Consider the following 72,089-nt stretch of genomic DNA (forward strand, 5'->3'; position numbering starts at 1 on the left):
GTTTAATTAGATAAGAATTTTGAACATAATTAACAAACAATGGTAGATTTGGTAGATAAGATAAGGTAATTGAAGTAATTTTATTGATTCTTATCAGAATTAAACATTCAGTTATGATTCTTGTGCTGAAAAAAATACACACAGGTTCAGCACTGCTTAACAAGTTCAGCAAATAGATTTTCATTTATCAAACACTCAAAACATCTGAATATCTGAAAAAATTCAGATTTAGCACTATTTTATGTTATCAAACAGAGCCTAAATAGGATTGATATTCTGATTGATTAGTTGATATTCTATTGCTTATTTAATTTGGCAGAGGTTTATTAATGGCAAATACTTGGCCATAATTTGTGAAGAAGGGGCATAATATTAGAGCATAACCAAGTATTTGCCTTATTAATTCGTGAAGAAGGGCATTAATTTATAGCCAAGTGTAGAGCTCAATTACCGTTTCAGTTACTTTGACCACCGAGTTTCCCGGGCATAACGTTTCAAAGGCCATTCCCAAAGTGCTCTCTCATTCGTTGGATGAAACAAAAGAGAAACCTCAGTGGTCTCCGTAGGATAACTGGACTGATTCCAACGACCGATTCATAACTCCCACCGAAATGCCTAAAACAACTTTCTTGAACCCCAATAAACTTGTCAAACAATAATTTGTGACAGAACTCTACACTGTCCAAAACTAGACAAGACAATTCTCCAAAATTCTCCAAAACCTCATTGAATTGGTGAGCTTCACTATTTCCTTTTCTTTTCCTACTATTTGTCCGTGCTCATTTTCTTTATGGCAAACTTGAATTGTGACTCTGATTTTGTAAGTTATACTTTGTTTTCATCTCGAATTAAGAGAAAGTATAAAACACATATGTTTTTGGTGGATCCCAGATAGTATTTTCTTGAAATTTTTTGTGCACCATTTCCTTTCTGAGAAGTTTGATGCATTATTCGTTACAGCATAATTTCTTCTAAAAAAACAGTGAAAGAAAGATTCTTTTGGTAGGAAGTAAAAAGGTTCAAATGAGACTGCTGTTGAGAAGGAACAGAAAAGGATGAAATCTAATTTCATCCATTTCTATGAAACAGTATTCAGGGGAAAGGCTGCGCTGTTTTATGTGTATGCAATACTGTGTGATTGGACTGGAGATAAAGCAGTGCCTCGACGAAAACATTAGTACTGCTATTCTGAATTCTGGAACATGATTATGCTTTAAAATTTAAACAGTTGATGCACTCGATATACATCCTTTTTATTTTATTTTTTTGTCTCCTTTTCTTTTCTTAATCTAAGGATACAAATTACAGATATGTAGGAGGGAAGAGTGGTGAAATTTTAGTAATGTAGTACAGGAGAAGCAGGGGAGGTTGAGAAAACAAGAGAAGAGGAAATGAAGAAGAAGTGGATGTGCAAGAAATCGACTTCCCAATATTTTTCTCCTCATTTTTTTGCCCTGAAGTCATTAGGTGTTCGATTTCATTGATCATTTAAAGGTGGATCTGAATATGAGAACTCATAGATGACGTGATAGTAAACAATATGTAGCATACAAATGCTTAATTTAGCATCAGTTTTTCTTGCCATTTATCAGCTAGAAACTGCACGAGTCTAGTAAGTGCTTCTGATGTTGATAATGCCTGTTAATTTCAGGATTCCAGGGAGCCCGGCTTTCACGCCATTCCGGCAGTGGAATACGCCTGTCACTGGTGCTATATCAATTTTCTCAACTACTTCCTGTAATTATTGTAATCTTCACCTTAATCACAGCCTAAGTGAAGTCAGACATTCCAAAGAAGTGAAGTCAGACATTCCAAAGACTCAGCTTCCTATTTTCTCAGGAGATACTTAAACTACCTCTGATTTCAAGATTCTGAAATCAAGTTGAACGTTTGCTAGCTTTATATACGCTGCAAGTCGACTTGGTTCTCTCAAGTTGTTAGTGCAATCAGAACTCACCCTGATGGACTTCAGTGATGGGAATATGTCAAAGAAGCACCGGGAACAACACCAATCAGCTTCGGAGAGTGTAGATCTTTTATCTCTTTCCACTTTGCAGATATCCACATCTCGAAGGTCACCACGATCTCCAAGGTCTCCAAAATCTCCAAGTTCACCACGATCACCTAATTCTCCTAGATCTCCTCATGGTAAGCATGGGACAAGCAAGAAAAGTCCACTCAAAAATCTGAGACAGTCACATTCTAAAGGAGATGGCCGTCCAAAAAAAGGTTGGAACATAATTTTTTCTGGCGTTCTAAGTTGAATCATGAGTTCATAACTTGAGGACAATCGTTTTTAATTTTTACAGTATAATTTGAATGAAAACCTGCTGAAAACCTTTTTTTTTTTTTTTTGCATGGGGCAAATCACTTGGGTGATTTTAGTAGTGCATTAGACATTTACAATAGCATTTGTTATTTCTCTCTTGCTTGGTTCTAGATTATTTGTTTTGTGATCAATTAATATATGCGGCTTCTATTGGTTAGACACTTGTTAAAGAAATTAGGCTTTAAAGCATGCTTAAAGTTATTCCCTTCATACTTCGGATCACGCAGGTGGTTGTGGAGGAAAAGGAACATGGGGGGGACTACTTGATACGGATGATGGCCATGTCCTTGACCCAAATGATCCAAATTACAGTAGCACTGAGGTAACTGCCTTTATAATGCTGCATATTGTATTGTAGATCAAATTCTGTTCTCTGTCTCCACTCTTCAGTCCACTAGTAGTGTTTTGCCAGTAATCGTTAAATTCTTGATGCCAATCATGAAATGAAATTCTTGGTTTCAGGAAAATGAGCAGTCATTTGCTACAAAAGTAAATACATCATTTGAGGAGTACAAAAAGAAGGCTACCATAATAATCGAGGAATATTTTGCCACTGATGATATCACCTCAACAGCCAATGAATTAAGAGAACTTGGAATGCCAAACTATGATTTTTATTTTGTCAAAAAGCTCATCTCTATTGCAATGGATAGGCGTGATAAAGAGAAAGAAATGGCTGCTGTTCTCTTATCCTCACTTTATGCTGACATTATTGATCCTCAACAGATGTACAAAGGTTTCATTAGGCTATTGATGGCTGCTGATGACTTGATTGTAGATATACCAGATACAATTGATGTTCTTGCATTGTTTCTAGCTCGTGCAGTAGTTGATGAGATACTTCCTCCTGCATTCTTGACAAAGGCATTTGCGTCCTTGCCTAATGACTCAAAGGGATGTCTTGTCATCAAACGAGCTCAGAAGAGTTACTTGTCAGCCCCTCTGCATACAGATAGCATAGGTCGGCGTTGGGCAGGAAACAAGAATAATACGGCTGAAGATTTCAAAAGCAGAATTAACAATCTATTGACTGAATACGTATCAAGTGGTGACAAGAAAGAGGCTTACAGATGCATCAAGGATTTGAATGTGCCTTTTTTTCACCATGAGATAGTCAAACGAGCTATTATAATGGCAATGGAAAAGCAGCATGCTGAAAGCTACCTTCTGGACTTGCTGAAGACAGCTGCTGAAGAAGGTCTTATTAATTCAAGCCAAATTTCAAAGGGATTTGGTAGAATCATAGACAATGTAGATGACTTGTCACTCGACATTCCGAATGCTAAAAGGATATTGCAGTCATTGATTTCCAAGGCAGCATCAGAAGGTTGGTTGTGTGCCTCTTCTCTGTCAGCCCTGTCGCTGCAGCCTGGAAGGCAAACAATAGGAGATGGTGTTGTAAAAGCTTTCAAGGTGAAGGCCCAGTCAATAATTCAAGAGTATTTTCTCTCTGGTGATATTTCAGAAGTAATTCACTGTCTGGAATCAGCAAACAGCTCCTCTTCAGGAGAACTGAATGCGATATTTGTCAAGAAGCTAATTACTCTAGCCATGGATCGGAAAAATAGAGAGAAAGAAATGGCTTCTGTTTTGTTATCGTCCTTGTGCTTTCCAGCTGATGACATTGTGACTGGATTTGTGATGTTGATAGAATCTGCAGATGACACAGCCCTAGACAATCCTGTTGTCGTTGAGGATCTAGCACTGTTCTTGGCCCGAGCAGAGGTAGATGAAGTCTTAGCACCACAAAACTTGGAGGAGATTGAAAATCAATTTTTGGGGTCAGGCTCAATCTGCAATAAAGTTACTCAAATGGCAAAGTCCTTGCTGAAGGCTCGACTTTCTGGGGAGCGGATTTTAAGGTGCTGGGGTGGTGGAGGAAGCTGCAGAAATGGGTGGGCAGTTGAAGATGTCAAGGACAAAATAGGAAAGTTGCTTGAAGAATACGAGTCTGGAGGGGACACAAGGGAAGCTTGCAGGTGCATTAAGGAGTTAGGGATGCCATTTTTTCACCACGAGGTTGTTAAGAAATCACTGGTGATTATTATGGAGAAGAAGAATGATAGGTTGTGGGGTCTGCTTAAAGAATGTTTTAGCATGGGACTAATAACCATGAACCAGATGACGAAGGGGTTCATGAGAGTGGCTGAATCTCTTGATGACTTAGCTTTGGATGTACCGGATGCTAAGAAACAGTTCAAACATTATTTTGATCAGGCAATGGTTGAAGGATGGCTTGATTCATCATTTGGTTTATATCGATCAGAACAATCTTTGGAGAATGGATTTTGTTAGTGCTATGAACTTATCTTTGATCTTAGTTAATTAAAGGAATTCATATGTGTAAGAGACTGCCCCACTCTCACTGATTCTCAGCTAAGAATCACAGGACAAGATCTAGAACAATACTGGATTTATGTTTTTTCTCCTTATAGTTTCTGTTTTATGCTTGGATACTTCTTCTTCATTCTTGTTTCATGGTTTAATTGCGAGGATTTGCGGAGTTACCTCTACAACTAGACTGGAACATAGGATTTTCACTTTCTTTTCTTGTGTTAAATTAGGGATGGAGATTTAGACGCTGGATTGTTGAATTTTCTTCCCAGGTGGTATGCTAATCAGATATCTTGAACCTTTAGCATAAAAGTTGGCACTGTTGCTGTTTAAAGTTCAATATGCATCAATGAAAAAAAATTAAATTTACATTTGCATTTCTGGCAACTAAGGATTGATTATCTACTTGATCATTATGTCACTAATAATAGAAAACTAGCAAAATGAGGAAACACCATATTCTTTCCTGGTAATTGATCTCCAGAAGTATAACCGTAGAGCCTAATGCATGGTTGATTTCCTCCAATTGTTTGTCAAAGCAGGCGTCAGCGTCAAAGCAAACTTGACACCTTTGCTCCCTAGAAAAGATGAGGAGAACTTAAATTAAAGTTTTGTAACCTTAAACACTATGATGGAACCTTTTTTCTTAGAAAAAGTGTAGTTGCATCTTTTGAAAAAGATGATGCATCGAAATCAAGTCTTAACATTTTCAGCAGGTAGGAGATTTCTTTCTTTCTTTCTTTTTTTCCTTTTTTTTGGGGGGTGGTGTTGCAGTTAGAACGGTTTATTGGCAACATTAGTCATAGTAGAATAATTATGAACAATACTTTGTCCTTGGAGGCACCCTGCGTTTTTCTTTCCAAGAGATTATTAAATTCATTGGAAATTAAACAGGTACAAAGTACTTTAATTGGATGGATTTTTATAATAAAAAACTTTAGTCCTGCCTTAATACAAGGCAGGCGGTTTATAATTCTTTTTGGAATACTTGTTAACTATTTTGACATGTGGATGAAAGTTATAGATCCTTCATAAAAATTTGCAGAAGCTAATTGCAAGGTCCTAATCTTCCCGTATAGTAGATTCACTGTTGACAAACGAAGCAGTTATACAATTCAAAGCCTAATGCATCTCCTTAAAACAATTGTTGAATCATGTTATATATCTAATTCACCCTCTTCCTATCTATAATCCTGGAGGGGATTGCTCAAAACTGTTAGATTGAGAAAAAACAAAAGCTTCGGGTTTTGGCGGAGCATCAGGTGATTCTTGAGCACTTGGCCCTGAAGGAACAAGCCTCTTAACCTTAAATGCAGGAGGAGAATCCGGTCATTCTTTTGGATTTGGTCCCGAAGGAACAAGTCTCTTAACCTTAAATGCAGGAGGAGAATCTGGTGTTTCTTGCACATTTGGCCCTGAAGGTACTAGTCTCTTGACCTCGAATCGACTGGGAGGTTCAGGTGATTCTTGGCCCTGAAGGAACAAGCCTCTTAACATCATAAGTAGAGCTGTTAAGTCAATCGAGTAGCTCGAAAGCTCGTTAGAGCTCGACTCGTTAAGGCTCGAGCTCGGCTCGTTAATTTTGGTTAACGAGTCGAGCTCGAGCTCGAAACATGCTCGTTTAGTTAACGAGCCGAGCTTACTCGGCTCGTTTGATACTCGAGTAGCTCGTTAGAGCTCGTTAATGAAGGGCATATTTGTCATTTTAGAAATCAAAATTATAAAAATTAAAAATTATAGGTTTTTATTAAGATTAATTTGCACGAGCTCGAGCTCGAGCTCGTGAAGCTCGACTCGTTTGTGATAAACGAGTCAAGCTCGAGCTCGAGCTCGAGCCACATGTACATTTAACGAGCCGAGTTCGAACACATTTTAAAGCTCGTTTTCCTAACGAGCTCGAGTAGAGCTCGGCTCGAATTAAACTCGAGTCGAGCTCGGCAGCCAAGTACTCGGCTCGACTCGGCTCGATTAACAGCTCTAATCATAAGGCGGGGGAGAATCTGGTGATTCTTGCGCGCTCGGCCCTGAGGGAACAAGCCTCTTAACATCAAAGCTAGGGGGAGAATCTGGTGGCTCCTGGGGATTTGGCCCCGAAGGAACAAGTCTCTTGACCTTGAAAACATTTGCTTTTGGGAGGGAGTTGATTGCAGGGGTACCTGGTGAAGTTTCTGGATTCGGTCCCAAAACAATGCCATTATGAACATAGAACTTTTTTATCCCCCAAGAAACTAAAAAATGTGAAGGAAAAATATAAAATTTTTTTTTTACAGAAGAACACATGCATTAATAAAGTTTTAAGACTTGTAAGATAAAAGAAAATGCAAAAAGAGAAACGATAAATTAAAGCAATGGAGTATACAAGTGAATCATATAGCATATTTTAAGTTCTCTTAATTAAACAAATTGTATGTGTGTGATTTACTAGGTTCTCCTTTTCTTTTATTTGATGAATAAATTTAACACACTTTTTGTGACTTTTGGCACGATGGTGATTGGTGAATTACATTATTTTGGCGACAGAAGAATAAATGTCATTGGAAGATTTGTAATATTTACTTTTAATTAGGAAAAATGTTAGGTATGTCATTGAGGTCCCTTTAAAATAGTTGCGAAATATCAAAAAAATTAATGCATTTATTAAGAAAATTCTTTCTTATTCATAATAACGTGAACAGCCCATAGAAATTTCCTTATAAAAAAAACTAACACATGAGGCCTTTCTTAACCCCTTGGCCAAACCAATAAATGCTCTATAAAAGATATGCATAGTAGATTAAGAATCAATGATGATCGAGAAATTTTAGCAAATTAGTTAAAAGAATTATTATTGCAAATTTATTAAAAAGGAAGGTAATAAAATAAAAGTTATCCACGTTACTCTCCAAGAACTAATACTGCACAATCTAACATTCTCGGCTGAAATTGCCATTAATTATTTCTGATTTGCTAATGTAATGTAGTATAAGTTGGATTTTTTATATGTTTTCCTTAGTTAATTTTATATTTCAAAAAATCTAACACATGAAATACATGAGTATCCGTTAGATAGGCCGATTTTCTTTATTTGGATTGTGCAAAATTAACAAGTTGATATATAATACAACTTTTGAACAGAATTTATACGAGGGAAGTACAAAGTGATGACCTTGGAGGTTAAAAAAAATTGAAGTAGTTAATCCAAAGGACAATAGATATTCAGATATTAAACTTCCTTGGCAGACCAGGTACCCGTCCCTCAGAGGCCAGGGCTTATAATCCACAGAGGCAGCCGGCAACGACTAACACATCAATCGGCTAGCCGGCAGACAAGAACATACGGTCATTAGATAAATTGTTATGCTCCAGTGCACTAATCATGTAATGCTATTAGGTATCAATACTAATTTGTTTGCTTGGTACGTATGATGCTATTAATTTAACAGAGTTAATTACCTTGAAATTAACTGGTGACTAATGAGATAATTTGATACCATCTATTTGTTACATGGATAGTCATGAGCAGAAGATTTGAAAATAATACCAGAAAATGCTCAAAAATTTTGGGACAATCAAGGTGATTTTTGAGGGGAACACTTCGACACCCCCCCCCTTTTTTTTGGGGTTAATATACTTTGTGGTATGCAGCAATACTCTGAAATGGTTTAAAGACATGGAGGGATTAAAAGGAAGAACAAGAGTCCATATTCTCTGAATCTCTGCTGCATTCTCTGGTGCATGTCTTCTGCATAATCAATAATGTTGCAGAAGAATAATGTAATTGCAGAAGTCATAGGTTCTTGATACAGATTATACAACGTACATGTATAGAAACTCCATATAGCTGATTCATTAAGTACCATTGCTATCGTTCGTTGTTGAAAGAAATGGTATGGTAAATATTTAATCGATTTCCATGATAAATGAGTAATTAACATGTTTACGTTGCCTACGTATATCTCATAATCCTGGCGGGGGCACAAGTCTTCAAAAAGGCTTTTAACATTTCCACCTGCATTATCTCCGGAACTAGGCACAAGTCTCTTTAACATCAAGATTAAGAGTATCTGTTGACTCTCGAGGATTTGAATCCCTGAGGAGCAGCCGCTTTCAACAGTTGTTTCTTAGAGTTACTGGCGACTGTTCTCGCAGAAGGAACTTCATGATCAACCTTTGACTTATCCGACAGAGACGTGCCTCTAGGAGGAGTACCTGGCGATTCTTCAGGATTTAGGCCTGAAAGCATGCGATTTCAACAGCGACCTGATCCGACGACGACCGCCAGGTGACTTCTCTGGATTTGGCCCTCCAGGAACAAGTCCTCCAACCTCACAGGCATTGGATTTTGTTAGGGAACCATGTGTAGGTTCTGGCTGCTCAACACTATCCAGCTCTATTCGAGATGGCCATTGCACCATAATGGGGTGGAACCAAACATATCAGCAGAAGAATCATTGCTGTAAACATATGGGATTTGACTTCGACAAGATCCATTGATTTACACGGAGCTCTTGCCTCTTTCTTACCTTGTCAGATTTTTGTAGCTGTTCTTGCCAAGTTCACCGTCTGATGGTAAAAGTTTCTAAGCCAAAATGGGAAGATCTGCTTAGGGAAATGCTTTCAAGTTATATATCTCTTCACTTACCATACAGTAATTGGAAAATAGAATTGATTTTATGGTTTTAATCACTACTATCACCGTACAAAAACGTACGTATCTACCGTTTATGCAAACTCACCTTACTACTATTATCACAATCATTTCCCAAAATGTGCCATTAATTATTCCTCTGTCATTTGTTCACCATAAAACCAGTTCCACCCTTTTTAGCCAATCTAGTTTAAATTTTTTTTAAGATCTTTTTTTTTTTCCATAACTGCAAACTGTGTCAATCTTGATTTTGGAGTTTTAAGTATTGAATCCTAATTAATTGCTTCCATTTACTATTGATTTGATTTATGCTATAAATTGCTTTATGTTCCACTTTACAAATACTAATTGAAACTTGTTCCACGTCTGCTTAGTTTCAAATAATTTATACTTAACCCACGAACAACCACTACTACCGTCTATCAATTTCTTTGCTAAATATACATTTTGAGTCAAGTCAAATTCCCCCAAGAATGAAATAGAGATGGGAAAATGCCAGTTTTTACTCTTAAAACTTTGGGTCACGAACAAATTTTATCATTGCACTTTTTAGCATAACATTTTTAGTATTTGAACTATCAAATTTTGATCAATTTTATCCTCAAATGGGAAATTAATCAATTTAAAGAAAATTTGGAGTTGCGAATAAAGGTATTTGAGTTGGAAAAGTGAACATATCCATTCAATTTTACTGATTTTAAGTTGTGTAAACCTTTTTAATTAATGGGCAAATTTTCATTCAAATTGATTAATTATCCGTTTAAGAATGAAATTGATCAAAAATTGATAATTCAAATACTAAATGTGTTGCTCCAGAAATTTCAAGGATGAAATGTATCCGTGGTCCAAAATTTAGGGACCAAAATTTGCATTTTCCCAAATAGAGACGTAAAATACGAGTAATTGTTCACCCAAAAAAAATGAAAAAGAAAAAATAGTAGCAATGTTAGTTTTACGGTTTTTACCACCTCTCAGCTTAAGTGGCCCCCCGCACGAACCAATTCGAAAGGCTTTATAAAGTAGCGACAAACAGAAAACTCCTCTCTGACATCGGCTTGCCGGCAGAAAAATAATTTCGGATGGGAGAAATCGAAGAGGAAGCCGCACCAGCAAACGCCGACGAGTCATCACCGTTATTATCGGACCCGAATTCTCCCCATAGGATCCGGTCGGTTAGAACGACGGTGCCCGAGGTCGAGGTCCACCTCTATAAGCTTGGGAAAGGCCCCATCGACGTCTTCAAGTCCAGCCTCAGTGGGTGGGACCAAGACCAGTTGGAGGTCCGCGATATTCTGGACAAATATGGGTTCAAATCCGTCTATGCTTTCACTCCTGGGTCAGGTCGCGGAGCCCCGATCCGATTTAATCCCAGAAATGGCAGATCTTTGCTTTCTTACAAAGATGGCTCCGTTGTTTACCTCGATGGACAACCCAAGGTAATTTAAACTACAATTCCAGTATTACTCTAAATTCTCGTGCATTGCTTTTTGGGATTTTTAAAATTTTTGTTGTTATTAGTATTATTACTATTTTCATTTTGTGATTGATGCCTTGATGGGCAGTAAAATTTCGTATAGGCATGAATTGGGATTTGAAATTAAACTGAATTTGTTACTGTTCTGGATGTGGTGTCTATCTTATCAAGCATCAAATTCGAAATTTTAGTGTTAAAAAAACCATGCTAGAATAGATAGTGTTTAGCTCCTTAATATGTGTTGACAGGTTGCAGTGGAGTATAGCGAATGTAATTTGGGGAAGGTTGGCAGATAATTATGCAATTGCTATCTTAATGAATAATTTGATTGATGATTCTTTAGAAACAAAATTTCAAATAGTCTAAATAGCTCAATGGGTTAGAGCTTGGTCCTACAATGAAACCTGTTTTTTGGGTTCTAAAGGGCAAAAAAAAAAGAGAAGAATTTTTGGAAGGGGAAGCATAAACTTGGGAGGGAGAATGGGGAACAATGAGGAAGAAAGGCCCTTTAGCTACTGGGTAATACTTGACTCTCCACTAAGAAGCCTCTGTTTTGCAGCTATGCCACATTTACTGAAGGTTAATTGGAGAATTGTTGGCTTCCTAAAGATTATTTTGACCTTCCTTCTATTAACATGTAGATACATGAACATTTCAAAATCTTGGATCGATATGTTTGGTTAGTATCCTCAGAATTGCATAATACAATTTTTATTTATTCTAATTTCATATTGTTTCACAGAATATTAAAATTAATTTTTTTAATGAAAATCAGTGGATCAAGAGACTGGAAAATAAAAAAAATAAAGAGAGAACAGGGGTGCGGTTCCCCTTCAAAGAGCAGAAATCAAGTAGAAGATTCAACACCCCTGCCCTTTTTTTTGGGGGGGGGGGGTGCATAATTGTAGTCCTTTTTAACCTTATGGTCTTACCTCATCTATTCAAGCCTAAAAAGTTGATATAGCTTTGAAAATCATTATTCATGTGTGCTCTTTTATGAGACTCTTATGGATAGGTCACTCGTGAACAAAAAATTTCTGCAACTTAAGTTTCTGGTTTATGCGTATCATCTGGTTTCTTAAATTTAAATTTTCTTTCAAATGGTTTGGGAACTTCTCAAATGCAGAATTGACATGTTACGTGGCCAGGGAGTTGAAATGATGTAAAAAAGTTTCACTTATATAGGACTACTTTGAAGATGGTGGCGTGTGTCTATGGCTAAGTTGGAAAAATGGTTCTACATCAACTTGTTTCATTCTAAATGGAGCTAGGGGTGGTCATACAAGCCTCCTTTGTGCTAGGACAAGGAGTAAAATGAAACATTACTCGAAATATAGCAACAAATGAAGAGAAGTAAAAATAAAAAAGATGCCTAGAGTAGTGCTAAATATCGTTTAGTCTTGTTCAACTTGGAGTTAAATTTTCATGTTCAGCTTTTGAACTTCCGGTTGTTCAAATTTTGATTGTTATTTATTCTAACCATGAAAGACAAATCCACATTAGATTGGAGATAGGGGCATGATTGAGGGGAGTGGGCAACAACCTCTTTCTCTGTGGAAGAGGAGGAGGGGGGGGGGGGGGGGGGTTGGTCCTGTGGTGAATTGAGATGGTAAGTGGACAAGCACCTCTTTTCTGGTGGGAGAGAAGCAGGAAAATACGAGGAGGACACAATAGGACCGACTTGCAATTTCTTGATCCTTAGACATTTTGGGAAGGACATAAGTTGTAGCAATGGTATCTCGTAATAAAGCTCTTAGTTTGATGTGCGGTTGGATAATCATACAGCCTTTAAGATATAATCTCGTGATTTCTTTTCTCTTGCAGGATACATTTCTTGTCATACCAAAATGTGGTATCTGCTAAAATAGCATTAATAGCATATGTAGCTAACGTTTTCATTTTGGCCATATAATCACCAAGGAGCAAAGCTTTTCTTAACTTAAGAAGAGAGCTTTGCTCTGTTTCTACCTTTCCCCCCAAATCATACTGAATATTAATATTTGGTGCTTTGCTTTTTGAAAAACTTCCCATATGAATTTTGTGTTTTTGGTTGGAATCCATGCGTTTGCAATTGTTTTTTGAGTGCTATTCATCTTGAACATCTGATAAGATGCTGCAAGCATCTGGCATGAAACAGATGTAATAATTAAGGATTAATCTTTCATATACTAACGATGTATACACTTTCACCATTGGATGCATGACACATAATCCGAATTTGAATTTAAAACCTAAATTTTGCATGTGTGTTGTGCATCTAACTGTAATAGTATATACACTGTCAGTGTGTATAAAATTTACTCAATAATTAATTGACATGATGCTTTTATAACATCTTATTTCAGGACTCTTTGGTCAAACCAGTTACGAAAATAGTGTCCGGGGTTGCATTTATAACCGCTTTGATAGTATTTGCTATCAAGGAGGCCCCGCCAGATTGGGCAAGTAAGTTGAACCTTTCAGGTGGTCGTATTCCCCCATGGATCCTTGCTTGCGTGGTTATTGTGTTCACCCGCATGAGGAAGAGAACTAGGGATTTTCTGGAAAAGCGTGGCAGATGAATTGAAGCTTTCATGAGCTTAGGCAAATTTTATTGGCGTGAAAATTTTCAGTTCTTAAACATTTCCATGTTCCAGCTAGTACTAACCATCACATGGTGCTGTTGCTTAGATTTCCTCAGAAAATACAGAGAACCTTCCCCTGTTGCACTCATTTACGTATAAATAACTAGTTTGGGTACTTGCAGAATGATAATTTATTTTTTTTCCCGAGATTAATAAGCAGAAGAAAAGTTTAACTACTTGTGCTATTTTAAAGGTATTAAGTTGATCGATAATTCTTTTATGCCACACTTAACCGGTACATAAGCATGGCAAAGGCAATCAATCATGCGTTAATAATGGCAAGAAAATCGCGAAGCCACCGGAATCTTGGGTTCGAAACCTCTCACTTGGAAAAAAAAAAAAAAAGGGTTGATGATAAATTGATATTCTCATGATTGAAACATAATAATCACTTTCAAAAGGATCTTAAACCTGAACAATCTCGTTGGTATTGTATTTGCCCTTTTTAATACACAGGATGACACAAGTGAGGGTGGGTTCCTTTGAAGTATAACTTACACTAAGGAATAAAGTACTTACTTGCCTTCCACATTTGGTATAAAAAGAATGGAAGTTAAAGCATAATGATAATGCATTCATCCAAATCAAGTGCCTCTTTTATCAATTATTTCTAAAGATCTCAACAAATGTTTAAGTATTTCCTTCTACGAGTTTAGGAGCAATATTAATCGGTTAATTGTTTATTTACATGCCTTGTAAATTTTATTTTTCCGCTTAGTATGGATCATAATGAAATTGCTTCCTACAAGTTCCCTACGGGCTTTGTTCTTGATTGATCACTTTAACTAATTATAGATTCTGACGGTGGATAATTAGTTTTTGTGATGTTCTTAATTAATTATATATATTAATTATAGAATTTTTAATGATAAAAAAGTTAAATTTATAATCACCTAAAGATTAGTTTTTTGTTGATTCTAAATTTTTACGCAATCAATTTCTATAATCAGATTTTGTAACAATCGAGAACAGGGCCTACACATAGAGCTTTCCTCTGAGAGTCCTGAACCGTAGCTAATAAGGCCCTGAAAACGTCATTTTCACCTATCGTTCTTAACTTTAACAATAATGGTCCCCAATATTGCTCACGAAACTGGGTCTTGGGAATACATTCTTTGGACCTACTGGGAATGATACTGATTTGATCCAATCAGATAACTCATCAATTCTGTATAAATCATTGGATTACATGTCTCAGAATGTTAAACAATTGTATTTGAAGTGTTGGGCTATACGCACCATTATCTGAAAAGTAAGTTCGGCCCAAATAGCTAATTTACTCTTAAGTTGGGCGAGGTCTTTGTCCTTTGTTTCTCCGTTTGATGAATTGCAAATAACTCCCCCTCACAAAAAATATTCCTAAAATGATTCCTTCATACTTTATTAATTATTTCCATAATAGCCTTTTCTGCTATCCATCCGGTCAGACTCAAACGAAAATGAGAAAAAGGGTAAACCCCTTTATTAGCCATTAATACAGTGCAAAAGAATCCATCTTCCCTTTTTCGGACTATAAGACTCTATTTTGTTTCTATTTATCACTCTTCTGTAACTCTCCTCACCAAAAAAGTCTTGGATACTTAACATAAAACTGATGATACAAAATCTAAAATTTGATTATTCATTTCCATACCAGTTGCAATAATTTTCTCTTTGTGACGCTCTCCTTCTCACTAAAAAAAAAAAAGAAAAATTCATTCAGGGAAATTGGAATTATCACCAAACATGAGGGAAAAATCTAAAATTTTGATTATTCATCTCCGCTCCAATTATGGTGATTTTCTCTTTCTGATGCCTTCATTCCTATAGGAACTATTAGTATATTTACATAGAACTCTCCTTCACTTATTCATTCTATTAACTCTTTTTGGAGTTTTAGTTTTGATTTTGTTGTACTGCATTGGACGGAAGTTCGTTGTGCATGTGGTTATGTGGGGCGAATAGCAAGTAAGGTTGAGGAAAGGAGCTTATGCATTTATTTTGGATGAACACTCTGTGAGTCTGGAATCTCATGTATTGCCAATGGTGGTGACAAGAATCTGATTGAGTTTGTAGAATTTGATTGAAAAAACATGGAGGAGGTTTCTACTTGTTAGAGATAAGATCAGAAGATTAGATTAGTAATAAAATTTGGAGTTGAATCATTGTAGGAATATTTTCTAGGAAAACAAAGGTTATTTTGGCAAAGGACTGCTGAATTGAGTAGGAGCAGGAAAAGTCTCAAAAGCAATTCGAATTGGTAAAACTAGCAACCTAACTAGAAGTATCAGATAAAAAAATTCTTGATGTGGACGATACGAATAGAAATTAGATGAAGCAAACAAAACGACATCCAGTTTCGGTGCATGTCACTATTAGTTTGGCATGCATAATTATCCACTGTAAATAATGAGTCTCTAGAAAACCTGGAATTGACTAATTTTGAAACTAACAAACAATTGGCAATTGATCATCACGAGCCTATAAGCGGGGATGTGGACCTCAGGCTCGCATAGTTGGGTTTATTCAATTCCTTGAGATTGTTTTTTTTTTTTTTTTTTATATAATGATTCCTTGTGATTGTTATATTTGCCCTCATATTTAATCTAATGTACAATCACATTATCTTATAATACTGAACATGATATGAAATATTTTATTCAAGTATATTAAAATTTTCACGAATAGAATAATATCATGTGCTTGTATAACAAAAATGCAAGCGCAACTGTACCTGTCCAAATTGAGTCAACTCATGCTGTATACATGAACGTTAAGAACCAAACCTGATTTTATTATACTATATTTATTTTTATACAAGTTTTTTTATGCAAATTAAAATACCCATACTGGCTCGAGTCGCTCATTTTCCATCTCAACTTTTTCTCAAGTATCTGGAACACAATTCTTAATCTGAACATTCTTTCTCATTACAGATAGGAAGGAGAATGCGTAGGTGGAAAGAAGCATTGGACAGAGTCCGATTTATTCAATTAATGTGTCTCATCATTGTTCCCAAATGATGGCTAAGTGGCTGCGCATAGGTTTATTAACTTGAAAAAATTGTATGCAATTCATGCTCCAACTGCTAATATTATATTAACCAAGAAATGGTTCTTCTTGGCAGAATGATTAAATATTTAAACCACTCATATGAGGGTTGCTGGTTTTCTATGCAAATACTTTACATATAGCAGTAGCAGAAGATTGTGATGTTTACCATTCCATCCATCTTAAAGGACGAAAAGGCAACTGATCAGAATGAAACAACAAAGGGCCTTTGCTCAAAAGGTGTATGATTTTACAACCCTTTTTGAAGTGTAAACACTCATGGTGGTTGATGGTCCAAGTGATGAATCATGAGGACCCTAAAATCTTCTTCGTCCAGGTTTGATCCTTTCACATTGAAGTTATGATTGTAGCCATTGGAAGAGGAAAACTATATCTATTTTGTGTTTTCCTTTTTGCCCAGATGCTCTTTTTTTTTTTTTTTTTGGGGTTACTAGACTTGTTTGTTCATATGCAGGGAGAAATTTGAGGAGCTTCACAATTCAGTAACTGTATATACATAGATTTGAGGCTGAGTCTCGTTTTCGTAATCGGTGGAATCAGTATTTGAGCCGCCCATAACCAGTAGAGTTTTATGCAAGTAATTTTGTCGTCCTTGGAAGGGAAGGGGCAGGAATAGCAAGAGTTGATCATGTATCTAATTACCGAGCTTGTAGGCCTATTATGGCACCAAATCATGATATAGTTTTATGGTTTATTGGTATTGTGATTATTTGTTATAGTAATATGAGTCTTGACAGGTATCCAGTATGTGTAATTATAATAAATATCTACTCAAATAAAATACAAATTTTATATATAGCAGTAAGTAAGGTCGAATCCACAAGGATAGGGGAAAATTCGTTTCTTCTAGAGCACAGAGTAAGGGAAATTTTTATAAAGATGAGAATAAATAAATAACTCAAATAGAAAAGACTAAGTGACAATTATTAAAATTGAAGTAATAATAGATAAACTCTAGCCAAGAAATAACTTTGGAGATGATTCACTTAATTGATCATCGATGCAATGATAATTTCATTTACTCATTGATAAATAAGTTATAATTATCAAACAAGCGATGATAGTCAATTTCTCTTTATTGTATTAGTGATTAAGGTACGACCGTTAACCACAACCTTAATTAAGAAATAACCCTAGATACGACATTAAAGTTCAATTTTTTAATTGCCTTAAGAATTAGAGAAACTCTGTTCTAATCCAATAACACGCTACGATGGTTATTTTAAATTAGCTTATATGTCCCCTTACACGAACCCAATCATACCAGTTACTACTATTTTAAAGTAATTAAACAATTACGAATTTAACTACTCCAATTGATTTTATTAGATTGAACTAAATATGGGCGACCTTGATATTTAAATAAAATAATAACTATAAGAAAGTAAATCAGAAAACATACGAATACCAATAAATAAAAGAAATAAATATAAACAATTTGATCTCATAATTTAAGTTGAACCAAGTCCTCCGTTGTTTCTTAACTAGAATGAGAAAATTAATTCATCTTCGTTGAAGAAATCCCACGCAAATTAGTCGAACTAATTAACATGACTATCCTCCAAATATGAGATAAAGCATCGCAAGAAAGAAAAGAAGAAAGAACGTTGATTCTTGTTTCTTTCCGAAAAGAAAAGATACCTACTACACTTGTTTTGCTTGGAGAAAGAAAAGATAAAGAAAAGCAAACGTCCTCCTGCTGTTCCGTTTCCTAATTCTACTAGACTACTTCTGCTTCGTGAAATCCAATTCCAAAGCGGCCTTGATTCTTTTAAGAAGTTAAAATAGAAAAGAATGGACTAGTGTCCTATTACAAACGAAAGACTATCCATTCTGTCAAATCCAATCAGGGCTTTGATTCAGAGTTGGACATCTTCCTACGTGTCAAATATCGAGCTTCCTAGACATGCAGAGTAATACTTTGACGTGTTTATGTTGAAGAGCACATCTAGTGAGAAATCACATGTCTTTAATTCTCTTTTTGTTTCGAATTTCTATCACTAATATCAATTATAAAAAATAAGTAAAATCTTCCAATTAATGTAATATTAGATAAAATTCAAGAGGAAGACAATCATAAAATTAATAACAAAAATGCAACCTATCAATTCTTTTCTGTGTCACAAAGTTAATGAAATTACTCGTCAATCCATCTGGTTTCGGTGGAAGAAGTTCACGTAGAATCACCCATATTCACTTCCTTAATTGTAAACTCTATATACCCCCACCCACCATGGATTAGGATCCTTTCCATTTGAATTCTCTCCATTTATTCATATCTAACTTTATATAATGTTATAAAATTAAGCAATTGTGTCCTTACTTTTCTTTTGATCTCCAGATCAATTTATTGAAAAATGATATTTTTTGAGAATATTTTGACATTAATTTGCACAAAATATTTGTAACGGAGAAAAACAGTTCAAAATTGTGACAAAATTTGCAATGGTCATTCAAATGGCAAAACTTGGTCAATTTCATATGAAATTTTATGTATAACCAATACAAGTAATGAAATATATTATGAATGGAGTCGATCTTTGAAAATAATTTTTAAATTAATTTGATTATGGCATAATAGACAGAAAATCTCTCCAATGCAATGGAGAGGAGCCTAATCCCACCCACCACCCTCCCCTCCAAGAAAAAGAGAAAAAAATTATGTCTAAAAGTCAAGAACTTTAGAATGTTAATCAAAGATTTTTTTTTATTGAATTTCTATCATTAATCAACTAAATATGCGCTACATATAACACAGGATGCATAATTAGCACAATAACAGAGACGATAGCTATTTAAGGGCTACAAAATTGCAGACGGAAGTTTAATCTGTAGTAATACAAATTTGATCAGAAGACTAGTAATACAAATTCACTGTTTTGGTTGACAAGTTTGGGAAAATATGATTATTTTGTGGGGGGGTTGATTATATGCATGGTTGTGAAATTGGTGTTTCTCTTTCCTTTGAATATAGAACTCCTTTAGACTTGGATATTTTCGTTAGCGTCCCATATTCCAATAATAAATTCCTCCATGAAACTTTGCGTACGCAACCACTCTTGTTAGGAAACTCACCCACGACAGCTAGGTGTACGATCCGGATCGACCAACAGATTAGTCAGGGCAAAACCCTGGATACCGTGGCAGGCAAACCAAAAAAAAAAATATTTAGATTTAATTACTAATAACATCTCATAAAAATAAGGACATAGACAGAACAATAGAAAAAGTAATACAAAAAAAGCACAAATAGAAAACTTTTGCTCATGGTCATGGATATCTACAGAAAAGCACTTATCACGACAGGACAATCGTCTTGTCAACATATGTTTAAATAGTAAATTAAGAATGCTTATGGGTAGTTAATCTTGACAATATATATTTGGATAATTAAAGTAAAATTAGTTTTTTTTTTATAAGGGCAAAAATGAGGATATATAAAGCGACAATAAAATATTTATACCAACCTTTCCTCTCTCTACCTATATGGTATAGATATGAAAGAAAAGGATCATTTCAAAACATTTTACTTTGTTAGCGATTTTATTCTGAAAAAAATGGCTTAAGTTTGACGAGGTAGAAACCAATTGAATACTGCTGGATCTTTCAAATTTCTCATATTTGGGAAAAGAAAAAAGATAAACTAAGTGGAAATCGTGATTATTTTTCTTTTTTAACGATAAACTAGGAATGCGCTTTTATGAAATAGTATGGAATAGAGAAAAATAAATAAAAATGAGTAAGTTTTCTCTTTTTTTTTTTTTTTTCTTTTTTGTACTACCTACACATTAGTCGCATAGTAGTTGATGCACGCATAATTGATCGTTTTTGGTTTAGTTGTGGCATTCTGCACAATTGGAGATGTGTATTGGATGATTAAAAAACTCCTCGTTTTTTCAAATATCCATCAGAAAGAATACCCTCACTAATGTATTTCTTGGCAATAAAACATTGAATCATCAATCTCATGTTGCAAAATATGCACTTGGACTGAGTTTTGAGGATGAGCCAATCATTATTCCACAAATGAACTCGTCAATTGGCTAGTTGCAATTACCTAACTAATTATGAAATTTAGACAAATTTCTATTAAAGCAACATGCTGTGGTTGCTGCCAATCAAACTTCGACATGAAAATATTGAGGCCTTGTTTGGATTACAATTTTTTACCTAAAAATTTTTATATTTTTTAATCATTTTTTTATCTCACATACGCATTTCTCAAATTTTTGAGCGTGCAGCATGTGTCTAAAATCATTTCTAGAATAAGTCACGTCATCTACCAAATGCGTATTGCCTAACTACCATTCTAGTTTATAATACTGTTCCAATTCCAAAGCTCACTTCTTCTGACTTATCTAATTCCTTAGTCTTGCATTACAAAAATTTACAGGACGTACGACATACATTCCTTTAGGAGTTTTTTTTTTTAATATTTTTTTGAACAATATGACTTTTCAAGGTTTGATAAAGTCCCAAGTCACGTAAGATAATTTGCTATCGAGATTAATTAATGACAAATTGAAAGAGTTTACTAGTCAAGTAGAACATGATTTATTATAAAACTGCAAAAAGAAAGAAAAAGAAAAATTACACTCGACTATACTCAATAAAAGAGTATACTTTCTTTTTTTCTCTTTTTGCAAGTGGAAAGTCCTGTATTCAGGACCTCTTACCTACTTACTTATTTCTGGGTAAACGAGTAATTTCGAAGAAGGTTTACCTCGGTCCCCAAATGATGGCTAAGTGGCTGGCAGGTTGTGGAGTTTTCCTTACATGAAAAATCTGTGGGGCTCATATTCCAATATCCAATAATCGTACTGTTTATTCCTTTTCCTTTATTATAAATATAAACTGCTATATTTACAGCTGTAATTTGGTTGGTAGTATTACAGAAGCAGGACTGGCCTGTTTGATCATGAAGATTGTGATGGTTGCAAGGTCCATCCATAGGAAATGGCCAATGGCAATTCATCACAATAGATAAAACAGGGGCCTTCATGGTTATGCCTCCCCTCATAAGTTGTAACCAAATAGCTTGGATCTTCGACATCTCTTTCCACTCTTTTCTTTACTTTGCACCCTTCAGTGGAGCACTTGTAGTAATTCCTGTGCAACCATTTATTAATCCGCTATTAGATAATTATTTTTAGATCAAGTAATAGATACACGTAAATAAGATCTAATAATCAATTAACCTCTTGCATCTACTGATGAGTTATTTAATCACAAAAATCTTATATCTATAAAGGACTTACTTTGTCATGTGTTGTGTGTGTGTGTGTGTGTTTGTGTGTCTATTAGAGAAATGCCTGCTTAAAAAATGTATGAATTATCCATTTACTATATGCGTGCATGCGAGCAAGGTAGTTGAAATTCTGATTGAGCCCAAAAATCTTCTTCATCGAGAAATCAATCATATCATATATGCATGTTGATCAGTGCAATTCTTGGATAGGAATCACTCTGATTTTGTGATTACGATGAAAAGCAACTCTTTTCATCATTTGTTATTGTCCACAAATATACTTGTGAAAGAAACTAGACATGTAGGTTTCCAAGAAAGTAAAGAAACTGAGGAGCTCCACATGTTTAATTGACTGGAAATCAACGAAGAGCATATGAAAGACTTCCAAGGTAACAGGATACTCAAGCAACTTAAGCAACACCTGAACTGCACCCTTCCTCCCTCAATTCCCCCCCCCCCCCCCTCTCTTCCCCTACCGGAAATTGAAAAAAAAAAAATACAACAACACAGAATGAAAAATAACATAATCAAATCGACAAGCTTAATACGTGTGATAATTATTAATTATCAGTCACCTCGATCTTGTGCATTGGAGCATGCATGCAGATTTTCATAAGCTTTGATAAATACTCTTCATTATTTACCTTGGATTAGGATTACTCTTCACCTTTTTCTTCCCATACTTCCTCCACTTAAATCCATCATCCAAGATCTCAAGCTGAGTCTTTGTTCGAATAGCAATAACATTTCCTTGATCCACCTTAGCCCTCTTCATCACCCTCTTGCAACTTGACCTATGGAGAAAAAAAATCTTAATTAAACTGCAAAAATACATACTACCAATAGATATTTGGGAAACGACAATATGAATCACTTTTCTTTCTTATTTTGTGGATTTGAAAGAAACTATATAAAACTTTGTGTACTAACTGATCTTCTTCCATGTAGCTATTGATTGGCATGCCATCCATACAGCTGGCTGAACTTCCAGTAGTACTAGTCATTTCTTGAGTGAACAGAGTTGGATGAACACATGCTGTGAGGCTAGAATTGGAATCTTCATGAACATTGTTGATTAAGAGCTGTCCATGATCCGGTATGTCAAGATAATGAGAAAGTTCTTGGCTTCCTAGATGATCAGTGAAGTACTTGTCAAGTAAATAATCAGAAGTATAAGTGCTTGGAATAACAGTGTCATGATGAATACTAATGCCTGGCTCTGGTGGTGGGAGGAAAGGGGAGTTGAACATGGCGTGGTAGAAAGGCAAAGACTTGGAATGTATTGAGTCGTTGAATTGGCTTTTGGTATGAAAAAGTGGGATCATCATCCATACATATAGTAGAACAGTGAAGATGTCATTTTCTGAAAGAGGCTTCCTAACCTGCTTCCTAGCAAGATACTGGGGGCTTCTTTAGCAGTCTATATTATGTCAGATTAATTGTTTTGTACTGAGATTTCTTACCCTACATGACGAAAGAAATTGAGCTAATAATTTTCGAGATTTAATGGTCTGCATAGACTACATGTGTCCATTTAAAAAAAAAAACAACAAATTATGGATTTGTAAATGTCGGAATTTGAAGGAGTGATGTATAATTTCGATGAGAATGGCTAGGAGTCACCATTAGATTTTGTAATATGGCAAGTCACTATTACAATAATAAATGAATCAGAAATTTTAGAGTTTGTCACTAAACTATGCAGAATGTCCCATTTTGTCGCTCTATAAATTCGTATTTTGTCCAAACGGCCCCTCAACTTTTACTACGTTTCAAATGAATCCTTCTGTCTATTTGCGCCCTTATGCCCGCGGAAGTAGCCACTCTGTGCCCACATTGACTTGTAGCTAGGTTGAGCTTTTGCAACAAAATATCATTCTGGCTGCATATGGAATAGGAAACAGGGCATCTCCAGTTGAGTCTTGTGACTGGTGCAATTCTTACATCATTTGGTATATATTCACATAGATTTAGCGTAAGTATGAATTTTACACCACTTAATCGCATGAGTTTATAAATTTCGTGATTACACTAAATTTTACGAATTTATACCAAATGTATTGTAAAAATTACGTCAACTAGACAGAATTGAACTAGAAAGGCCCTAGATCCTATGGTATAAGGGGTAGACTAGCAACTTGCTTTAATTGTTAATATATCTCATTGCTGTTTTCTTGTTGGTTTTGTGTTTTCTTCTTTGCTCTTTTTTCAATCTTCTTAACATGATTATCACACATGTACAGGTCTTAGCTGCAAAATCATTTTTATGGCTTTTTTTTTTCCTATGTCGTGCAAAACAACAAACTTACAAAACGCACCTACTATTGGCGGCGTGGAAAGGATGGTGGTTGAATGATTTCTGGCATTCTAGTTTGGTATGTAAATCGAGTCTTGGCTTTTGTATGTTTTTTAATAAGGTTATCCTTTGATCTCGTATTGCACTCCTAATGTTAAGAAGAGTGCCTTGGTATAAACTACATGAAGCTTAGTATAAACACCAATAAACACCAACGCATGTTGGTGCAAGCGAAGGGACTATGAGATCTTGAATTCGAAACTTATGGGAATAGAAAAAATAACGTTGGGAGAGCTTTCCTTCGTAAAGGGGTCCGGCGCGACTTGAACAGGATTAATTGTAAACCGTAAAACGGATGCGGATACCTGTGGGTTATACCAAAAAAATTTATACAAAAAAAATTAAGTTTAGTATAAATGAATTTATTGGAATAGTGGAAGAGGTATCATATAAAAAGGATATATTCCTAGAATTTTAACTGTTGAAGATTGAGAAAACTAAGATTTGAAATTTAGGTCAGGATAGGGATGAAATAAGAAGAAGAAGAATTAACCAGAAGAAAAAGCAATAGGTTAAGAATCGAAAAGGTTAATTACGAGAAAGCAAAAAGAAAATAACTCTTATTTGAGAAAATTTCCCTCTGCAGAAGTTAGGCAAAACATAAGTTACTAGCATGCCCTTCAAACTATCCACAAAACGAAATCGATGGGCAATGTGAAAACGTAGTAAAAATGTGGTGAATAAGTTATTAAAAGGTAAAACAACTCCTAAGACAAAATTGAAGCATCACAGAAACAGTACGTTTTCTTGGCAGGATTGATTTGAGCTTTAATACGGACATAGAAAATAAGGGATGTTCAGCTATATCATGTTTTTCTTATAATTATCGCAGTTGAACAAAAAGAAAAGGTTGAACTTGATTTTAGATCATTCTAAGTAAACCAATGGTTGGCTCGGATGTTGAAGCAAACAAGTGTCATATTTCCCCTCAAGTTTTATCTGGAATACTTTGAAGCGATTGGAAAACCAAACATTTTTTTTTTCTGTTGGTGCCATTTTCTAAGGCATTAATTAATTAATTCAATACCAATCCACATATTAAACAAAAACTCTAAAATTTGCTGTTTATCATTAGAGATCAAATCACATATGGCATCAAAAAATAGTATATTATTTTATATTTTTTACTTAATATAAGATCCAAATTATTCTTTTCATTTATATACCCATTGTCAAACATGATCAGTAACAAATAATAAAAAAGTTTGCAACCAAAATATTACAAAGATCAAACTTTAACATGTTAAATATTCTTGTCAACATATTAAGATTAGTTATTGAGATTTTTATGGTATTAAAATTTACTCTTTGTAATATTTTGGTTGCAGTTTTTTTTTAATTATTTGTTATTGATCTTATTTGATAACGGATTTGCAACTGAAAAGAACAATTTAGATCTTACATTAAATGAAATATATAGAATGATATACTATTTTGATGCCATATGTGATTTAATTCCTGATAATAAACAATAAATTCTAGTATTTTCTTTAATATTTTGGTTGGTATTAGATTAATTAAACATTTTGATAGATGAGGGGCAATAATGAAATCATATTATCTCTCTCTTCTACTATCACTTTTTAATTATTGGTTGGATTTAAATGTTACAAGATAATAAATCTTAAGGGGGGTTACTGTAATTTTCAAAACCTAAAGGGAGGACAATGAAATAATCAGAAACCTTAGGGGAGGTTTCTAAAATTATCCCAACTGACCAGAAAATCTCCTATTGAGATTTGAATATCCGTTTTAAGAATATCCTATCTGGGGGGTTAGGGGTTGGTTTATTAGTTCCCTGTGAGACCTCAAGAGATACCGGCTTTTGGGGTTCTCACGGGAGTTAGGGTTAGTAAAAAAATGCCGAAGGCCTTTGGGCTTGGATATGAGATTTGAATATCCGTTTTAAGAAAGAAGTATGAGCGCATCATGATCAATTGTATACATCATGAAATCCTTCTTTTGAGCACATTTGTAAAGGAAAGAAAATCTTTTCATGGTAACTGAGGCACCTATCTATCATCAATTACTGCGTTACAGCAATACATTTCACATATCTGACCGTTTGGACCCACTAATACATGAGTAGCAATTAGCATTTGTACGTATTCTATGTGTCGTATATACATGCATTTCGAACTATTATAAAGAACGAGAGTTTAATAGAAGTTGAAAGTATTGTTTTATTTAATCCCGTCTTATGGAACTTCCCTCTTTTTTTTTTTTGTAATTTGATTCTCAATACTGATTTTAGGTAGATGTATATCTTTTTAGGACTTGAAGTTTTTTTTTTTTTTTTTTTTTGCAAGCTTTCTTATATGTAAAGCTGAAATTTTTTTTAAAAACCTATAAAACTGAACGAACATGTTATAAGAAGAAATTTCTAAAAGAAGAAACCAAATGGAGATAGTCAAGTAACCTAAGAGATCCTATATAAACAAAAGAAAAAGTTGAAGAGGTTTTTTTTTTTTTTTTTGGTCTTTGTCTTTTAGAAAATTGTAGACATTCGATGCCTTTCCTGCTTCGTTTGCTTTTAGCATTTGAATATTCTGGTCAACCCTCCGCATAAGATTGTAAACAAGACAAGAACAGCAAAAGCAATCTTCAATTCTTTAATTCTAAATGTTCAAAGCAGTCTCAGTTGTGCATGAGGGGGTATTGTGATTGGCTTCTAAGTTGTTGTCAACTTACGGTTATATAAGGAATAAAAAATAAAATCTAGTGTATGGACCGTGTGCTATTTGAGCTTATCAATTTAAACGTCCATTCCTTTATCTGAAAAAAGTCTAATTCAAAGTTATCACAAGTTATAGGTTCAATGCATACTATGTTTGAAATTGCTGCTAGCTAGAGAATATTGATGACCAAGTCTTACATCATTCACCAATCACCGTAGGAATTAAACAGGTGTTTGGCTTTTATTCGAAAATCAGAATCATAAACCTCATCATGTGTATGGGTTTTGGTCATTTTTCTTTACATATTTGGTTTAGAAGTGTGATGAATTTCATTCTATTTTGGTGAGATTAATTTCTCAATTTATTAGTTTGACGTAACGGAAGCATTAACAATAAAACTTTACTCTAGTTCATAAAGGATTTATGTATAGCAGTTTAAATCATGGGGAGGTTATGTAATAAAACACCAAATCATAGGAAGGTAAAAGGTCATTTTCCCTAGATTTTTAGCATTTGTACCTATTTTGTGTTACATATGCATGCATTTGAAACTATTATCAAGAACGAGAGAATAAAAGAAGTTGATAGTATTGTTTTATTTAATGCGGTCTTATGGAACTCTTTTATTGTAATTTGATTCTCACTGCTGATTTTAGGTAGTTTTATAGCTTTGGAAGACTTGAAGGTTTTCCACAAGCCTTCTTAACACATAAAGCTTGAGAATTTCAAAAAAAACCTATAAAAATGAACGACGAACGTGTTATAAGAAGAGTTTTCTTAAAGAAGAAACCAAACAGAGATATTAAAGTTACCAAAGGAATCCTATTATAATTAACAAAGGAACAAATTGAATAGCCTTTTTTTTTTTTTTTCCCTTTTGCCTTCTAAGAAATTTTAGACGACAGGGGAGGCCTCCCTTTACCTTTTGCAAGTCAATATTTTGGTCAACACTTGTTGTAAACAGGAAAACAATAATAGGCAAAAGAAATATTCAAGTCTTTAATTCTAAATCTTCAAGCTAGTCTCAGTTGTGCGTAGAGGGGTGATGTGATTGGCTTCAAGTTATTATCAACTTATAGTCGTATGTGAGGGAAAAAAAAAAAAAAGAGTGTATGGACCCTGAGCTATTCGAGCTCATCAATTGAAATGTACATTCGTTTAACTTTATTTAACAAAAAAGTCTATTCAATATTCCCACAAATTATAGGGTCAATGTATAATTAAACGCGTTTGAAAGCGGTGCTAGAGAATGTTGATGGTCAAGTCTTACATCCTTCACCATTATGTTTTTGCTAGAGACCAAATTAATTAAGGAGGTTTTTGGTTCTTACTCAGGAAGCAGAATCATAAACCTCATTATATATGTGCATGGATTTTGGTTATTCTCCTTGCATATTTGGTTTGGAATTGTAATGAGTTTTGTTATTCTACTAAGATGTTAATCAATTTGAAACCCATGAACAACGACAAACGGAAATATTTAACACTTCCATTCCTATTGAATGACTCACACGCATGAGGATCTATCAAATAATTGGTATGGGTATCATTAATTTGATACCCATTCATGCACCTCATGCACATGTGCCAAACACCCTTAATTACATTATATTCTCGGTATGAAATGTAATTAATAGAGGTTGAAATGCTTCCCATCATCTTGAGATCTTATGTGAGAAGATTATTTCATTATTTTTTTTGACGTGGCATTCTCGAAGATCATGTAAAAATAATAGTAGCATTGACCAAATGATTAATTTTTCCACAGGCACAAATCAGTCTTAGTCACCACTTTCACCAACGCATTAGAAAACAGAAAATCAAGGGATTAAAGTCTAACAATCGGAATCCTAAATTAATGCATCATACGTGGTCATGTTGCCTTCTTCTTGGCTGCTATGACTTGTGAGTGATTATAACTATAAAAACACAATTTCACCTGCTTTCCGAATTAATGCGACATTCTCAGGCCTAGGAGATTGACTGGCAAACGAATGACCGGTCCGTAGTCTGCCAGGCGGCAGAAAGTATGTAGAAAGTGGAGAATTTATGATGGACGGATGCCTTTATTCTGCTAGATACACGTCGTTTTTCTAGTTTCTACCCTTATTTGAATGGACTGAAGGAATGCGTTAGTAGTTATTGCATTGAATTATTTAGGCACGCCGACCAATTAAGGTGGTGATTGGAGTTGAATCTCCTATTTGATAATATCTCTGGAAGAGAATTAATGTCTTAGATTTTCTGTTTCTAAATTGCACCGGTCAAAGTGGATATGTGTGAGATAAAAGGTGAACGTCTTTAGGGTTTTAAAGCTAATTTTCTGGCGAACAGAGATAATCAAATAAGCAAACATCTTACTTTCACCATTATTGCTAGTTCTCAAAATTAATTAAGCAAAGAAGAAGAAGAAGAAAGAAGAAAAAGATAACGGACGATGATCATTTGAAAAGATAACAGTCTTTTCAAAAAAAAAAATGAATACTCAAAATCTTAATTTGCTATCTTATTTATACTAAATTGATGTGGTTTTGAACATATAGGCAAGTGGTTCATCCTAACTTAATGCCCTTTATGTTGTCTAATCTAAAATTATGTTAAAAACTTAAGACAATCTCTTTATGCACTACAATAAATAGACCACTTTCTGTTTTCCAATTTAAATAAATTTCCAATGGGATAAAAGTACCAAACTTCAAACCAAAACCAATTTTATGATTCCACTATTTGTATCTGTGTTCTTCATTAGTCCCCCCCCCCCCCCCCCACAACCAACAAAAAAAGGGCAAGAATTTTTTTGTTGGAACTATTAGATTTGCAGAGTCATCTTTGTGCTTAAAATAACGAGTCTCGACACACTCCAAAAGGGTTGTCCAATCCAAACATAATGGAACATTAGGTTTGATATTCCATATTGGAAATACATAGTAGTACAATATTTGAATTTCCGCAAAATAAGAATAATAAAATTGGATTGATAACAGAAAATTTTTGTTTTGCATGGCCCTTGCGTAAGGATGACACCGATATTGAGAAATGGTCCGCTGTGGACCCTTCCGCAAGAAAGTACGGCTGAGGATTTGAATTACCTAAGCACAAATTCTATAATAATATTGCTATGTTTGGATAGCAAATTTTTTCAAAATTTTTTTTCGTTTGTATCATAAATACATTTTTCAATTTATATTTTTATATTCTCAATCACCATTTTATCTCACATACATCACATCAAAAAAAATTGTTACAGTAATTCCGCTCTATCTTTGAAGTAAATTGGAATAATTATCTCACATGCACTTTGAATTAAATTCAATTCTAGAAATCCATGTTTGTCCACTTATATTTGGTCGGTGCAACTTTGTCAAGTGTTTGATTTTCGAGAAGTCAAAGTTAAAATTTGACAAAAAAAATGAAGTCAAAGTTGAAAAAATCCAACAGAAAATTAGGAGTTGATTCTTTTTTTTTTCTTTTGATAAACAATAAATTTCACTTTCATAAACTTCGCTAATTCCAATTCCTTTCCCAAGGAATTCTTGCAGTTCCAAAAGGATCTATGCATGTACGTAGTCAATAATCCGACTCAGTATATAAAAAATTACAAGGCTAATTATCAAGTTTAAATCTTTTTTTTTTTAATTTTTTTTAAATTTAGGATCTCTAAACCTTGAGACCTCAATTATAGCCACTAACAAACCAAAACTGAAAAATTGCAGATCTTACCCAAAAAAAAATACATCAACTAATGCTATTACAAATTGACTTATACCACCAACAAAAAAAATACAATGTTGTCTCTCTCACCTTTTTACACGTTTTCTGGCAAATTTTGTTTCTTCACTTATTTTATATGATTTAAGAAGGTGAGTGGGCAACAACCTCTTTCTTTGTGGAAGAGATTAGGGAGAAATCAATGGGGCCCTGTGATAAATTGAGATGGCAAGTGAAATTCGGGGAATATTAATGTGGGGTTCGAAACTTTTTTAATATTGTGTTCTGACTCCTAGGGTGTTAAAAAAATATTAATTTACCTAGAAATGTTTCATAGTCTATAAATGTTGTTCTAAAGTTTGTTATTATTTTTCGAATAAGTCCATGAATTTAACTTTAAACTTTTAAATATGCATTGAATTATATAAATTGCTATCTGATTGTTCTAATTTCTTTTTATTTTCTTATTAAATAGCTTTGAAACATCAAACATGTATGAATATACCGTTATTGGTATTAACATGCTTTTAGTTATTTTACATAGCAATTTAGTTTTAAAAGAATTTTTACTAATGACATCATATTGATTTTATCCTCAATCCATCCTCATCGTGATTGGTACCTATGAGTATAACGTCTATATGTCAACCACCGTTTTGGAGTTATAATTTTTATGCGAGAGTTGAGTCCTTTTGGACTAAATCTAAACTTATCAAACATGTAAGTGAAGTTATAAACCATCAATTTAAGAATAACTTGTATATATTATTGTAATTACATATCATTAATACGTAATTATGATGTATTTATGATGTTATCAATATCCACCTTGACACTCGATCTTGAAAAGGTTTCAGCGGAAGAAGTTTTCATTCCTGTTTCTTACGCATTCGTCAAGGATATATACATACAGCCCAAGCCGTGGATCTCGCTACCGATAGCTACTGATCCTATTTGAATACAAGTACAGCTAAGGATAACGCCTAATCAGCTAGATATCTATTTACCAATTCAAACTGATAACCAACTCTGTTACAGAGATATACATTAACTCTGTTACAGAGATATACATTATCCCTAATACCCCCCCTCAAGTTGGAGCGTGAGGATTACGAACGCCCAATTTGCGAAGAAGAAACTCAAACTGATCTCGACCCAAAGCTTTGGTTAGAATGTCTGCTAACTGGTCATGACTTCGAACATAAACCGTTTTGATCATACCTTTCTGGATTTCATCGCGAACAAAATGGCAATCAACTTCGATGTGTTTGGTGCGTTCATGAAAGACAGGATTTGCAGCTATATGCATCGCAGCTTGGCTATCACAAAATACTCCAGCAGATTGATCATGATGCACTCCCAAAGACAATAACAAACCCTTTAGCCATTTCAATTCACAGACCGTGGCGGCCAAGGAGCGATATTCCGCTTCAGCAGAAGAGCGAGAAACCGTATGTTGTTTCTTGGTCTTCCATGAAATCAGAGAGGTCCCAAGAAAGATGAAATAACCTGTAAGTGATCTCCGAGTTAATGGACAACCTCCCCAATCCGAATCGCAATAAGCTTTCAGTTCAAGATTGCAATCAGCTTTGAGTAAAATGCCTTGTCCTGGACTACCTTTCAAGTATCTGACTATGCGCAAGGCTGCCTCCCAATGCTCTTTCCGTGGCTGGTGCATAAATTGTGCCAAAATATGCACACCATAGGACAGCTCAGGCCGAGTTAAGCTCAAGTAAATCAAACGTCCTACCAGCCTTCGGTATTGATCAGGATCCTGCAGCAAATCACCTTTGGCTAAAGCGAGAGAATGATTCTGCTCCATAGGAAACTTCGAAGGTTTAGCACCCAACAATCCTGCTTCATTAATGATATCTAAAGCATATTTCCGTTGACACAAGAAAATCCCGTCAGCATTTCGAGCTACTTCAACGCCCAAAAAATACTTCAAAACACCTAAATCTTTCATGTGAAAACACTTGCGCAAGTATGATTTGAATGCATTGATCAAATGCGTTTTGTTTCCAGCTATAATAAGGTCATCCACATACACTAACACAGCCAACTGGATCCCATCTCGTATCAAGGTAAACAAGGAATAATCAGACTGTGACTGAAGAAAACCATACCGTTTTAGAGCTTCAGCCAATTTTGCAAACCAACAACGTGGTGCTTGTCGTAAACCGTAAAGGGACCTTCTCAAGCGACACACCTTCCCGGGTTGGTCAGTGTGGAATCCAGGAGGTAGCTTCATGTAAACCTCTTCGGCTAAGTCTCCATGGAGAAAGGCATTATGAACATCCATTTGATGAAGTCCCCATCCTTTAGCTGCTGCCACAGAGAGAAATGTACGGACCGTAACCATTTTTGCTACTGGTGCAAAGGTTTCATTGTAGTCAATCCCTTCAACCTGGTTGTTGCCAAGAATTACCAATCGCGCCTTGTATCGTTCAATGGTCCCATCAGAATTATACTTAATTTTGTACACCCATTTGCTTCCTATTGCTTTCTTCCCTGGTGGTAAGTCAACAAGAGTCCATGTGCCATTTTGTTTGAGTGCATCAATCTCCTTTTGCATAGCTTCTCTCCATCGGACATCTTTAACCGCTTGATGATAAAATCTTGGCTCAAAATTGGTTGTGATGGCTGCCAAGAAAGCTTGATGACCTGGTGAGAACTTTGTGTAATCAACATATTGAGCTAAGTCATAAGACGTACCTGAGAATGATGATGGATTGGCTGAACTTGCAGAGGGGCTTGCACTTTGAACTGCATAAGTCACACAATCCTTCAGCCGTGTAGAGACTTTCTTGGAACGAAGGCCACGACCAAGTGCTGTCACACCTTCTACTGTCTCTACGTTCTCCATTCGAGGTTCAATTGTTACACCTCCCTGCCTTACGTTGGCATTGTCATGCGGCACACAATCTAAACGCTCATGAGTTTCACGAACATGAGCAGGCTGCTCCTTTTCCTTGTCTCTTGTCTGACCTACTACCTCCTCTTCAAGGTAATCATCTATGGAATTATCCGTACAGGTTCGAACATGATCAGGTGTGTGGTCAACTGCACATGGAAACTCATCTTCACAAAATACAACATCCCGAGACACAAAATACTTTCGTGTTTCTAAATCATACAGCCGCCAACCTTTCTGTCCAAACGGATAACCCACAAAGATACACTTCCGGCTTCGAGGAGCAAATTTATCCTTCGTACGACTCAAACTCTGTGCATAACACAAGCAACCAAATGTACGAATTGACCGATAATCAGGCAAGTGACCATATAGCACTTCATAAGGTGTTTTTCCTCCTAGTAATTGAGAAAGGGGTACGATTAATCAGATATCCAGCAGTTAACACACATTCTCCCCAAAATCTGATTGGTAAGTTGGCCTGAAATCGTAAAGCTCTAGCCACATTCAGTATATGTCGATGCTTTCTTTCCACTCGTCCATTTTGTTGGGGCGTTCCCACACATGACGTTTGATGGATTATCCCTTTAGCAGAGAAATATCCCTTCAAACTGACGAACTCACTGCCATTATCACTACGAACTATCTTAACATTCTTAACAAATTGTCGTTGAACCATAGCAACAAAATTTGGCAAAATATGGCCAACTTCAGTTTTATCTATCATCAAATATATCCACACACATCTCGAAAAATCATCAACAATCGTAAGAAAATAAGATGCATTACAAGAACTCGAGACTCGATATGGTCCCCACAAGTCACAATGAATCAATTCAAATGTTTCACTAGCTCTACTATCACTAGAACAAAATACTTCTCTCGTTTGCTTAGCTTTGAAACAAGCATCACAAGTTTCATTTGAACCTAATTGAATCTTAACCCCAGAAATTAAACCTACGACCTTTGAAGACGGGTGCCCCATTCTCCGATGCCAAAGATCACATGAATCCAACGTCCGAGTTTGAAGTGCTTGGACTGGCGTCTCCTTCTTGAAGTAATAAAGCTCCTTGCATCGTTCACCCGCTCCAATCACCATCCTCGAAGTGCGGTCCTGTATCAAACAAAGCTTATCAGTGAACAACACATTACATTTTGAGTCATCAACCAATTGTGATACTGAGATTAAATTGCAATGTAATCCCGGAGCATGAAGAACATTGTCTAATTGAATATTTTGTCCCATCCGAATCGACCCTTTTTGCAATGCCAGCACCTGTTCTCTATTAGGCAAGCCAATGGGGCAGCCTAATATCTGGTTCAAGCTAGATAGACAGCTCGAATTTCCTGTCATATGTTGTGTAGCGCCAGAATCAATTATCCAGATAAAGTTTTCCTTACCAGTCATCTTCTCATTACTCCCTGATTCTGAGTTGCAAGCGTTCAACAAACTCACAACTGCTGCCCATTGTTCATTTGTCAGTCCTTTAAGAGTAGCAAAATCCTTTGTTGCAGCAGTGGATTCTTCAATTACTTGAGCTGCATTAACTCGTGCCCCATTTCGTCCTCTTCCTGACATCTTGCCACGTCCTCTTCCTCCAGTCTGTCTTCCTCGACCCGAACCAGATATTTTAGGTCGATCACCCCACCAATCGGGATATCCAATCAGCTGAAAACATCCGTCAGCATCATGCCCTTCGCGATTGCAGTATTTACAAACGGCACTCCTATCCTTGATTCCTGTTTTGGCCTGAACCATAAAGCTAGCCGCTTCGTTGTTAATCTCTTTTTCCCTGGAGATATTTCGAACCCTTTCTTCTTGGCACATCAAGGAATACGCCTTGCTCACACCAGGCATTGGAGTTGTGCTCAAAATGTTTGATCTCACTGTTCTATATGCATCATCTAACCCCATCAGAAATTGATGAAGTTTTTCTTCTTCTCGTTTCTTTGTTAATTCAGTTGCCACATTACACGTACAACCCCCACACTTGCACGTAAAGATTGCATCATAATTCACCAGTTCTTCCCACAGTCGCTTCAATTTAGCATAGTAACTCATAAGGGAGAGTCCTTGCTGTTTGCAATTTGCTAATTCTGTCTTCAGTTGCTGCACTCGTGCACCATCAGTCACTGAGAAACATTCTTTAATGTCTTCCCACAAGTTCTTTGCAATCTCCCTGTGTGTCAAAGTAGATCGCACCGTTGGCTCAATCGTATTCATCATCCACGATATAAGCATGGAATTCACTGTCCACCAGTCTTCTAATTCATCGGAATCTTCATCTGGCTGTGCTATGGTTCCATCAATGAATCCGAATTTCTTCTTGGCTCTGAGAGCAGTTCGGATTGCTCTAGCCCATTCATCATAATTATCCTCCTTCAACTGTACCTGGGTGATTATATTTCCAGGATTATCATTGGCATACAAGGTGTATGGCGACACTATTTTCTTTCCATCTCCTTCCATGTTTTTTCAATTGACAGAAGGTTCTTGCTCTGATACCATGAAAAGGTTTCAGCGGAAGAAGTTTTCATTCCTGTTTCTTACGCATTCGTCAAGGATATATACATACAGCCCAAGCCGTGGATCTCGCTACCGATAGCTACTGATCCTATTTGAATACAAGTACAGCTAAGGATAACGCCTAATCAGCTAGATATCTATTTACCAATTCAAACTGATAACCAACTCTGTTACAGAGATATACATTAACTCTGTTACAGAGATATACATTATCCCTAATAGATCTAACTGGTGGAATCCATTGATCCTTAACTCGACTAAGTCGCTACTCGGTCTTGAGTTTCAAAACATAGATCCATGCATTTGCAATTGCTTGCGTTTGGAGTGCTATTCATCTTCAAAATCTGATATATTGCTGCAAGCAACAGGCATGAAACAAATCTAATGATTAACTGACATGATGCTTTATTATTTCAGGAATCTTTGGTCAAATCAGATTAACCAGTTACCAAGACTGTTTCTGGGGTTGCATTGACAACCATTTTTTTGATAGTATTTGCTATCAAGGACGCCCCGCTAGAATGGGCAAGGACGGTGAACTTTCTGGTGGTCTGGATCCTTGCCTCTGTGGCTATTGTGTTCACCCGCGCGCATGAGGAAGGGAACCGCAGTTTTCTGGAAAAACGTGCAGATGAATTGAAGCTTTCACGATTCAGGGCAGAATTTATTTGCGCGAAATTTTGCACATGTTCATCTTTCGGCTAGTGCTAACTATCCTATGGTTCTGTTGCTTAGATTTTCTCGGCAAAAACAGAAAATCTTCCCCCTGCTACACTCTTATATATAACTAGTTTGATTTTTTCCACTGTCAAGGTTCAAATATTTGATGTGCACAATCCAATTACAAATTAGATGAAGAAAACAAAAAGACGTCGAGATTTGGTGGATGTCACTCTTAGTTTAGGTTGCCTGCTGCCACCAATCAGCAATGCATAGCTACAACAAAACTGGCAGTTTTCGAAAACAAAATATAGAGAGAAAAAGGAAAAGTAAAAGAAGGGGTTCTTACTTCTTAGTCAACAGTCAACGAAAGCTTAACTGTACTGCCCCAAATCGGGGGGAGCTCGCGGTGCACACGAGAACGATAAGAACCAATCCTGATTTTTCTCAATTATCAAATTTATACTATAATGATTTTGACTTAGGTTTTTTGGCAAATTAAATGCTTGCATTGCATAACAGATCTTCTGTCTGTCTCACCGAGTCTTACTTTTTATTATGCTGTTATTTTTCCTTCATAAACACTATATTTTAATTCTTTTTTATTTACTTAAGTTTAAAAAACTCCTAACAAAGTAAAAAATAAAATATAACAATTTAAAAAATGATATATAATAGAGAAATAAAAATTATAGTAGAAAATTCACAAAAATTTCATTTTTCTATGAATTTTAATTTTCTATTTTTTTTTGTTGAATTTCATGTATTACTTTATTAATAGTTATTGAAACTTTAAAAAATAAAAAAAAAATAAAATATAATGTTTACAAAAGAGAAATAGTAATATAATTAAAAATGAAGTACAGAATGACACAAAATATCCGTTCCGCACGCACACCCTGGCTCGATTCGTCACTTCCGAGCCCAAATCTCGTCAAGTTTCTGGAAGACAATTTTTCATCTGAACATACAGGAAGGACCATGTATGGCCGTCGAGTTGCACTTGACTTATTATAAAGCAAAAAAGCTAAGAAAGCAACATTAGCTGTGTAACGCACTATGACTATATTCACAAATGATGGCCGTAGGTTTTCCTGGAGGTTGATTATTGGACACTTGATAAGACGCCTGAATTATATCAAATTTATTATGTGAATGCACACACTAACAATTAATATTGCACTAGATATTTATAAGTTTTTTCATTTAATTTTATATTTTTAAAATATTAATACTTGAACTACATCTTAGACTGATTGACATTTTATTAACCCAGAATTTGTTGTTTTTGGCAGATTGATTGATTAGTATAAGCCACTCATATGAGCATTGGTGGTTTTTTATGCTACTACTTCATATATATAGTAGCATAAGAAGATTGTGATGTTTTCCAACGTCCATCCATCTGAAAGTGAAAGGACGAAAAGGCAACTGATTAATTAGAATTAAACAACAAAGGGCATTTGCTCGAATGGTGTACAATTCTGCAACCCTTTTCTAAAGTGTAAACACTATTTTTGTTTGGATGGGAGTGTTCTTCAAAAACTAGTTTTTAAATACAATAAAAATTTTTAAAAAGTACTGTAAAAGATAATTTAAAAATTAGTTTAAATTTTTTAAAAAATTTAAAAAATATCTCAAAATATATTCTAGAAACTCTTATACTCTTAAATATCCCAAAATATTTTCTAAAAATATTTCAAAATATACTCTAAAAAATCCGCTGCAAGAAAATTTTTCAAAAACACCCCCAAATATATGTTGTCTTTTCCTCGTTTCCTAGATGCATATTTTTGTTACTAGACGTTGCCGGTTAATATGCAGGGAACGAAGTTTGAGAAGCTCCACAAGCTCAGCTTTGATTGAGGTTGAGTCTCGTTTTCCTAATCAGTTCAATCAGTATGTAAACCTCCCATTTGCATGGGAGTTACTAAATAACCAGTAAATTTTTGTGTTAATAATTTTGTCGTCCATGGGAGGAAAAGGGCAAGCATACATAATTCAATATATACATCTTCTTATCCAATTTCCCGTCCCACCTTTCCTTATATTACTACACAAATATTCTATTTTAATCTCTTTTTTTTTTTTTCTCAAGTTCCAATGACTAATATCAAGCTAAATAAAAAAAAACATAGTAAAACAACACTATATAATACAAAAAAAAAAAATCCAACAGAAAATTCATAAAAATTTTCATTTTTCTTTGATTTTTTTATTACTCTAAAGTCTTTAATTGTGTCCTATTTTTAGTTATTGACGCTTAAGGAAACCAAAAAGGATTAAAATAGGATGTTTATAAGAAAAAAATACAATATAATGAAAAGTGGAACAGAAGATGCATTTAATTACAAAGCTTCTATTCCTAAACACATAGTGTGTGGGTTTGAGTTTTATTAGTTTTATTTTTGCTACACTAAATATGATTCGTTTCTGTGTCACAAAGTTAATGAAATAAGTACATGTCAATCCGCCTGGTTCCGGTTGAAACAAGTTCGTCTAAAATCACCCATATGCACCTTCCTAAATGTAGAACCTATACACCCCCAACCCCAGACCAAAAAAAAGAAAAAAAGAAAAAGAACACCATTAATGGTCTTGCTAAAACTTCATGCTTAAAACGCAAGACTTTAGAATGCAAATCAAAGATTGAAAACGTAAAAGATTAGACTAGACTTCTACTATTAATCAAAGGGAAATATTAGTTGCACTCCTTTTTTTTCTAATTCACACTTTCACCATCATTTTAATCATATAGTTTTTATTTATTAGACTACATGATAAAACAAATTATGAAAGTGCAAAAAACAAAAAATAGAGAGTAAATAACATTTCCCTTAATGAAATGAATATGCGCTCCATATAACACAGTACGCGTACTTAGTAACATAGACTGATAACTGTTTAATGGCTATAAGTAAGTCTAATTTGTAGTAAAATAAATATATTCATAAGATTAATACTTTTTTGTTTATTATTTTTTCTGGGTAGGTTCATAAGATTAATAATTCATTGCCTGCAATAAGCAGGCAATTCTCTCCATTGAAATCTCGCATAATTTTTACTCTTTTTTTTTTCCTTCAGCAATAATTAGTGTGCCTCGCGATTGTGACATATATATATATATATATATATATATATATATTTGATTGTCATGCTCTCTATGATTGCTTGTAGTTTGCAGATTGCAGCCACAAAGCGCCGCCGGATCGATTCCTACCTTCGTCGAAGAGGAGTGAGGTGGTTGGACTGTCAACTCTCTAAGAGGCCAGAATACGGGGGAGTAACTGCAACTTTTTCGTACTTTTATTTTTTTTTGGTTAGTTGAATTTGGAAAAGTCTCAGCAGCACTAGAGCAGAAAAAAAATATTAGTGGGCCAATTATATCTTTCCCAATAGGGATTTTGATGGATTTGGAGGACTTGAATGTGGAATATGTACATAGATAATTTTAGCTGGAGTTTTTTTTTTTCTTTTTTTTAGTAAGTAACGAATGTTAAATCCAGAGCCTCATATTTATAATTTTTTTCACCTTAATATCTAACCCAACTCTCTCCCTCTCAACAGGAAGATAATTTAGTTGGTGCATGTCCTTATCTGGGCAAAAAAAAAAAATAATGGAAGTCAAACTAGGAGAAGGTCTTGGGTACAAATCACTGGTTCAACCGGATAACCATTGGTTTAACCAATAGAGTGAAATCGAATGAAAGGATAAATGAAGAATAGTAAGCATGAAAAGGCCAGAGCGTAGTTTTGGCGAAATTGCAGTAGGGTCAATAAGACCCGTCATAAGTATAGTCATTAAAGTTTGAAGAAATTAACGTGACAGAATGAGATTATGTATTACTATCATTGTAATCATTCAAGATTTTACTTCCAGCAATGTACAGATTCTGATTACTGTCACTAAAAGGGTATTTGAATTTGGCTATTTTGGTACCTCCAACCAGCATACAGTGCCTTATTATTTAACTTTTCAAGCAAATATTGAAAAACATCTTAGACAGTTTCTTTGCTTAATTGCAATTTCTTTCATGTGGTTATGACGGTTAGGGATGGAGGTAGAAGAGCTTTTTTCTTATACGAAAGAAAAGGATCATTTCATAACGCTTTGCTTTGTCAACGATTTTGTTCTCAAAAAGTGGATTAAGTTTGATGAGGTAGAAACTAATTGAATGCTACTGGATCCTTCAAGTTTCTCATATTTGGTATAAAGAAAAAAAATAAAAAAGCTTGTGTATTTGTAGTATTGCTAAATAACATGAGTGGAGATCTTTATACGGCAAATTAGGGCCGTGGAATTTATAAGACAGAGGAAGTAGTGATAAAAAAACAAAAAAAGAGAAGTGGGTTCATTCTTTCATCTTATTTATTGTTGCATAGTAGTTTTTTTTTACCCTTTCACCCCTCTCCACACCTTTTTCATCCTCAATTGTCAGATACAGGATTGGAATCCTGAACTTGACATTGAAAAAAACTCTAAAAACTCTCCTTTAACCATTGAGTTGACTCCAGTGGTTTAATGCCTTACTACTGCTATTGTAGTTTATATTACTGTTCCAAAAGATCTCTTATTCTAACTTAACCAATTTGTTTTTCTTGCATTCCAAAAAGTTACAGAAAGGTTTGATCAAGTCCCATATTAAGTAAGATAATTTCTGGTTGAGATTATTTGAAGACAACCTTAAAAGATCTTATTAATGAAACTGGAACTTGATTTACTAGAACAATGAAAATATCAAAAAAGAAAAAGAAAAATTGCACTGGACCATACTCAATGAAAGAGTAATTTCGAGGAAGGTTTGCCTTGGTCCCCAAGTGATGGCTAAGTAGCCGGCAGGCTGTGTAGTTTTCTACAAGAGAAATCTGTGGGGCTTAAATTTCCGATTTCTAATCATCGTAGTGGTTATCCTTTTTCCTTTATTATTACTTTAAACTACAATATTTGCAGCTGGATACTTGTGCAAATAATTTGGTAGATAGTATTAGAGAAAAGGACTAGTCTTGTCGATCAAGAATATTGCGATGGTCGCAAGGTCCATCCATAGGAAATGGCCAAAGGCAATTCATCACAGTAGATAAAACAGGGGCTTTCATGGTTATGCCTGCCTTCATAGGTTGTAATCAAATAGCTTGGATCTTCGCCATCTCTTTCTACTCTCTTCTTTACTTTGCACCCTTGAGTGGAGCACTTGTAGTAATTCCTGTGTAACCATTTATTAATCCGCTATTAGATAATTTGTAGATCAAAGGACCAAATAATTAATTTACCACATGCATCATCCAGTACTGATGAGTTATTTAATCCCAAGAACGTTAGATCTATTGGGGAATTACTTTCTTTTGAGTGTGTGTGTGTGTGTGACTGATGGAGAAATGCATGAATGACAATCTTAAAAAGTGTATAAACCATTCTTGATGTGCATGCATGCATGCAAGGTGGTTGAAATTCTAATTCAGGCCAAAAATCTTCTTCATCAAGAAATCAATTATATCATATGTGTACGTTGATCAGTGAAACGCTTTGATAGCAATCACTCTGATTTTGTGATTACCAAAAAAAGCAAGTCTTTTCATTATTTGTTGTGCTGTCCACAAGTATACTTGGGAGACTAGACATGTAGCTTTCCAGGAAAGTAAAGCAGCTAAGGAGCTCCACATGCTTAATTGACTAGAAAACTCTGAAAACAGTACTGAGAAAATTCATCAAATTCTAAACTAACTTCAAGAGGAGAGTGAAGTTGTAAGAACCTCCTTACCCAATCCAAAGATGGATGTAGCTATGCATTCAAACACCGCCCCTCCTCCCTCATCCCCCCCAACCACTAAGTCCCTTACCCAAAATAAAAAAAAAAACAATTATACACATAAAACAACAAAAAAAAAAAGGAAAACAAAACAGGAGGAGGATAGAAGGGGTCAGCCATAATACGTAATCAGGTTGATAAGCTTAACATGTGTGATTATTATTCCTGATTAGTAGCCTCGATGATCTTGTATGGTTGGAACATGCATGCAGATTTTCATGAGCTTTGGTAAATACTATTGTTTACCTAGGATTAGGATTACTCTTCACCGTTTTCTTCCCATACTTCCTCCACTTAAATCCATCATCCAAGATCTCAAGCTGAGTCTTCGTTCGAATAGCAATAATATTTCCTTGGTCCACCTTAGCCATCTTCGTTGCCCTCATGCATCTTGATCTATACAAATATCAAAAGAACCAATTAAATCATAATTAAACTGAAAAAAACATAAACTACCAATAGATGTCTTGGAAGCTACAACATGAATAATTTTTCCTTCTTATTTTGTGGATTTAAAAGAAATTATACATAACTTGTTGACTCACTCATGCATGTTGCAATTGATTGGCATGCCATCCATGCAGTTGGCCGAGCTTCCAGTAGTATTCGTCATTTCTCGAGTGAATGGAGTTGGATAAACACATGCTGTGAGGGTTGAATTGGAATCAGTATGAACATTGTTGATTAAAGGCTCTTCATGATCTGGTAAGTCAAGATAATGAAGAAGTTCATGACTCCCTAGATGATCATTGGAGTACTTTTCAAGCAAGTAATCAGAAGAAGCATAAGAGCTTGGAACAACATTGCCATGATGAGCGCTAATGCCTTGCTCTGGTGGTGGGAGGAAAGGGGAGTTGAACATGGTGTGGTAGAAAGGAAAAGACTTGGAATGTATTGAGTAGTTTAATTGGCTTTTGGTATGAGAAAATGGGATCATCATCTATATATATAGTAGAACAGTGAAGTTGTCATTTTCTTTAAGAGGTTTCCTAACCTACTTCCTAGCAAGATACTGTGGGCTTCTTTAGCAGTCTATGTTATGCCAGAGAGCAAGCCACTATTGCAATAACAAAAGAATCACAAATTTTACTGGTTGGCTCTAAACTATATTGAATGTCCCATTTTATCCCTTTGTAGACTCAAAATTTTTTCCAAAGGGACCCTCAACTTGTCCTATGTTTCAAATGGTTCCTCCTTACGAGTTTTGTCCGCGGAAGTGGCCACCTGATTGTCCAAATTGACTTTGTATTTTGACCTTTTTGCAATAAAGTATCATATGGCCTTATCGGATAAGGGGTAGACTGGTAACTTGAGCTACTTATTCATAATTTTCATTGCTGTTCACATTTTTATATTCTTCTTGGTTTTGCGTTTTCTTATTTTCTATTTTATCTCTCTTCTTTAGTTATTTTCTTATGGCTTTTTTTTTTAAGTCTTGTAAAACAATAAACTTATATCAAAATAAGATGCCAGTTTGTACAAGTCATCAACTTGTACTTCAAGGTACGATTACCCTACTCACCAGTAAATCACTAAATCTCTTCATTGAGATTTGAATATCCACATTAACAACGAAGTCTTACTGCATCATAAGTGCTCTTATGCATCATCATTTCTTTCTTTTCAGCACATTTGTAAAACAAGAAAAAAAGATATTTATCATCAATGACTGCATTACAGCGATACGTACATTCGCATATCTGACTGTTTCGAAGCACTAATAGATAAGTAGCAATTAGCATTTGTACCTGTTCTATGTGTTATAAATGCATGCATTCCAAACTATTAGCAAGAACGAGAGTTTAAGAGAAGTTGATAGTACTATTTTACTTAAATCGGTCCTATGGCACCTTTTTGTTGGAATTTGATCCTCAATACTGATTTTTAATTTGGTAGTTTTATGGCTTGAAGGTTTTTTACAAGCCTTCTAATAAGCAAAGCTTGAGAGTTTCAAAAAGCCTATAAAAGTGAACGAAAAACGTGTTGTAAGAAGAATTTTCATAAAGAACATACCAAACAGATATAGTAAAGTTACCAAAGAGAAACAAATTCAAAAGATTTTTTTTTTTGTTTCTTTTGTCCTTTTGGAAATTATAGACAACCGGAGAGACCTTTCCTGCTTCTTTTACTTTTTGCAAGTCATTATTTTGGTCAATATTTTTTTCTTTTTTGCTTATTCTGGTCAACACTTATTGTAAACAAGAAAACAATAACAGGCTAGGCAAAAGACATCTTCAAATGTTTAATCCCAAATCTTCAATCTCGTCTCAGTTGTACAAAAAGGGTGATATGATTGGCATCAAAGTTATTATCAACTTATGGTCATAGATAAGGGGGGGAAAAAGGTGTGTATGGACCGTGTGCCATTCGAGCTCATCAATTTAGACATGCATTCTTTCAACCCTGAAACAAAAATCTCTGTTCGATATTCCCACAAGTCATAGAGTCAATGTATAATTAATACATTTGAAAGTGATGCTAGAGAATTTTGATGATCAAGTCTTACATCCTTCACCACAGGAATTAAGGAGGTGTTTGGTTCTTATTTTAGAATCACAATCATAAACCTCATCAGGTGTCTCAGTTATAGTCATTTTCCCTTACATGTTTCATTAGAAAGTGTAATGGGCTTCATTCTATATGGTGTTACTTAATTTGAATCCCAAATTATAAGTGAATAATGGCAAAGAAAAATATCTAACACTTTCAGTTTTATTGAATGATTCACATGTATACTTATCTACCAAATAATAGGTATCATAGGCATAACTCATTTTAATTCCCATTCATACACACCTCATAGCCATATACCAAACACCCCTAAGTTAGAATCTTATATTCTTCGTATTAAATGTAATGAATAGAGATTGAAATGCTTCCCATCCTTTTGAGATGGTTATTTTTTACCCAAAGAGAAAAGTATGAGAAGATTCTTTCTTTCTTTTTTTTTTTTTTTTGTGGCGTGGTATACTCGAAGATCATGTAAGAATAATTTTCAACAGACGTTTAATTCCACAGGCGCAAATTGGTCTTAGGCAACACCTTTGTCAACTCATTGGAAAACAAAAATCAAAGGATTAAGGTCTAACAATTGGAATCCTATATCAATGCATCGTGTGTGGTTATGTTGCTTTCTTCTTAGCTGTAACTTGTGAGTGACCGTATTGCAAAACTGACAATTTCAAATGTTTTCAGAGTGGGGCATTTTTAATTCATAATTCAGATTAAGGAAAAAAATGGGATCTAGGAGACTTGACTAGCAAACAGACGAGAGTCTGTGGTCTGTACCAACCAGCGGGAAGTAAGTAGAAAGTGGGGAATTTATGGTGGACAGCTCTCTGCCTTTATTCTGCTGGACATGTAGGGTTTCTAACAATCCTTGTATGGACTGAAGGGGTGGATTAGTTGCTGTGGATTGGCACGCCACCGACCAAAGTGGTGATTGGAGTTGAATCTTCTATTTGACAAAGCAATCTTCTTGCAGGATACAATAGAAGAGAATTTTGGATATTTTGTTTGTAAATCGTAGCAGTTAAAGTGGATATGTATGAGATAAATGGCGAACGTTTTGGGGTTTTAAAACTAATTGTCTGGTGAACAGGGCAATTCAAGCAGATGAAACCAAATAAACAACAACGTTACATAGGAAAGATCTAACTTTCACCACTATATTGCTAGATCTCAAAATTAATTAAGAAAAGAAAGAAGAAAAAGAAAAAGATATATAACAGACAATGATCATCTGAAAAGAATTAAGCCTTTGAAAAAAAATATACTCCAAATCTTAATTTGCTATCTTATACTAAATTGATGTGGTTTTGATCATACAAGCAACTGGTTCATCCTAAACATAGTTGCCTTTGTTTTATGTAACCAAAAATTATGTTAAGAACTGAGTATATTTATCAGGTTCAGATGATCTCTTTACGCACTACAACACTTTTTTTTTTTTGTTTTCAAATTTAACTAAATTTTGAATGGGAAAAAATACCAAACCCCCCCCCCCCTCCCCCCCAAACCCAAAAAAGGGATAAAAGTCATCTTTGTGCGTCAGATAACTAGTCTTGACAAACTCCTAAAGTAGTTGTCCAATCCAAAAATATTGGAACATTATGTTTGAAAGTCCATATTGGAATATAATGTTTGAATGTCCTCAAAATAACTACATTACATATAAATTCCCCTGTGGTCCTTCCCCAAGAAAGTAACTTATCACAAATTCTATATATTGTTTGACGCACTTAGGAGTAAATTAATTCTAGAAATCGTGTTTGACAACTGAAATTTGATTGGCCTAAAGTGACTTTATCAAGTCTTTGATTTTCCAAATGTCAAAAGGTTAAAAAGTCTATAGAAAATCTGGTGTTTGCAATTGTAACAACAATAAGAATTTTAAAAAAAAAAAACATGGCTAAGAATTGGTTGGCTCAGGTTGAATTGCAACCAAAGTTGCCTTAACTAGATGAGAGATTTCAAAATGGAAAAGAATTGGAAGGCTCTGATTGAATTGGAACAAAAGTTACCCTAACTAGGTGAGAGATTTCAAATTTTAATTAATTAAATACAATATTATTACAAACTAACACACATAGAGAGTTGTATCACCATCAGATTCATGACATATATGCAAAACTTGAATATCAAATTGAAAATTTGCATAATTATCATTCATCTAAAGGTAACAGTGTATACACTGTCAGTATATAGAAAATTAATCCAAACAGATTATGGAGGATTATCAAAATCAACAAAAGTTACTTTTTTGGCTGATTATAGATTTTAGTTTTTTTGTCATTAAAAAATCTATAATCAAAATATAAAAACAACCAAAAACATTACAAAAATTGATTTTTCAAAATCAAAATCTATAATCAATCGAAATAGTTTGAATTGGGACCTGTCTGTCTTACTTCTACTGTTAGAGTCCCTGTAATCTTATCAAATAAAAAAAAAAATTAAGCACGATATTGGTTTGAGAGGACAGATCAGTTAATTAGCCACGGCGAGTTGGGCTGTGAACTCACTTTTACGGTCGCCTCATCTTTGAAAGTTAGGTCGCAATATACAGGTTCTTTCTCTCCCATTTTGCATTCAATGAGTGGTTTGGAGTTTCTCATTATTATTCATATTTCTGGGCACCCATTCCAGCCAACCACTCACGCATGCCAATTGATGACAACAAAATTGACGTTTTTTAAGGGTTGTGGTTTTTGCTCAAATATTTGAAACACAATAAATACCAACATCGGGGTTCCATTCCATTATCCATACTAGGGTTGACAAATCAATAAAATTTTAAGATTTTCCTTCAGGGTATTTTTCCTTGGACTTTTTGTACCTATAAAATACTACTTCTCTTTAGCTCATTATTGGATACAGTTCAACAGATCTTTCAGTCGGAACACGAAGAATTGGTTCCAAATTCTAACATGGTCCGGCAGAATCATAAGTGCAAATCCCATGTTCTTCAAATGGTCAGAATGTCCGCTTAACAAATAACTCCTCTTACCAACATTAATATATTTCGTTTTCTTCATCTTCCCCTGGAGAACAATGAACCTATAGTTAATTTTTTGCCCTCTTTTATAACAATGAACCATACGAGTTTTATAGCATGAAAATGTCACTGCATTTAAAGTATTAGGTTAAATGGTGAAAGGTAGAGCATCTGTATTGACAATAATGTATTCGTGTTAGGCCAATGACCACTTGACTTGGCAAAGCTACATGAGGTGTATGAACTTAAGACCCCAATATTCAATCGTCGAGTGTATATTCAACTTCCTTCTGCGCACGTGTGTCGTGGGATTGACCTTTCTCTGTTTCCTTTCTTTTTCTATAACTAGAATGCTTCTGTTGTTAACTTGAAATAGCAAGTCAAACTGTTTTAGCTTCATACTCATTTTATGTTGGTTTGGATTAATTTTTTTGAATGAAAATAGCCACTCTATTTCTCCCAATTTTGGAAGTTATTGTAAACTACAGTTCGAAGATATTTTGTGGTAGAATTTAATTTTGTTCTCAACAAAATACGTCAATCGATAATATATTGCAATTACTTAAAACACATACTACTATTAGAGTGGGGAGAGGGTTGAGTGGAGTGGTAAAAGGAACATAGTACTAGTAGAGTCGCATTTCTCCTCCTCTGTCCCTTCGCACCTCCATTCCGCAAAGCACCCCTGTAAAGTTTTTCCCTCCAAATGGGCATTTTCTTCTTTATATAAGTTTTCTCTCTTCTAGAATTTCCCTCCAAATTCTATAGATTGATTCATGCACTTTGAAGTAAATTCAATTCTAGAAATCGTGTTTGTCCACTTATATTTGGTCGGTGCAACTTTGTCGAGTGTTTGATTTTCGAGAAGTTAAAATTTTGACAAAAAAAAAAAAGAAGAAGTCAAAGTTAAAAGAATCCAACAGAAAATTAGGAGTTGATTCTTTTTCTTTTTTTTTTCTTTTGATAAACAATAATTTTCACTTTTTAAAACTTCACTACTTCCAATTCCTTTCCCAAGGAATTCTTGCAGTTCCAAAAGGAAACAAATACAATTAAAATAGAATATTTGTGTAGTAATATAAGGAAGGTGGGACAGGAAGTTGGATAAGGAGATGTACATATAGAATTATGTATGCTTGCCCCTTTCCTTCGATGGACGACAAAATTATTAACACAAAAATTTACTGGTTATTTAGTAACTCCCATGCAAATGGAAGGTTTAAGTACTACACAAGTTTTCTCTCTTCTAGAATTTCTTAGTCGGGTTTTTCAGTCCTATGATAAGGTTCCCTAATGATACTTTTTAATCTCTTTTGTTCCATCTCGTCTTCTTTTGATCTACTTGTTAAAGGCATGCACAGAATGTTGGGGTTGTTAAGATTAAAAGAAGAATGAAGATTTAGCACTCGAAGATATTACTTTTTTTTTGTAAATTTTTCAACTTGGAAGAACATAATCTTCCATTTATTATATCTTGTAGGAAATTAAATCAAGCTATTTTAGGATTTAGTTTCCTAATTCTTTTTGGTGTCTTTTGTTTAGTTTCCATATTAGATTAGAAAATCTCAAATTAGTTTCCAAGTAAGTTTCAATTTACAATTGTATTTGTTTTAGGAAATTTTGGAGTGTATAAATTGATAGGTTGCGATTTTATCATTTATTTTATTATTAATTTTTCCTATTACCTGACCCGATGTGGATTAATTATTGGATTCTACTCACTTTTCGTAATTTACATTTATTTCAGGGAGTAGAACGAAAATACCACAACTAATGCCAATTTGACAGTCATCGGGAAAGAGTTCAAATAGCAGGCATTCAGGTCATTTTTGGAACAAGAAGACGCAAGCCCTTTCTGGTAATTTGGCCGAAGACAAAAGGATGAAAAAGGGGAGTCTTCTGAGGGCATGAGTGGCCGGACAGATTAGAGGCAATGAGAATAGGAAATAGCAGAGGCCATTGAGAGAGGAACAATTTTACATGGCAGACATGGAGCACTACTTTGAATTAGCTTTTGACTTTTCGTCTTAGTAGCTTTCTTTTCCTCCGTATGTCAGAAAAAGCAAAAACAATCAATTGCCTCCGATAGCTTGCTTTTCTTACTGAATAGAATGAATTGAATTTTTCCAATTCTTGGACACGATGGCCGCAACTTTACGTGGGTTTTTCGCATATGAACTAATTTCTTCACTCTAGTCAAGGAACAACGGAGGTTTTGGTTCACCTAAAAATTGTGAGATCGATTTAATTTTATCTTTTTCTTTTATTTATTGGTATTCGCATATTTCTTGTTTGCAGTGCTTGTGATTATTTAATTATTTGATTATCTTGAATATGGATAATTAGTTAATTTGATAATCTAATGTCAATTAGGACATTAAATCCGTAATTGTTTAATTGCCTTGAAATAGTGCCAACTGGCATGATTAGGTTTGTATCACGGGAATACGCGGGCTAATCTGAAATAACCCTGGTAATGCGTTATTTGGTTAGAATAGGGCTCCTCTAACACGTAAAGCAATTGGGGAATTAAATCTTACGGTTGTACCTAAGATTATTTCTCAATTAGAGCAGTGATTAACGGGCGTACCTTAATCACCGACACAGTAAGGAGGGGTTGACTGTCATCACTTGTTTGGCAGTTATAACCTATTTATTAATAAATAATTAGAATTGCTTGTGCATCGATGATCAATTAGGTAAACCATTGCTGAAGTTATTTCTTGGCTAGACCTTTAATTATTATTTTCTTGATTTTAGTGAATTGTCATTTAATTTCTAGTTAGTTATTTATTTTTATTTTTTTATTTGAATTTCTTTGATTATCATCGTTTCTACAAAATCACCCCCTGTGTTACTTTGGACTTCTTAAGAGACAAATATTCCCAATTCCTGAGGATACGACCCTACTTGCCCTGTCTACAAATTCATAATTATTTGTGAAAAAAAGTCATTCCATTCGGGTATATCGGATCAAACAAACTCTTCGGAAATAGGGTGAATCAAGTAACACATTGCACACCTAGAATCCCTGCTCCAGTACTTGGAATCGGGTTTTGGCTACTTTAACTGGCAATTAGGTTTATTTTTATTATTGTACAGGCTTCGACAACCTGTCATAAATAATACTAGTCTAGTAGGTTATTATTTGAAGAGTTGAGTTGAATCTTGAAAAATAGACTTGAGAGAAAATCTCATAGTTGAGATTTGTGAGTTGTTCTAAGCGAAAGGTTACGATTTGATATTATTATTATTGAGTTTGAGTTAAATAAAATTATTGAGGATTTGTTGAGTATTTGTTCTCCTCCTTTTTTTACATATTTTTATATGTGTTAAAATTGCTTCTACTGTGTGTGCGCACGTTTTTTTCGTGCCAACAAGTGGTATCAGAACTCTAGGTTTTAATCCTGGGACTTGTTTGTAAAATTGGAGCACAAGATCAGAAGATTTGTTTTTTATAATTCGGACACAAAATTGGTCCAAATTGAGTGGAGATTACATAATTAAAATATGGATCCACATTATTTACAACATTGTCATGTTTTTATCTTTGATGGTAAAAATAATTTTGAAATTTGGAGGTCAATGATGAAGAATTTTTTTAAAGATATTGGAGTTTGAATATTATTCAAAAAGGGTTCACGGAACCTATAGCAAGTATAGAATTATCAAACGATGCACTTAAACAATTACAGAGGAATAGACAGTTGAATTATAAGGTATTCTACTAACTCAATACCCAAGTCCAGTTACATGTAATGAAAAAATTCATACATGTAAGACAGCAAAGGAGACTTGAAAATTTTTGATAAATTCCTATGGTCATGGTGGAGAAGAAGAAATTTGTGATGAAGGAAAAGAAAATGAATATTTTGATGAGTCAAAGAAAGAAAAAATTGTAGAAGTTGTGAGTGCACATGAAGATGAAGAATTTGTGATTCAAGAAGAAATTTCATGTGTGATTGAGGAAAAAAGTGAAGCCACTGATGAAGTTAAAGATGTGCCTAAAGTCATGGCAACATAGAAATTGTTAATTTTGTCAAGATTGTTGAATTTTTCGAAGAGAAAATCAAGCGATGGACTTGGTTGAAATCAATTGCGAGGTGGACAAATTAATTGAAGGTTGTAGTACTGCTCAAGTTGATGCAGCTGTTAGTGTTGAAAAATTAAAGGAAAAACATGGTAATGTTGAAAACCTCGATGGTGGTACTTATGATTTTCTAGTTTTGGAAGATTTTATTAGTGACATGAATGAATTGAATTATGGAGCATTCGATAGAGTACGGTTGAATATGTTTGAATTTTTTGACAAGAGTGATCAATCAAAGAATTTATTCGAGAAGTACAAGTTTCTTCCACTACCGCGTGTGAAGATGAAATTAGAGATTCATTGCAAGTTGGTGTTTTACGTCATTTATACTGCAACTGAACTTTTTATTGAGATCCAAGTTGGTGATTGTTGGAATGTATACTCTAAAACAATGATTTTTGTTTAATACATTCCTTATTATGTTTTATATTTTAATAATTTCTTCTTTATCTGTTAAATGCTAGATATAACTGATAAAGTCCTTAGAATACTTACTAATGTGATGGTGGTCACAAGTATTGATGACTATGAGACATCAATCACATTTATAGTAATATTTTTAAGTTTTTCTCGTCATAGTACTAATGAGATAGGATATCATTAGTACGGAAAGACTAGTATACAATTAGTCTCTACTTAATGTAAGTAGTGGTTATTCTCATCAACCATGGTATATAGATACCTAGGTTAATGTATAAATGATTTGTAAAGTACAAATACATTGGAATGATCCGCTTAGAGATCCCATTAGGATATCTATCTAGTGCCAATGGTTGTATCTCTTGTGGTAAATTATGTAAATGATCCTACGACTTGAGATCACTATAGTATCTTGATTGTGAATCACTACATTTTGACTCTATTGCTTGTTACTCATTAAGAGTGACTTATAGAACAGAGATTGGGTGTAGTGTGAAGCACGGAAAGATAATGAGTGATCAAGATAGGATTCACCATTCCGATAGTAGGAGTTGATGTTCGGATGACCACTAGTAAGAAATTAACCCTAAAAGGTCGACTACATTAGGTTAATTGAAAAATATTTTCAAGTTAATCTAATCTAGGGTTAATTCTGGAAACTAGTAAATTTAATTAGCCATTAAGGAATTAGCACTTATTCCTTATTCCTTGACTAATTGGATATCGGTGGTGAAAGGATAATAATTACATGGTAACTTCTCATGGAAAGGTTAGGTCAAAATTTTCTTGACTAACTCCGGATACTTAGGTAGTTATGATATGTTGCTAGACACCGCTCATGATTTATAATTATGAATTAATTAATTATTGTAATTAATGATAAAATAAAGTTGTTTATTTTATCTAATTCCTTTTAAAAATTATAAGTCATAATTATTGCCAATGTATTTGGAGTCTATTGGATCACACGCATTAGAGTTTTGATTCTAGATTAAAATTATATGTCCAAGTGAAGACTTGAAAATAAAGTATAAGATACTTTTGGAATTTAATTACAAAGAAAATAAATTCCAGACCTATTTGAGCAGATAGGAGAAAATAGTTATCTCTTATCTATGAGATAGTTAAAGGATAGAGTTTGTTATGGGATAAAAAACCTATCTCTTCCTTTTTCTTTCTAGGAATTCTATCTCTATTAGAACAAGGAAAAACCTATGACTCTCTCAAGAGAAAAATAGAGTTTTAGAATACATAGAGAGTAGAGAAAAAAAAAAGGTGTGTGAGACACACATAGAGAGAAAAACATAGACAAGAAAGGTGAAAAGAAAGGTTGGCAATTTTCATCACTTTCACACATATATCGTAGAGACGATCCAGATATCACTCTCGCGTGGATTTCAGTAGAGGCAGGACATCTGGACTGCTTAAGGGGCTGTTCGTCTTCTCCAATTTGGCAGAGGAACGTCATACGGATTAAGGTAATCCGTTTTTTCCTCTCTTGTTGAACCACACGCAAAATCTAGGGTGATCATTGAGTGAATTTTTGGGAAATTTTTTTTAATTTTCGCTGCATTTCTGTCCCAAAAAACTAACAGTGGTATCAAAGCCATCCCTAGTATTTTTCGTATGACTTTATGTATTGTTTTGTTCATGGATTGATCTTGATTATTAGATTTAAGAATATGCGATATTCTAGTTCAAATTTTTGGTGACTTTTGTATCTTTTATTAACCTATAAAACCTGGAAAAAGTTTAAGGTTTTGATAGTTAAAGATTGCACAAAAATATGCTGTTAGTTCTTCGATGCATTAGCCGAAAAATTCTTGAATGACTTGGCATGCTATAATCTGATTGTAGCGTAATTATGGGTTTGATTTTATGAAGTTTCACAGCTTCTTAGTAACCTTTAAAAACCTGGAATAGTTGCAAGTTTTATCGGTTTATTATTGAATAAGAACTTGAAAGATTATTCATCACTTTGCTGGATACTTGCTATTCAAGCTATCAAACATGATAGTCAGGCTTTCCTTTTCTTTTAAGATGAAACCAGACCCTGAATTTTTCTTGTTGATCTGCAAAAGTTGAAGGTCTCTTAGATTTTATGAAAAAAAAATTATAACCAAAGTGCAGCAGTTTTGCTGCTGCAATCTCTTGATTGTTGCAGCAAAACATTGCTGCCGGCGATCTTCCAAGAGCTGCCACCCGCTGCCGCTGCTATGTGAGGCCATGTGAGGCTTCCTTGGTGGTGGTGGGAGGTTGCCATAGCTCTTGGTGGTTGCTGGGTAAACAAATCAAGAGTTTTAAGGCGCAAGAATGCATCAAAAGTGCAGCTAGTTGCAGCAGCAACCTATGCAAAAAAAATTGCAGCAGGTTGCTGTAGTAGTTGAGAACCATTACTGCTTGCGACCACCTGGGAGCTACTGCTGGGAGCCTTTTCCACTGGTGGTCATTGAAGAATCCAGTGGTGGTGGCTGGAGAGGTGGTGCTTTGTGGTGGTTGCCGGTGTTGCTAGAAAACAAATGCAAGAGTAGTTTAGGAAACTAATGTTTTTGAAAATTCGAAGTTTTGAATTTTTGGCAATTTTTGAATTTGATTCCAAATTTAATTGTTAAAATGTGTTATGGAATTTAATATTTCATGTTTTATTAGGTTGGAAATTAATTCAAAATTAATTTGATTAATTGGAATTATTTTCCCAATTATTTTCCTAATTTAATTAGGAATAATGATGACCAAATAAGAGTATTTTTCACCAAAAATTTCTAGCATGTATTTAGTCCCCAAATTTGTTCGGGAGCTTGACAAATTAGATCCAAACAATCCATGAATGAATGATTACTATATTTACATGCTTTCTTTAAAATTGTTTAAATTGCAAGAATGCATGGTGAATAGTTGTGGATATAAAACCCAATTTGATTGTGAATTTATGATTAAATGGTTGTATTTATTTTAAATAGGGTTTGCGTCTCTTAATTTCTGGTTGTAATTTCTATTTTCATCTAAGTCTCCCGAATATAACTCGGGGTTTCTTCTATACTGTTTGTAATATATATTAGATAGAAGATAGGTGACAGAAAATTATATAATTAGTATAGAAATTGTAACTTGAAAATGAAGAACAGAAGCCATGCAACAAAGAGGGAATTTTCTCGTGATTTTCAATTAAACCCTAGTTAACCACTAATTTCCCTAATAGTTGGAAAAATTAGTTTAAAAGTATCCACAACCATCCATGTTTTAATTTCATGCTTATATATGTTTTTGAAATGATTATATGCATGTCTATTGATGAGACTAACAAACAAATTTTTTAAAATTTTAATTACAAAATATTTTGGAGAAGGAGACAAATCCCTCAAATACAATATTAAATCAATAATAAAAGTTACCTTCCATTATTATAGTATAAAATCAGAGTAGTTATTAAGTGCTAGTTTGTTGGGATTCACCCAAGACTACCTTACTTACTACATGTTTTTACTATGAGAAATGTTCTCAAGAATGATGAGTGCAATTTAACTAAAATTATGATTTGTTGGGATTCACTCAAAACCATTAATTTTAGAGGCAATGGTTGGATTAATACATAAAGATATAAAATCAAGAGTTGATACCTGACTTATCTAGAAATTACAATTAATTTGTAATTGGTAAAGTACCTACCTTTCAAAATTATTTTTAATTTGCTAGGATTCACTCAAGGTCGAAAAAAAATTGAGATGGGATTCTAGCCACTATGGATTTTAAGAAAATTTTGAGTCAATTTAAGAGGGTAATTGAATAAAAAAAATAGTGAAAATAAAATCATAATTTTGAAGTTTTTGTGATTTTATTAAAAAAAAAATTTCTCTCTAACAAACTCTATTTTTGTTGTAGAATGAGTAACAATTTGAGCCTTCGTACCATTCTCGCTGATTGCAAACTTAATGACACAAACTTTCTCGATTGGCATCGTAATGTCCTACTCGTTCTCACTCATGAAAAAATTGAATATGTGCTTGATGGGCCCATGCCCCTGGAATCTGAACCAAATGCTCCTGCTGCTGCTTGAAATACTTACAAGAAGCATAAGGATGACAACAGGAAAGTTTCATGTATGATGGTAGCCTCCATGACTCCTCTGCTTCAGCAGTAGCACATGAACATAGGGGCATATGATATTGTACAACACCTGAGAGAGTTGTTTGAACAACAATCAAGGACGGTGAGATATGATACTTTCAAAGAATTATTCAGGTACAAGATGGCAGAGAGAGCACCTGTTGCTCCACACGTCTTAAAAATAATTGGACTAATTGAAAAATTGGCCGAATTAGGTTTTAAGATGGACCAGGAGTTGAATGTTGATTTAGTTCTCCAATCTCTGTCAGATTCTTTCTCACAGTTTGTTATGAACTACCAAATGAATAATCTGCAGCATATTTTGCCTCAATTGCTGAATGTGCTAAAAACTGTTGAGAAAGAAATAAAGAAAGGAAAGGGTCCCACTAATGTGCTTGTTGTTTCCACCTCTAAGAAGAGGAAGAAGCAAGGAAAAGGGTTTAAGAAGCCCACAAACAAACCTGTCAAGAAGCCCAAGAAGGCCAAGGCTGATCAGTCTAAAGCAACCTGCTTCCATGGTGGACAAACTGGACATTGGAAGAGGAATTGCAAGGCATATCTGGAGAGTCTAAAGTAGAAGAAGCTTGCTGAAACTTCATTACCTGGTACATATATGATTGAAATTAATGTATCTATTTCCGAATCAGACTCTTGGGTATTAGATACCGGATGTGGTTCTCATATTTGCATATCTTTGCAGGGTCTAAAGAACAGTAGACAATTTGGGAAAGGTGAAGTCACTCTACATGTTGGCAATGGAGCAAAAGTTGCTGTTCTAACTGTAGGAACTTATTATATTGCTTTATCCAGTGGACTGATTTTAGAATTATCAAATTGTTATTATATTTCAGCACTCACTGTGAACATCATTTCTATTTTCTGTTTGGATTTAAATGGATTTAGGATAGCCCAGGAGAATAAATGTTGTTCTTTCTTAAAAAATTATGTGTTTTATGGTTCTGAAAATTGGAATAATGATTTATATATTCTAAATCTGGATAACCAAATTCTCAATATGAACAAAAAGAGAATGAGATTAGATAAACTAAACAAAATCTATATCTGGCACTGTAGATTTGATCATATAAATAAGAAACGCATTTTCAAGTTACACAAAGGTGGATACTTGGATTCATTTGATTATGAATCATATGATATATGTGAAGCTTGTTTACTTGAAAAAATGATAAAAATGCCCTTTACTGGAAAGGGAGAACGAGCTAGTGATTTACTTGGGCTAGTACATACTGATGTATATAGTCCAATGTCAATTACAGTTAGAGGTGGATTTTCATACTTCATTACCTTCACAAATGATCATTCTAGATATGGTTATGTATATTTAATGAAATACAAATTTGAATCTTTTGAAAAGTTTAAAGAATTCAGAAATGAAGTAGAGAAACAAATAGGTAAAAGTATTATGACACTACGATCTGATCGTGGTCGAGAATATTTAAGTGATGAGTTTCGAATTTATTTGAAGGATAATGGAGTAGTTCCACAATGGACTCCTTCAGGTACACCACAGTTAAATGGTGTGTCTGAAAGGAGAAATTGAACCCTATTAGATATGGTACGGTCCATGATGAGCCACTCGAGTGTCCCAAAATCGTTTTGGGGATATGTATTGGATACTGCCTCCCATACTCTTAACAGAGTACCCACAAAGGTTGTTGATTCAATTCCATATGAAATATGGAAAGGGAAAAAATCAAATCTATCCTACATGAAGGTTTGGGGCTGCCCAAATTATGTGAAGAGGGCAGAATCGGATAAACTTGATGCTAGATCCAACAAGTGTTTGTTTGTAGGGTATCCAAGAGAGTTTATAGGATACTATTTCTACAACCCAATTGAGCAAAAAGTGTTTGTCTCAAAACATGCTATTTTTCTAGAAAAAAGAGTTTATTCTAGAAAGAGACAGTGGGAGTAGAATAGATCTTGAAGAAATTCAAGATCATCAAACAAACATTGAGCAACTTGTTGAAGAACAACTTCTGCCACATAATGATGGTGCGCATACAGAAGCTGTGGATATACAAAGGTCCCGTAGGTCAATAAGGGTACGCTCAGCTCCCAAGAGATATGAATTTCTTATGAGCCAAAACAATGATATACTAGTCATTCAAGATGACGAACTTGCTACCTACCAAGAAATGTTAGATAGTCCAGACTCCTCCAAATGGTTGGAAGCCATGAATTTGAAAATGAATTCCATGTACGACAACAAGGTATGGACCGTCGTTGATCCACCTGAAAGGATAAAACCTGTAGGGTGTAAATGGGTCTTCAAAAAGAAGACAGACATGGAAGAAAATGTGATTACCTATAAAGTTAGACTGGTAGCCAAAGGTTACAAGCAGAAAGAGAGAATCGATTATAATGAAACTTTCTCACTAGTAGCAATGCTTAACTCCATTCGGATATTGCTTGCAATAGCGGCATATCATGACTATGAGATTTGGCAGATGGATGTAAAAATTGCATTTCTTAATGAAAATTTACAGGAAGATGTGTACATGACACAACCTGAAAGTTTTACATCTTCAAATTCTAGTCAAATATATAAGCTACAGATGTCCATTTATGAACTTAAACAAGCATCTAGGAGTTGGAACATCCGATTCGATGAAACAATCAAAGAGTTTGGATTTCTCAAGAATCCGGATGAATCTTGTGTATACAAGAAGGTTAGCGGGAGTTCAATCATTTTCCTTATACTATATGTGGATGACATATTAATAATGGGAAACGATATACTAATGTTACAATTGGTAAAGGGTTGGTTGTCAAAGAACTTTTTCACGAAAGATTTAGGAGAAGCGATCTATATATTAGACATTAAGATCTATAGAGATAGATCTAAAAGGCTGCTTAGTCTTTCAAAATCTACATACATAGATAAAATGCTAAAGAGGTTTAGTATGGATCAGTCCAAGAAAGGCTTTGTACCTATGACTCATGGTATAAGCTTTTCTAAGAGCATGTGTTCTAAGACACAAGTTGAGACTAATAAAATGCGTACTGTTCTGTATGCTTCGGCAATTGAATCAATTATATATGCTATGTTGTGCACAAGACCTGATGTCTCCCATGCTCTAAGTGTTACGAGCAGATACCAGGCTAATCCATGTGAGGGTCACTGGACAGCCGTTAAGAACATTTTTAAGTACTTGAAAATGACTAAAGATTTGTTCTTAGTATATGGAAAAGGTGAGTTGGAACTTAAGGGCTATACTGATGCGAGTTTTCAATCGGATAAAGATAACTATAAGTCGCAGTCAGGTTTCATTTTTACTCTTAATGGAGGTGCTGTATGTTGGAAAAGTTTCAAACAGGACACCACAGCAGATTCTACAACAGAGGCTGAATACATTACAGCTAGGGATGTAATCGAACCGAGCTGCTCGCGAGTAGTTCGCGAGCAGTTCGGTCAAAAGCTTGACTCGAACTCGGTCAAACCGAGTTCGAGTCGAGTTCGAGCGCTCGATAAGGCTATCGAGTCGAGTTCGAGCATCCAGAAGCAATGCTCGAAGGCTCGACGAGCCTTATCGAACATTTTAATTTTAATTATTTAATATATTATTATTATAAAATTACCCTTATACCCAAAAGAATTGTCAAATTTACGAAATATTTCAAGTCATATAAAAATTTTAAAAGGGCAATAATACATTTTCGCTCAAAAATTATCAAGAAAATGAATTTTAATAACTCGAGTTCTACCGAGCTCGATAAGGCTCGCATGGACTCGAACCCATGCGAGTCGAGCTCGAGCACCATATCTATATGTCGAGTCGAGCTCGAGTATCGCCATACTCGAGTTCGACTCAACTCGATTACAATCATAATTGCAGCCTCAGAAGCAGCTAAGGAAGCCGTTTGAATTAAAAAGTTCATGACAGAATTTGGTGTGGTTCCAACCATTGTTGATCCAGTTACTCTGTACTGTGGCAACAATGGAGCTATTGCTCAAGCAAAGGAACCTAGGTCTCATCAGCGATCCAAACATGTACTTAGAAGATTTCACTCAATTAGAGAAATCATTTCCAGAAATGACGTAAAAATAGAGAGAGTCCCCACAGAGAATAACATAGTCGATCCTCTCACTAAAGTTCTTTCTCAAAAGAAACATGAAAGTCATGTATTATCATTTGGATTGAATGTCATGAATGAAGTGTTTTAGTACAAGTGGGAGATTGTTGGAATGTATGCCTTAAAACAATGATTTTTGTTTAATACATTCCTTATTATGTTTTGTATTTTAATAACTTCTTCTTTATCTATTAAATGTTAGATATAACTGATAAAGTGCTTAGAATACTTACTAATGTGATGGTGGTTACAAGTATTGATGACTATGAAACATTAATCACATTTATAATAATATTTTTAAATTTTCGTCGTCATAGTACTAATGAGATAGGACATCATTAGTACGGAAAGACTAGTACACAATTAGTCTCTACTTAATGTAAGTAGTGGTTATTCTCATCAACCATGGTATATAGATACCTAGGTTAATGTATAAATGATTTGTAAAGTACAAATACATTGGAATGATCCGCTTAGAGATCCCATTAGGATATCTATCTAGTGCCAATGGTTGTATCTCTTGTGGTAAATTATGTAAATGATCCTACGACTTGAGATCACCATAGTATCTTGATTGTGAATCACTACATTTTGACTCTATTACTTGTTACTCATTAAGAGTGACTTATAGAACAGAGATTGGGTGTAGTGTGAAGCACGGAAAGATAATGAGTGATCAAGATAGGATTCACCATTCCGATAGTAGGAGTTGATGTTCGGATGACCACTAGTAAGAAATTAACCCTAAAAGGTCGACTACATTAGGTTAATTGAAGAATATTTTCAAGTTAATCTAATCTAGGGTTAATTCTGGAAACTAGGAAATTTAATTAGCCATTAAGGAATTGTCACTTATTCCTTATTCCTTGACTAATTGGATATTGGTGATGAAAGGATAATAATTATATAGTAATTTCTCATGAAAAAGTTAGGTCAAAATTTTCTTGACTAATTCCGGGTACTTGGGTAGTCATGATGTGTTGCTAGACACCGCTCATGATTTATAATTATGAATTAATTAATTATTATAATTAATGATAAAATAAACTTGTTTATTTTATCTAATTCCTTTTGAGAATTATAAGTCATAATTATTGCCAATGTATTTGGAGTCTATTGGATCACACACATTAGAGTTTTGATTCTGGATTAAAATTATGTGTCCAAGTGATGATTTGAAAATAAAGTATAAGATACTTTCGAAATTTAATTACAAAGAAAAAAAATTTCAGACCTATTTGAGCAAATAGGGGAAAATAGTTATTTCCTATCTATCAGATAGCTGAAGGATAGAGTTTGTTATGGGATAAAAAACCTATCTCTTCCTTTTTCTTTCTACGAATCCTATCTCTATTAGAACAAGGAAAAACCTATGACTCTTTCAAGGGAAAAATGTTTTGGAATACATAGAGAGTAGAGAAAAAAAAAGGTGTGTGAGACATACATAGAGAGAAAAACATAAACAAGAAAGGTGAAAAGAAAGACTGGCAACTTTCATCACTTTTACACATATATCGTAGAGACGATCCAGATATCATTCTCGCGTGGATTTCAGTAGAGGCAGGACATCTGGACTGCTCAAGGGGCTGTTCGTCTTCTCCAATTCGGCAGATGAACGTCACACAGATTAAGGTAATCCGTTTTTCCCTTTCTTGTTGAACCATACGCAAAATCTAGGGTGATCATTGAGTGGGTTTTTGGAAAATTTTTTAATTTCCATTGCCTTTATGTCCCAAAAAATTAACAGTGATGGCATTGGAGATGACAATATTAGTTTTGATTGAGTCAACTTCAAGCATTTGCAAGCATCTTAATTCATTTGCAACCTTATTCTAGATACACTATGTTACTTATAACGTTACTTCATCAAGTCAATTCAAGTTCATACAGCTTACCAAAAAGTGTGATACGACGCAAATAAGCATGCAAGGGTAATATAGTAACTGCATCATGTATGGAGCAGATTAGTTAGTTTGTTAGATTTGGCGGCATCAATCTATAACCGACTTTGTTAGTTAGTTAGAATTGACGGTATCAAATTGTAACAAGCTCTGTGCAGGCCACAAGTATAAATAGGCCAGGGATGAGAGGAGTTGGGTTGGTTATTATCAATTTTTCTCATTCTTTCTTAATCCACTACGAAAACTACTTCATTGTACTTTTCTCTGATTCAATAAAGATATTCATCCATCCATCACCACCGAGGAGTGTTCTTCATTCCCTCATTTCTCTTGGTGAGAATTGTGATCTTTTCTGCCTTCTGTATCAGTGGTATCAGAGCTAGGTTATCCTAGCTCAACGCGGAGAGAACGAAGTCATGGCGGAAGGCACTAGAGGTCAGGAAAACCGGAAGTTCGAGGAGACTGTCAGGAGCTTGCTGAAGGAGCAGAAGGAGCAGTTCGAGAAAGAGATCGGAGCTCTCAAGAGCTTGGTTCTGGAAATTTGTAATCAACAGAGCCAAGGTCAACACGGATCGCCGCAGGCGTCTGAAACGGGTCAAAGGAATAGCTATGGAGGAGGCTATCAGGTTCCTACCAGATTCTCGCGCATAGAATTTTCCAAATTCAACGGGGAAGGGTTCAAGAGCTGGCTGTACAAATGCGATCAGTTCTTTGAAGTAGATGAGACTCCATCCGAGGTGAAGGTCAGAATTGCAGCCATGCACTTGGAAGGTAAAGCTCTACAATGGCATCAGGTCTTTATGAAAGCCAGAATTTCTAGAGATCCACCAGCATGGAAGGAGTACGTGAAAGCATTAGGATCGAGGTTTGGGGACTGTCTCTATGACGATCCCATGGGAGATCTGAAAGGCTTAAGACAGACAAGGTCAGTGCGGGAATATCAAGACGCGTTCGAGGAATTCCTAAACAGAGTGGACCTCCCCGAATCCTACGCGGTCAGCTGCTTCATAAGAGGATTGAAGGAGGAAATTCAGCTGGCTGTAAGGATGTTCACACCTCGAGACCTACAACACGCCGTTGGATTAGCAAAAATAGAGGAAGCAAAAACACAGAATTCAATAAGGCAAGGTAGATACAACGGACCATCGAATTTCTCAGGTCCTTACTCCAAGGGTGGCAATGGCAGTTTCACCTATCCAGGAAATACCAGTACCAGCGATCTTCCCCTGCTACCTAGGCCTGGAGGAAGGAATGAAGAGCAGAAAAAGCTATCTTGATTCTTAAGTACGTCGGAGATGGACGAGAGGAGAGCCAAGGGGTTGTGTTATTGGTGTGATGAGAAGTATGGCCCCAGCCATCAGTGTAAGAGGAGACAGCTATATCGAATCGAGTATGTTGAAGAGTTGAAAGAATCCTCAGAGGAGACAGATCATGAGGAAGAAGAAGAGGGACCAATGATGGAGAGTGACCTGGCACAAATATCAGCAAATGGAATGAGTAGTCTGAAGGTTCCCAATTTTAGCACTATGCGAGTGCATGGCAGTGTTGGTAAGAAGACCTTTAGTATTCTTATTGATTGCGAAAGTTCTCACAATTTTTTGCATCCAGAAGTGGTGAAAAAGCTCGAGCTTAAGACAACGCAGATTGATCCTGTGAAGGTGGTGGTAGCGGATGGCAACTCTCTTACGACCACACACCTGTGCCCCCAATTCAGGTGGAAGATGCATGGGCGAGATTTTGAAGGGGATATGTTGGTCCTACCGGTGGGGAGCTGTGAAGTAGTTCTGGGGATGCAGTGGCTTTCCACGTTAGGGGATGTCAAGTGAAATTTTGCGGAGCTAAATATGGAGTTCACACACAGAGGCAACAAAGTGGCATTAAGAGACTCCAAACAGCAAGGAACTCAGTTGATCCCCAAGAGGCAGATGCAAAAGCTTTTGAGCAAACCCGAACAGATTGACTCGGCTCAGCTCTGCTTCATCTCTGTTAATCAAATGGACGCATAGAAGGTTAGCCCGAGCTGCTTAAGGACGGAAGCGGATGCGGAGGTAACTCACTATCAATCTCAGCTTGAACTGATTTTGCTTAACTACAACGAAGTGTTTGAAGAGCCCGCAGAATTACCCCCTGCGAGAACACATGACCATAGAATATACCTCAAGGAAGGAGCGCCACCTATCAATGTTAGACCATACTGGTACCCAGCATTCCAGAAAGGAGAAATTGAGAAATTGGTGATAGAGATGTTGAGCAGTGGAATTATCAGACCTAGTAACAGTCCTTTCTCTTTTCCAATTGTCTTAGTCAAGAAAAAGGATGACACATGGAGGATGTGTGTAGACTATAGGGAGTTGAACAAGGCTACTATTAAGGACAAGTTTCTCATACCCTTCATCGAAGAGTTGTTAGACGAGTTATTTGGAGCTGTTATCTTTACTAAACTTGATCTACGAGCAGGGTACCACCAAATCCGAACGCATCCGGATGACGTTTCTAAGACCGCGTTTCGGACCCATGATGGACATTACGAGTTCATGGTAATGTCATTTGGGTTGACCAACGCCCCATCTACATTTCAAAGTCTCATGAATGACGTTTTTAGGCCCTTTTTGAGGAAGTTCATGTTAGTGTTCTTTTATGACATTCTAATCTACAGCAAGTCCTGGGGGGAACACTTGGAACATTTGACAATGGTGTTCGACACTCTGATCCATCATCAGCTCAAAGTGAAGAGGAGCAAATGTTCATTTGCTACTAACCAAATCAAATATTTGGGGCACCTAATTTCAGATAAAGGAGTTAGTGCGAATCCTCAGAAGATTGCTTGCATTCAACAATGGCCTACACCCATAAATATTAAGGAGTTGAGAGGTTTCCTGGGGTTAACTGGTTACTACCGTAGGTTTATTAAGGACTATGGCAGGTTGGCGCGTCCCTTGACTAATTTACTAAAGAAAAATGCTTTTCAATGGCATGCTGGAGCAACCGTATCTTTCAATCTGCTCAAGTCTGCTATGTCTTCTCCATCTGTACTGGCTCTCCCGGATTTTTCAAGAGAATTCATAGTAGAAACGGCTACATCTAACAATGGCATTGATGCGGTCCTTTTGCAACAGGGCAGGCCTATTGCATTTTTTAGCAAGGCACTAGCATAGCTCAACATCAAGGGATGTCAGTTTATGAGAAGGAAATGCTTGCTGTGGTAAATGCAGTGCAGAAGTGGCGGCCGTATCTGCTGGGGGGACATTTCATTATCAAGACGGATCATCAGAATCTTAAATACTTGATGGATCAGAAAATCTCAACTCCTAGCCAACAGAAATGGGTGGCTAAACTCATGGGGTACGATTACGAAGTACAGTACAAGAAGGGTGTTGAGAATATTACAGCAGATGCTTTGTCACGGCAACCGCATCCAGCCACAACCCTCCAAGCTCTTATAGGGGTCAACACTGATCTTCTAGCTAAGGTTCAGCAATCGTGGGAAAATGATCCTAAGGTTCAGGAGCTTCTTAAGCAACTTTCTTCTGGAGACACATCTAAACTCAGGCATTACAGTTGGGACCATCAGCAGCTGTGCAGAAAGGGAAAGTTGGTCGTTGGAGGTGATACGACACTCAGGAGGGAACTGATAGAACTTTGGCACTCCAGCTCATTTGGGGGGCACTCTGGTATTTTGGTTACTTATCATAAACTTAAGAGCGCATTCTATTGGAAACACATGTATAAGGACGTATACGATTTTATCATAGCTTGTGATACGTGCCAACGACATAAATCTAATCTATCAGCCTACCCCGGGCTACTGCAACCTTTACCAGTACCTGAGCATATCTGGGCTGATGTCTCAATGGATTTCATCGAGGGTCTTCCTAGCTCCCATTGGAAACAGGTTATTCTGGTTGTTGTTGATCGGCTGAGCAAATACGCTCATTTCAGTGGATTAGCGCACCCATACACTGCTTTGGATGTTGCCCAGTCCTTCTTGGACCACGTCTTCAAGTTACATGGGTTGCCAAAAACCATAGTCAGTGACAAGGATTCCATTTTTTTAAGCCAATTTTGGAAAGAGTTGTTCAAGTTGCTGAAGGTTCAGTTATACTTTTCTAGCTCCTATCACCCTCAGACGGATGTGCAGACTGAGGTGGTGAACAGATGCTTGGAAAATTACCTACGCTGCATGACGAGTGATTGCCCCAAGGCTTGGTATTCATGGTTACCACTGGCTGAGTATTGATACAACATCAACTTTCATTCAGCCATAAAGACCACCCTATTCCAAATTGTCTATGGCCAGGCACCCCCTGTGCACACTCCTTATTTACCTGGATCAGCTTCGGTGGAGGCAGTTGATAGGAGTTAGGCTACTAGGAAAAGGGCGTTACACACCCTTAAACATCATCTCAAGTAGGCTCAACACCGGATGAAGCACCTAGCTGACAAGCGCATGACAGATAGGGAATTTCAGGTGGGGGATTTCGCGTATGTGGAACTGCAACCGTACCGACAACACTCCCTCCGCTCGTCCAGCTGTCAAAAATTGTCCCTCAGGTATTTTGGTCCTTTCCCTGTTGTGGAGCGTATAGGGAAGGTGGCGTATAGGCTATAGCTTCCTGCTCATGCCAAGATTCACGCTACGTTTCATGTATCGCTGCTTAAGAAGAAGGTGGGACAGCAGCCGGTCGCACCACACTTGCCAACCGCCACCACTGATCAGGGACATTTGTTGTTGGAACCAGTCGCAATTCTGGATAGAAGGATGGTTAAGAGGGGAAATCAGGCGGCTACGCAGGTCTTGGTACAATGGAGTAATTCCTTTCCGGAAGACGCTACATGGGAGTTTTGGCATGACCTGCACCAGAGGTTCCCTACCTTCAGCCCTTGAGGACAAGGGCTTTCTCAAGAGGGGGCGTTTGATACGGCGCAAATAAGCATGCAAGGGTAATATAGTAACTGCATCACGTATGGAGCAGATTAGTTAGTTCATTAGATTTGGCGGCATCAATCTATAACCGACTTTGTTAGTTAGTTAGAATTGGCGGTATCAAATTGTAACAAACTCTGTGAAGGCCACAAGTATAAATGGGCCGGGGATGAGAGGAGTTGGGTTGGTTATTATCAATTTTTCTCATTCTTTCTGAATCCACTACGAAAACTACTTCATTGTACTTTTCTCTGATTCAATAAAGATATTCATCCATCCATCACCACCGAGGAGTGTTCTTCATTCCCTTATTTCTCCTGGTGAGGATTGTGATCTTTTCTGCCTTCTGTATCAAAGTGTGCAGTAAGAGAAAGTAAACGAAAGACATGGAAAATGAAATCGAAGTACTTCAATTAGTTTTGAATATAAATGTGGTAATTAGTAAACAATATCTCACCACCTTCTTACAGAGTAATCCTTGTTTCTGTTAAACGTGTTGCCTCTTGTTAGGTGAATACGGTTCCTGTAAATGAATTAGGGAAAAGACTATTTAAAAAGGATCTTAAACATTTTTTGTACATGATAAAAGCTCTTCTTACCAGTTACAACTTAACTTATTTTTGTCTCGAGTAGTTAGGAAGAAAATAATCTCTTTCTCGCAATTATGCGGTCTTGTCAGAAGGACTACAAGTACATCAAATAACTCCACTGTGTTTTCATCCCCTACAAAAGATGCTCTACTCTAAGATCAAAGTTAGGGTTTGACTCCAAAGGTGTAATTATACCTAAACAAGTTTCATGTACCGAGTGGCGGAGCCAGAAATATATGAAGAGGGTGACTCATGAATGTTGAATACAAATACTTTGCAAGTCTTAAAAGGAGTAGACATTGAATGTTTTTACAAGGCAATAGTGAAGGAAAGGGGGCATTATATCGTATTAGATCAATATTTTAGGGAGGGCAAGAGAAGGACTTCATACAAAAATTCTAAAATTTCATGCTGATTTAGAGAAATTTTTAAAATTTAGTGGGGAGGTGGGGGCCCTCGTGTCTCTTCCAACTGTTATTCCTACAACATGGGAAACAAACATGCTACTCCATTTTTGAGCAAATGCTAGTGGTATAGCGGTGAAGATTTGACAAATTCAAATAGAATTAGTTTCAAATTAGGGGAAAAAGAAGATCCGATACGGACAGAATAAGTAGCATTTGTGCTCATCCTTTTTTCTTCCCCTCCAGTAAGCAACTAGAGAATTACTTGGAAACAAAAGACCGCAACCATGAAAAGGAGAGTTGATGATGTCATTGATGAACAACAAATACCTGGTGGACAACTTTGAATGCAATTCTCTAGTAGTGATTAGGTCCATATATCCCTCAACCAAGAAGATAATTGCGACATGAGTGGTGATTCAAACAGAAATCAAAAGCCAGCTCATTCTCTTTGTAAAGTTAATCATGAATTTTCTCACTCTTCTATTCCAACAGACATTGTATATAGTTCTCAAATCAACATCAACTTGGGCCCAGATCGAGCTCAATCAAGAAGCTTTGATTGTTACAAGGCTTTGATATATGTAGTTGTGCATAAAACCATATTATGGGGCTCAAACATAACACAACTAAGCTTGATTATATTGCACCCTGACGATGTTTAAACATAATTATCAAACTCACCAAGAAGCCAACGTGAAGACTTATAGTTCAGTTTCACTCATTTGCTGCCTCGTAACTTTAATTTGAGTCAACAGCCTCAACTTACAAACTGACGTAAGAAATGGAAAAAAGAAAGGAAAGAAAAAAGAAATTGTAAACTGAATTTAGTAAAACAGAGTGACCATCTCATGAAAAAAGCCATCTTATACTTTAAAACCAACTGCCAAAACTTCAGTTAATGGTAATGCAGTTCAGGTTAAGGATATCTAAATGTTTCTAATCATCCATCTTTCTTTGCTTATAAATGGAAGTGCCCCTTTTTTTTCCTACTTTGCCAGGGGACTGTCGAAGGTATAATCCTGGATTAATTATCTAATCATTCATGCCTTTTTTTTTTATTGTTATTATGTGCATGGCTCAAATGTCATTTGGTAGTTTAAGATAGCCACCGCATTAGCAGAAAATATATGTTGCTCAATCAGAAATTTACATTCTTTGGTGGTTCAAAATAGTCAGTGCATTGGCAGAAAATATATATGTTGCTGAATCTGAAATTCACATGCCTGAAATTAATATAACACTGTCCTCAAATGTCAATACCATCCCAATTCCTACTGGCTTAAAATTTGAAAAGTAGCAAACATCCATACATGCAATTATTGATACATCAGTACTTGTGCTTTTCCCTTTTATACCTCCTTGAAAAGTGACATTAATTCTTTCTAGACGGCTGGAAGAAACGATGGATGAATTTAACATGCGACTGGGAAAGAAATTTTTTTGCAACTTCTACATGATGTAAACGGTTCGAAAGAGTCCCACAACTTTATTTAACCTCCTATTCATTGATTTCCACGAAGTTGATTGTCAGTATGGTGGTGTAAATTCATTGGAAGTCAGCAGCAATTTGCATGGTAGGGCACCATGAAAAATTGTAATCATGACTACAAGAACAAGAATTAATCTTTTTAATAATGTATAGACTAGCAGAACGGATGCGTGATAACCACCGTTAATTTGAATTTGAACTCTAAATTCTGTATGTGTAGCATGCATCTAAATTCGCTTATTTAAACCAAAGAATTATGAGCGCCCTTAATAAAAAAGAACTTGTATGAATTTGTGGACTTTATGAAAACTATGTAGTAATGAAAATTATGGATAATTTTGGAAACCTCCCTTGAGGTTTCTAATCATTTCACTTAACTCTCTTTAAATTTTAAAAATTAAACCTACCTCCTTTACCCATTTCAAATGACAGTACTAATCTTAATATTTTAATTAAACTCTTGCATATTTATACAAAGGATGGATTTTATAATTTTTTTCTTTTTTTCTTCTTATTCATTTCTCTTGTATTTCATTAGAAATATACAAGAACTATCAATGTTGTTTATAACCTTTATCTTGATCAAATGTTAAACTAGTAATATTTTTTTTGATAACTTTTAATATCATCCAATTTTTTGTATCAAAATCAAGAATAAACCAACAATAATTAAAAATAAATGGCCCAAAATCACTTCCAAACTATGGTAGTTTCATCATTGAACTAGTCCATAAACTTTTCTTCAAAAAAAAAAAAGTAGTCCATGAACTTTTCTTCAAAAAAAAAAAACTAGTCCATAAAATTTTTAAAAAAAGGATAGCACTTTCTTCTCTATCTTAAAAAGAATCTATATCATCAATAAAGCACTCTAAATAGTAGCCTATTATTGCAAAAATTTATTGTTGATTATCAAACGACAAACATTGGCATGCAACTTGACACTCATTCCTTTTATAATTGTGCCAAATTACTTTATAATTGTTTAGAAGAATAAATTAAACTTTATAAGATAAGGGTATTTTAGGATATTCAGTAAAATTTTGACCCTATGTAAGATTTTGTTACCAAGGTGTCAAATCAAAGGAGGTAATCATAATTTTTAAGACTTTGAGGGAGCTAAGTGAAATAGTTAGAAATTTCAGAAGAGATTTAAATTATCCCGAAATTATTTACAGAAAGAATGGATGCATGGGCTTTACCAAAGTGGGCCAAGACAACAGTCATAGGGTGAAACCAGTAATACAAAATTTGCGAGAGTTAAAATTGGACAGCCCATTGGAACGAGTTTCCAAGTGGATTAACGAAAGCTAAAGCATCTTATCTGTATTCCTCCATAACCAAGCACGTAGAAAATATATGTGATGGGAAAACGAAAGACTTGCGATGTGAGACATTGAAGTTTGAAAGAAGCTGTTAAATGTAGTCGTTGCCTTTTTTTTTTGAGGGAGCAAGGGGAGTGTCTGAGAGTCGAATCCAAACCTCATGTTCATTGAGCTAATGTCTCCACCAGGTAAATTAGATCTTGAGAACAGTTCATTTTTATTTCTATCAAAAGCAAACCTATCAACAATATACTGTCAAAAAATTTTCTTAGTTTTTTCATGCAAAAAAAAAACTCCAAAGCTTATTAGAAAAAAAAGGAAATAGTCGAACTAGGAGTACCACAATGCACTTAGCCACTTATCATTGAGATGGATTTCGAGTACTCTCATTGTTGTCAAAATTACAAGTAACTCACCTATTAACTGCCTATTGGTGGATTGCACACGGATATCGTGGGAACGAACTTCATACAAAAAAATTTGGGGTCAATATAAGAATCTTGCAAGGCCAAAGAGGATATAAATAATTTTTTTTCAAGAATTTCATATTTTTAGGGAGAGAAAACATTAGTTGGCCACCAGAGAAGAGACTAAGTCCCCCCTTGGACGTAGATCGGAAGGCTTCAACCCCCTTGATTGCGTTATCTTTCTAAAATTTGTTGAAGGATGGTCGAAAGTTATTTAACTCCCTTTGAGTCTTTTAATAAATTAGATAGATTCATTTTCCTCCCCTTTCCTCTGACATACGTTCAACTATAGCAATGAGAGAGAGAGAGAGAGCATTAATTTGTAGGATTTGGGTGCAATGACCCTTCCCCGCCCCGTAGTTTCATCCTCAATTAGTAACCATTAGTACGGTACAGGTTTACAAAACATACATGCATACACACTTTTAACAGTTATTTAAACT

General features: G+C 35.3%; 4 protein-coding genes across 5 annotated transcripts; 2 read left to right on the forward strand and 2 right to left on the reverse strand.

Moving 5' to 3' along the window:
• Positions 1-1,961: 1,961 nt before the first annotated feature.
• On the forward strand, positions 1,962-4,706 carry LOC113748624 (programmed cell death protein 4). Its single transcript, XM_027292113.1, has 4 exons — positions 1,962-2,092; positions 2,138-2,229; positions 2,557-2,651; positions 2,792-4,706. The coding sequence occupies exons 1-4, from the start codon at positions 1,962-1,964 to the stop codon at positions 4,622-4,624; spliced, it is 2,151 nt and encodes a 716-aa protein (XP_027147914.1). The 3' UTR covers positions 4,625-4,706.
• Positions 4,707-10,326: 5,620 nt separating this feature from the next.
• LOC113748942 lies at positions 10,327-13,509 on the forward strand. Its single transcript, XM_027292546.1, has 2 exons — positions 10,327-10,726; positions 13,110-13,509. Exons 1-2 carry the CDS (start codon positions 10,370-10,372, stop codon positions 13,323-13,325), a joined length of 573 nt encoding a protein of 190 aa, XP_027148347.1. The 5' UTR covers positions 10,327-10,369; the 3' UTR covers positions 13,326-13,509.
• A 7,737-nt stretch (positions 13,510-21,246) lies between these two features.
• On the reverse strand, positions 21,247-22,976 carry LOC113749844 (probable WRKY transcription factor 51). Of its 2 annotated transcripts, none has more exons than XM_027293712.1 (3): positions 22,618-22,976; positions 22,332-22,475; positions 21,247-21,548 (listed from the first exon to the last, which is right to left on the reverse strand). In XM_027293712.1, the coding sequence occupies exons 1-3, from the start codon at positions 22,935-22,937 to the stop codon at positions 21,356-21,358; spliced, it is 657 nt and encodes a 218-aa protein (XP_027149513.1). In that variant the 5' UTR covers positions 22,938-22,976; the 3' UTR covers positions 21,247-21,355. The 2 variants fall into 2 exon arrangements, with proteins under 2 accessions (XP_027149513.1, XP_027149512.1); XM_027293711.1 differs by having other exon boundaries at positions 22,332-22,481.
• An 18,374-nt stretch (positions 22,977-41,350) lies between these two features.
• On the reverse strand, positions 41,351-43,199 carry LOC113750267 (probable WRKY transcription factor 51). Its single transcript, XM_027294263.1, has 3 exons — positions 42,883-43,199; positions 42,584-42,733; positions 41,351-41,734 (listed from the first exon to the last, which is right to left on the reverse strand). The coding sequence occupies exons 1-3, from the start codon at positions 43,197-43,199 to the stop codon at positions 41,542-41,544; spliced, it is 660 nt and encodes a 219-aa protein (XP_027150064.1). The 3' UTR covers positions 41,351-41,541.
• Positions 43,200-72,089: the final 28,890 nt, after the last annotated feature.

This window comes from Coffea eugenioides, chromosome 10, assembly GCF_003713205.1.
Source record: "Coffea eugenioides isolate CCC68of chromosome 10, Ceug_1.0, whole genome shotgun sequence".
Lineage (NCBI taxonomy): Eukaryota > Viridiplantae > Streptophyta > Magnoliopsida > Gentianales > Rubiaceae > Coffea > Coffea eugenioides.

Bases quoted from the DNA above. Each gene is read 5' to 3' on its own strand.
- LOC113748624 (XM_027292113.1), top strand. From the start codon at position 1,962: ATGGACTTCAGTGATGGGAATATGTCAAAGAAGCACCGGGAACAACAC. The intron at 2,093-2,137 runs GTCTCCAAAATC...TAATTCTCCTAG, and splicing joins AGGTCACCACGATCTCCAAG to ATCTCCTCATGGTAAGCATG. The intron at 2,230-2,556 runs GTTGGAACATAA...CGGATCACGCAG, and splicing joins AGATGGCCGTCCAAAAAAAG to GTGGTTGTGGAGGAAAAGGA.
- LOC113748942 (XM_027292546.1), top strand. From the start codon at position 10,370: ATGGGAGAAATCGAAGAGGAAGCCGCACCAGCAAACGCCGACGAGTCA. The intron at 10,727-13,109 runs GTAATTTAAACT...ATCTTATTTCAG, and splicing joins ACCTCGATGGACAACCCAAG to GACTCTTTGGTCAAACCAGT.
- LOC113749844 (XM_027293711.1), bottom strand. From the start codon at position 22,937: ATGTTCAACTCCCCTTTCCTCCCACCACCAGAGCCAGGCATTAGTATT. The intron at 22,482-22,617 runs GTTAGTACACAA...TTTTCTCCATAG, and splicing joins AGCTACATGGAAGAAGATCA to GTCAAGTTGCAAGAGGGTGA. The intron at 21,549-22,331 runs GTAAATAATGAA...ATGGTTGCACAG, and splicing joins AAGAGTAATCCTAATCCAAG to GAATTACTACAAGTGCTCCA.
- LOC113750267 (XM_027294263.1), bottom strand. From the start codon at position 43,199: ATGTTCAACTCCCCTTTCCTCCCACCACCAGAGCAAGGCATTAGCGCT. The intron at 42,734-42,882 runs GTGAGTCAACAA...ATATTTGTATAG, and splicing joins ATCAATTGCAACATGCATGA to ATCAAGATGCATGAGGGCAA. The intron at 41,735-42,583 runs GTAAACAATAGT...ATGGTTACACAG, and splicing joins AAGAGTAATCCTAATCCTAG to GAATTACTACAAGTGCTCCA.